General features: G+C 39.6%; 1 protein-coding gene and 2 long non-coding RNA genes across 5 annotated transcripts; 1 reads left to right on the top strand and 2 right to left on the bottom strand.

The window, feature by feature from the left end:
- Positions 1–7,080: 7,080 nt before the first annotated feature.
- On the bottom strand, positions 7,081–7,731 carry LOC139189829 (uncharacterized). The gene has a single exon (XM_070809062.1). It carries the CDS (start codon positions 7,729–7,731, stop codon positions 7,081–7,083), a length of 651 nt encoding a protein of 216 aa, XP_070665163.1.
- A 198-nt stretch (positions 7,732–7,929) lies between these two features.
- On the bottom strand, positions 7,930–22,292 carry LOC103442688 (uncharacterized). 3 transcript variants are annotated; one of them, XR_003767640.2, is made up of 5 exons: positions 22,087–22,292; positions 21,777–21,878; positions 13,066–13,150; positions 11,709–11,812; positions 7,930–8,801 (listed from the first exon to the last, which is right to left on the bottom strand). It is a non-coding gene; the product is annotated as an uncharacterized lncRNA (long non-coding RNA). The 3 variants fall into 3 exon arrangements; XR_003767641.2 differs by having other exon boundaries at positions 13,066–13,139; XR_011573877.1 differs by lacking the exon at positions 7,930–8,801 and adding an exon at positions 10,524–10,796 and having other exon boundaries at positions 22,087–22,284.
- A 13,072-nt stretch (positions 22,293–35,364) lies between these two features.
- Positions 35,365–36,000, top strand: LOC139190035 (uncharacterized). The gene is made up of 3 exons (XR_011574010.1): positions 35,365–35,497; positions 35,581–35,678; positions 35,854–36,000. It is a non-coding gene; the product is annotated as an uncharacterized lncRNA (long non-coding RNA).
- Positions 36,001–60,948: the final 24,948 nt, after the last annotated feature.

Genomic DNA, 60,948 nt, shown 5'->3' with positions numbered 1-60,948 from the left:
CTTTTTCAATTTCAATTTCAGTGTCAATTTTGAGATAACGTATGTTGTTTCACCCTGTATTTCGGGCACATTGAAGAACCTCTCCATATACAGTAAGGGTGGTTATGTTTGTATCAGGAGCCGTATAGTTTACATGGTTCGGTAGTTGGACATGAAATTTCTACCTTAACAGTGGATGAAAAATCTGCAAATTAATCACTAAATTTCAGACACCTATTTTCTTAGTGAAAAAGGATTGGGCTAGAATTTTATTTTAGGCTATCCACTTCCAAAAATATTGATATCTTGCCCATGATTCCTTTGGATGGATATCTGATTTTTTTTGGACTTTTTGTGTATACTACAAGACAACAGGACTGCTGCTGCGCCTTCTTGTTTTTGCTTTTATTGATAATAAGTTGATTATGTGACTTTTTCATAACATAAAATTTTGTAGGCAACAATTATAACTTGTTTGTATTAATAAATTATGAAGAACACTAATATTGTCTACTATCTAAAAGGGTTTCGTTGTCTACATTTTTTTTAGACCGTTTGCCCTTTTAATTTTTGCCCTCTCCTCCATGATTTCTGGCTTCGCCACTGTATATGGTCATTTGATAATTCACCAACACATAAAAATGTGACTCCATGAATCCAACAAGAGATTAAACTGAATACATGGATTCAAAAAGCCATACATACCTTATAGGTCATCTGCAAATGTAAGACATTACTAACATGAAACTCAAGTCAAAAAGCCATACATACCTTATAGGTTATCTGCAAATGTAAGACATTACTAACATGAAACTCAAGCTCCTACTAATCTGCAACATCGTGACTTAATTTGCAAATCATTACTTAAATCATACTTTTGAAATATGCTTGTGAGAACACCCTTACTTAGTCAATGAGTGCCATATCACTACAAACTTGTCTGTCTTAGTCAAAATTGTCTTACTTATTCAATGAGTGCCATATCATTACCAACATGAAACTCATTCTCCAATGGACCAAAATTGAGAGGTACAAAGGTTGAAAATACAAGTAAATAAAGAGTTTGAACAAATACCATGACCTAAAACAAAACATTGATTAAATGCTCAGAAAAACCGATGATTTAAATTTATGCCATTTTCTTTTCCCAAACACACATATGAACAGGTCAAGCACTAGCAGGGTCGGTCCTAAAATTTTTGAGGGCCGAGGTGACACTAAAAAATGTGCCCTAACTTCATATAAGAAAATTATTTGTTTTCACACGTAAGACTTCGATAAAATGGTACTTTGAAAATCACTTCAAACTCAATAATTTAAAAACACGGAAAAAATAATTTATTTTGTATGGAAAGAAGGGAACCAAAATACCCGGGCTTGCCAGTAGATGGATGATGAGTTTTCATTTCCTTCTTTCTGAAATTTTACAGTGTTTGTATATAAATCGGGAGGTGTTTATTCTTATTTACTAACCTTGTCAATATGAGACCAAAAAAATATTGATGTTTTCGAGTATTTAATTGATATGTATACACAATGAACGAACACTAAATTAAACCTACTGGTGACAAGTCACATGATTTGCAAATTTGATCTAAAAGTTTGGTCTACGTATGATGAACAAATTATATTTCTCACAAGTGCACAAATCAATATGATAGTATAGCAAGCAAATACGAGTGTCATACCCATAGAGATTTGTAAAGTCACCTAATTAAGTCCAATTATGCAGTACCCACAAGAATAGAAATAACAAAAACAACTAAACTACGAAGCTTAAATAATTAACCAAAGAGAAGTTGATCAAGTAATCTCAAGTGCAATAAATTAAAAAGAGAATATGTGTAAATAATTTATGAAAACAATGGTTGAAACACTAGGTATCCGATTTCACCAAATCAATCCAATTCTATGTCATTAAATAACTTAGTAAGAGCAATTGAATTCAGGGTTCGTTCTTTCTTTCTTATGATTGTCCGTTAGGCGTCCAGATGTAACCAATTACTTTTAATCACCAACTTAACCATGGCGTCTAGTCTAAGTCAATAATAAAAAATCCATTAAGTGCAATAAGAACAAAGAAAACCAAAAAGTGTCTTAGCATGGCGTCTGCAATCAACAACAATTCATTCATCTAAGAGAGCTATCTCAAGGCTAAGCATATGGCTCTACTATAACATTGTCTCATACATCTAAAAATTCATATTAAAGGTAGCTAATCAATAACATGAACATAAAGAATGATTTAAGCACAATGAATGAAACTAGAAACCTTTGATTTGATAAAAGAATAAAGTTAACTAAGACATAGAATCATCATGAAGGCTACATTGGATCCCTAGTAAAGAATTTAGTTACTCATAGCCATATGTAGGTTTTCTGGTTTAAAGTTTCAATGTATATTTCATGTATGTTTGTACAAGAGTGAGTCCGGGTATATATGAGAAGAGAGAGGGAAAAGAGATGGGAAGGATGGCTGTAACAAGCAGTCGACAAGAAAGAAGAAGGCGTGTTGCCTATCTAATCTAAACCTTACACAAAGACATTACCCCAATCAGTCTCCTCCCTTAAATGAACGGAAAGGTGATTTACATACCCTTACCCTAAAGATTACAATGAGCCTTACCCTAGAGATTTACCCTAGGGGGTCACCTTGGTAGTAGACTCCATATGTAGCATCAATAGATGCAGCATCAGTCATATACAACATCAGTAGATGCATCATCAGTCATATGCAGCATCACAACACTCCCCCTCAAGTTGGATCGATGAGGTTAATCGAGCCAAGCTTGCCCAGAAAATGATGGAATGGAGTAGAGGCCAGAGCCTTGGTAAAGATATTTGCTAGTTGATCATGGCTTCGCGTGAAGATGGTCCAGATGACTTCAGTTTGCACTTGCGTTTTAACAAAATGATAGTCCTCTTCAATGTGTTTAGTTATTTCATGGAACACAGGGTTAGCAGCAATGCGCATGGCTGCTTGATTATTACACATAAGAGACATGATAGTAGTACTAGTAAACCCTAAGTATGAAAGAAGTCCTTTAAGCCATATAAGTTCACATGCAGTGGCTTCCATAGCTTGATATTCAGCCTCTGCACTGGAGCGAACAATGACATGTTGCTTCTTGCTCTTCCAAGTGACAAGATTTCCACCAACAAGCGTGTAATAGCCCGTGGTAGATTTCCTATCAAGTGCATTCCCTGCCTAATCTGCATCAGTGTAGCCACTGATAGCAGTGGAATTGTTATTACGCATGATGATTCCTTGTCCTATTGAACCCTTGAGATAACGCAGGACTCTCTTAACCATGTTAAGATGATCAACTATAGGAGAACGCATAAATTGGCTTGCCAAGCTCACTGCATATGTGATATCAGGACGTGTGATGGTGAGATATATAAGTTTGCCCACCAATCGTTGATAGTAGCTCACATTATGCATGGCTTCTCCATCTGTGTTGAGCTTTAGTTTAGAGTCCACGAGAGTGATGGTAGGTTTGCAATCAAGCATGTTTGCTTCTTGAAGAAGATCCAATACATATTTTCGTTAATGTAGAAACAATCCCTTTAAAGAGGTTGCCATTTCGATGCCCAAAAAATACTTCAGCTTTCCCAGGTCTTTGATAGCAAAGGTTTGGTGTAGTGAGAGTTTTAGTCTCGGCACTATCTCTTGTGATGATGAGATCATCCACATAGATAAGCACTACCAATTTCCCACTAGTGCCAATTCTTACAAACAATGAGGAGTCAGAATTACTTCGTATGAATCCAACCTTTTCTAGAACTGAGCTGAGCTTGGCATACCAAGCTTTTGGGGATTGTTTCAATCCATAAATTGCCTTGTGTAGTTTGCAAACCATGTTTCCTTTAATACCATCATAACTTGGAAGAGGCTGCATGTACACTTCTTCTTGTAACTCTCAGTAAAGGAAAGCATTATTCACATCCATTTGATAAAGAGTCTACCCACAATTGATTGCAACTGAGAGTAGAACCCTCACTGAATTCATCTTGGCCATAGGTGCAAATGTTTCCTTGTAATCTACCCCAAAGGTTTAAGTGAACCCTCGAGCAACAAGCCTAGCCTTGTGTCTCTCGATAGAACCATCAGCCTTGAATTTAATCTTGTAAATCCAAAGACTTCCAACAGCCTTTTTTCCTAGTGGTAGTTGAACCAAGCTCTAAGTTTTATTTTCTTCTAGAGCATGAAGCTCATCTGCCATGGCTTGATTCCATTGTGGGAGGAAATATGCCTTTTGAAAGCATCTAGGTTCAATGTGTTTATCAATTTCACAGAGAAATGCAACATGAAATGTTGAGAACTCACCAAGGCTAATACTTTCACTGATAGGATATCGTGAAGCATAAGTAATATAGTTTTGCAGCCTAGTTGGAGGTTTTCTGGTTTGAGGAAGATTTCTTCTAAGCCTTTGAGACTCTGTAGGAGATTGTGAAAGATCAAAATGAGACTCATCGTCTCCCTCATTGGCAGGGATACGATGATCAGAGATTGAGTTAGGTTGTATTTCTTCAATATCTGGTGTCACAACAATTGAGCTTTCTTCCAACACTGGATTATTAATGACCGGAGGAAGTGGAAACATTTCAAATAGTTCCTCCCCCTGACCTGCAGTATTCCCTTTGTGAGTAAAATAAAGGCAATCTTCTTCAAATTTCACATCCATTGACACAACACACTTCTTAGTGGCTGGATTGTAGCACTTGTATACCCCACAAACACACACTTGGTTGCCCTAGCATTTAATTTTTCATGGTTCAAGGCTTGAATGTGAACAAAGCAAACACATTCAAATACCTTGAGGTGTGTCAAATCAATTTTTCTACCCTTGAGTACTTCATAGGGAGATTTAAACCCTAGCACAAAACTTGGGAGTCGGTTAATGAGATAAGTGGTAGTGAGGATGGCTAATGACCAAAATTTCTTTGGAACATGCATGTGAAGCATAAGAGCACAAGTCTTCTCCAAGAGATCTCTATTTTTTCTCTCGGCTACTCCATTTTGTTGAGGAGTCCCTACACAGTTAGTTTGATGTATTATGCCCTGAGAACTTATGTATTGAAGCATGTTGTTGGATAGAAATTCAGTGCCATTATCTGATCTCAACACCTTAATGTCTGATTGAAATTGTGTTTTAACATGTATATGAAAATCTTTGAAAATAGTTTGGACTTCACTCTTTGATTTCATAAGATACACAAAACTCATTTGAGAGAAGTCATCAACAAATAAGACAAAGTACCTAAACCCTTCTATTGATTCAGTTGCTGGTCCCCATACATCGGTGTGCACCATTTCAAAAAGTTTACTTGTCCTGGACATTGAGTTATCAAAAGGTAGTCTAGTAAACTTAGAAGATTGACAAGTATCACAAGTAAAACTTAGAAGATTGACAAGTATCACAAGTAAAATGTGATTTACAAAAATTTGGAAACAGTTTAGACAAGATAACTTCAGTGGGGTGAGCTAATCTCTTATGCCAAAGTTGGTTTTCATCTATGGACTTCGATTGAGCTTGAAGAGCCTGAGTAAAACAGGTGTTCTTACACAGGTAATAAAGTCCATTTATGAAGACCCCTTCACCAATCATCTTCATGGTGAGAACATCCTGAAACATCACGTTATTTGGTGAGAAAATGGCACGGCAGCTTAGGTGTTTATGATCTTTCCAATTGATAGAAGTTGGAAGGAAAGGTTGGTACGTATAAGGCAGTGGAAGGTGTTTTGTGTGAGAGTAAGTTTATTCCTCCTTTTCCCAAAACTAAAACAATTTTTCCATTTGCAACATGTTGTACTTTTATGCGCAAACGGAAGCGAATTATAACAAAGTACCAAATATCAATGTCGTAGGTGAAAGCTAAAACAAACAATCTTAAACTAACACAATAGATTTATGTGGTTCGGCGTAAGGCCTACGTCCGCGAGCAAAGCACGGCGAGAAATTTCACTAAACAAATGGAGATTACAAAAGAGTGTTTAAACTCTCACAACCCAAATCCCACAAATTACAAACCCTAAACCAAATGAGCAGAAAACCCAAAACTAACGGAGAAGATTCTCCCAAATTGCTCTCTAACTCACAAACTCACAAATTGACTCTCACCAAATTGCCACATGAATGAGCCACGAATTTGCCACACACTCATGACTCCAAACGGTGACCTCCCCCCAAAACCAAAATAGAGAAAAGCTCTCTAAACCATGATGAGGCACACTAAATACACTAACCCTAAGGTCCTATTTATAGTGCATAGGACTTAGGTTACAATAGGAGTCCTAATAGGAAATAAATCCAAATCCTAATCAAATAGGTAATTAACAAAATCTCTCCACCAAGGAAACTAACTAAGAAGTCAAAACCAAACCCAATTAGGACACCAAAACCAAATAGGTAACACAAACCTAATTTATTGCATCATCCTAATTTTGAGCCAAAAACCCAACACAACAGACACATGTGAGGGATTTGAAAAACGTTTAAAATGATTCAAATTTGTGATTTTGTTTGTCATATGATCTTTGGGTCTTGAATCAATTATCCAACAATCATTTTCAGTTCTAGTTAACAAGGCAGTAGTGAATGCTTTGAGTATACCTGGTGCTTCATCTTGTGAAACTTTATCATTTTCAGCAAGAAAGCCGGCAAATTGTCCTAACATGGCTGCATGATTGTTCTCTTCATTTCCTTGAGCTTGCGAACCTCCTCTATGTTCCTTACTTTGAAGATAAGCTGCAAACTCATTGATAAGAGACAATGGATTGGCAGAGAACTCCATGGATCCTTGTGAGACAATAGAGGGATGAACATTAGCAAGTTGGGCTTTGTACTGAGGTTGAAATTGTTGTGAGGACCTTGGTATCATTTTTCCATCTTTGCTGAACTTAGGCTTGAGTTCAGGATGAAGTTCCCAACACTTGTCTTCCACATGACCAATGTCATTGCAATATTTGCATTTCAGGTGTGGATTTCTACCCTTGTACACCTTAGCCTCTGAGGTCTTGTAATTTGAGGCATATTCACAAGTCTCAGTCAATCTCGAGTTATGCCCAACATTCATCATTTTCTTCCTTGCTTCTTCTCATTGGATAGTTGCACAGACATTGTTGAAGGTGGGAAGCTCTTGACTCATCAAGATGTGATTCCTTAGATCTTCATACTTGGAGTTCAAACTCCCTAATAGCTGGCAGATTCTGTCTTCCTCGGCTTGTTTAAGAAGAATAGCAGGATCTGCGATATGTGGAAGGTAAACATCCAACTCATTCCACATAGCCTTGAGGCGTCCAAGGTGTTGAACAAATGCTTTCCCTTCTTGTTGGGCACTGGCAATGTCCTTCTTAAGTTGAAAGACACGTGCATAGTTGTTTTGATTTCCATACATATCCTGCAAGGCTTTCCAAAGCTCACATGAAGAATTGTAGTAGCTAAAAATCTCAGCAACATGTTTCTCCACGATGTTGAGCAGCAAGGACATGACAAGTTGACCCTTGCAAAGCCATGCACCATATGTAGAGGAAGAGATGTCTAGAGCTTCCACACTTCCATTTACAAACCCTAATTTCCTTTTACCTTCGAGAGCAAGAGACACAGCTCGAGACCAAAGGAGATAACTAAACTCATTCAAGAGAACTGAACACAAACGTTGATTGGTGTTAACCTCGATGTCTGAGAAATTTGAAGGAGAGGTATGCGAGATGTCACCCTCTATGCTTACTGAATCTTCTTTAACCATGGCTTAAGATTGAAGGAAAGATGCAGCGGAAAAAATGGCCAGAGGCAGGTTACAAAACCTGCTCTGATACCATGTAGATTTTCTGGTTTAAAGTTTCAATGTATATTTCATGTATGTTTGTACAAGAGTGAATCCAGGTATATATGAGAAGAGAGAGGGAAAAGAGATGGGAAAGATGGCTGTAGCAAGCAGTCGACAAGAAAGAAGAAGGCGTGTTGCCTACCTGATCTAAACCTTACACAAAGACATTACACCAATCAGTCTCCTCCCTTAAATCAAGGGAAAAGTGATTTACATACCCTTACCCTAAAGATTACAATGAGCCTTACCCTAGAGATTTACCCTAGGGGTCACCTTGGTAGTAGACTCTATATGCAGCATCAGTAGATGCAACATCACAACACCATCAAATTATAGAAAGTCATAGTTATGAACATCATAAATACAAAGTCTGAAAAAGATATTGAAAAACCCTTAGAGAACCCTTGGTGTCTGGCTTCCTCTTTCGGTCAATCGGCTCAAACAATCTGATAACGTGAGTTCTCCCTTCCACGCTGCTGCACCTACTCCTTTAAATAAACATCGAAGGAAAAAAAAAATAGAGTTTTGGTCCATCCTTCCTGCATTGTTCAATTCCAGCCCAAATAGGAGTCCTAATATTATTAAACTTCAGTTTCCAAACTCAACCTGAACTCCACTTATTCGGAATCGCGCATGAATTCCTAAACTAACATTCTCGCACTAAAACAGGTATAATTTCTTCTAGAAGTATCAGAATCATGATCTGTAAAATTTTGTCGAAACTAGACATCTAGAGCTTTCCGTATGTATGTGGCACAACACACAGTTCATTCTGATGAATTTCTGAACACCCAACGAAAATGACAATTATGTGTAGCACCTTCTAGCTCCAATTACAATTTCCAAACAGCAGCCATTAATTTACGGATTAAACAAATTTGCATCTGATGATCATTGGAATACTTCTTGACTTCAGTTTTTCCCAGGTTTGATCTCTTTTAGCCTTAAAATCACCAAAAAACTCCAAAGTCTTCTCTACGGTCCATTATCTGCAAAATATGCACTAGGCACATCAAACAACCAATTTCACAAGAAAACATAACATAAAACTTAGGAAATAAAGGCAATATAAATGTATAAATATTGTGTTATAAACGCATTACTAGTCTTTGTTGAAGGTTAGACTTGAATTGGAACGAATGTTTAAAAAGTGCAACCATATAGCCACTAGCTAGCTAGTAATTAAAAAGAAATTAACAACCAATATAAATTCGTAAAAATTGAAAAGAATAAACATGCACATAACATTGTCGAACTCAGGATCCCTCATTAATTTTAAACAACAAAAAACCATTACTTCTTATTAAACTTCTTGATCATTTAATCAAATTTCATATATTTAAACTCTTATGAAAAGATATTTGTAAAAATTGTAAAGTGTAAAAAAAAAAAAAAACACATAGTGTTTCAAACCCATGACCTCCTTGTTAATTTTAAACAACATAAACCACTACTAATGGTCAAACTTTTTGATCATTTGGCCAAATTTTATATTTACTCATATGAAAAGAAATTTATAAAAATTAGAAAATATATAAACACACATGGTGTTTCGAACCCAAAACCTCCTCATTAATTTCAAACACAAAAACCAATAATTCTAGTTAAACTTTTTTGTCATTTAACTAAATTTTATAAATTTATACTCTTATGAAAACATATATGAATATACACCCTAACATTTTTGGTGCCCCTAATTTTTTTGGGCCCCGAACAATCGTCCAGCCCGCACTGAGCCTGAGCCGGCCCTGAGCACTAGACAATCTATCCAATTTACCGTGCTTTCTAAGACTTGAAGCATGGAGCTCCATGATTAACATGCTCTCCTCAAAACAACGTCATATGTTACATGATATGAAATAAACCCAAATACTTCTAATTGTATACTAGATTTATCTTCGAACAATTTAAGCCCTTCTTACTGTGGGTTTGTATACTGGACTTATCTTCTTTATCAGGGCCGGTCTTGAGTTTTCAAATGCCCAGGGCAAAATTTCAAATGGTGCCCTTTGTACATTGATGAATAGAAATTGTTTTTACAAACTAATTAATTTTATTAATGATGGTAAAATATATGTGGACTAAAAAAGGATTACAACTGAAGGGGAGGAAACTTATGGGATCAAAGAGCACAACTGAATACATAAACAATCCCAAGATTAAATTCAAAATAAAATAAATTGACGAGCTATAGATTGAGAGATCACCTTCTAACACTGAAAATCCTAGATGACAAAAGATATAAGCATTTGTGCATATTACACCCTATTCAAATGTTGAATTTATGGATTTATTTGTTCTTACGTTATTGTTTGTAATGAACCAGCTAAGACTAGAACTAGCTCATAGGCTATATAAATTACAGTTGTTATAGTAGATGTGTGTTTTAAGTTGTGCACATGTTGTGCATGTGAGTTGAGTCATGTTGAAAGTGTGATTGGGTTTGCAACGGTTATCTTACTCATTCCTATTTGCTAAGTAATCGAATCTAAGAGGAGCAATGTATTTCATCTTCCTTGATCAACTAATTCAAATTTACATCGATTTTCAATTTTAAATTTATAAAATCAAAGCCTGATTCGAATACAAAACACTAACACCTTTTGGCAGTGGTGCGGTTCCAAAAATCAAGATGACAAGGTTTTGAGTTTAGATGTTAACTAGCAATTGAGGCCCGCGCGATGCTGCGGGTTTCAAAATGATCTTAAATGTGTAAAAAGTAGGGCTTATATACATGAGAAAATATGTGCCAAAGAGTAGGGTTGTATACATATATTACATGACAAAAATTGGGATGGTCGTACACCATAGCCAGAGAGTTCTATTTACATTCATATATTACATGCAAAAAGTTGAGGATGACATACTAACATCCTCTTCAATTTTGAGATTTTTGCTTAAGAGACTCTTTTAGCCAAAAAAGTGCACCGCAATAAATGCACTTTAATTCTTGTCTCCCATATCCACATATTCCACAATATTGCCTATTTAATAAAAATACATGCGGGAAAGGAAGAAAAAGAAGACAAAAATACAACTTATTAGTGACAGAGTAATAAGTTCAATAGACAATTACCTTGTTGGTTTTTTTTGAAAATTGGCTTGACCTTTACTAATTTGATTTGAATTATCAAATGTAACGACATTGGCACTTGTTTGGACTGTGTTTATATTGTTGGAACACACATTGTCAACAATTTTTTGTCTTTTGTCTTGATGTTCAAAGCTTGGTTTTTCACAAACTTGTATGCCACTGGAAGAACCAACAATATGGCATTCTTGTATTATTTGATTGTGTTTGCTAGTTCTACACCCTCTTAACATGGCATAAAAAAAATTCAAACTCCAAGCAATAGATAATTCACTGAGAAATCTAAAAAAAAAAAAATCAAAAAAAAAAAAAGTCGTCAATTATTAAATACTTAACAATAAGTAAACTAAAATGAAGCAAAACACATAAATCACATTTGAAAACTAACACCGAATGCAGAAACGCTTGCAATAAAGTTCCTATTCAACTGTTGATGATGACTCATATTCTTTGTCTACTCAAGTTGTATGCCTATGTTTACCCTTCATTTTAATTATTCATCTCAGTATTCATTGCACCACAGAGTACTACCAAGCAAATGCACATTATACAGTCTAATTTTTTTTAGTCATTTTTCAGGTTCCAGAAGCTGCAAGCTTTAACTCAATTCACTTTGCTATCAAAGTAAAGGACCAGTGGACATATTTCTTAGTGTTCAAGAGGCCGACGGCCAATGAGACGTTAGCCATACAAATAGGACCCAAACAATTTGATTAATTGCTATTTTTATTCCTACTTAACAAACCAATTTGAATGGCTTCAAACTCAAAAATTGCAAAATTTTATAGAATTTTTTTGGTCATACCTTATTTCAAACACGTTGCTCTGTTCTTCCTGCGGCTGTGGAACAACTCCTCCAACAACACTGATTTACAGAATCTGTTTGAAGCCTAAAGATTATGAGTCAACCTGGAGATGTGATAAAAGATCTCAGAAATTAAATGAATAATACCTTTTACTGGAGACTACAAATATGTACTTCCTGAGCAATGTCTTTTATCAAATCTAAATTAACCTACACTTAATTAATATAGTAGGGAAGAATAAAAATGAAGAGCTATGGAAAAAAGTGATAAGAATGCCTATATATTTAGTGTCAAGAAAAAAATCCCATTTTTTCTTATACCTAATAGAAATGTCATTACTGGACTGCAATTTAGGTACAATTTGAAAGATCAAACTCAAATATTAAAATACTCAAGCACTCATCATTCAGATACTACTTGAAACATTAAATTTAAACACTAAATCACTCAAACACTGAAATGCTGTCACATTGAACTCTACATTCCTTTCATCCTTGCAGAACTAATCCAATTTGATTAGAAACTAATTAATTGATATTTTCTCATTAAACTAAGTTGTAAAATAGCACCACATAATGGGTGGAGGACCATTGCCCCGTTATGGAGATATATGAACTCTCTTTATCTCACACATTATCAACTGACATGATGAGCGATGAGATGATCCGTAAAGGAACGTATTCATATTGTAAATTAAAGATACAATTTCTAAATACTGTAAAATTTTGTAAAAGATTATTGAGCAAAGCAATTGAGGTGTCAAATCACCGATCATACCCTTACATACATGGTTACCAGACACTCACTTCCTCTTTTCTTTGTTAACAATAAGTAAACTAAAATGAAGCAAAACACATAACAGTCACATTCTAACACCGAATGCAGAAACCAATATCAATAACGATTCAAAGAACCTCAATTTACTATCTTGTACAATTGAAACTATATTATAGGATGTTAAATCTTTAGGCTATTTTTTTATGACAGAAAATAAAATAATTTGAAGCTAAATTGATTTAAGTGTTAAATTTTTAGGCATTACCAATGTACCATATCAACAGTCATCACTTAAAGTAACCTTTACAATTATGCTTGCATAGAAAGTTCCTATTCAGCTGTTCACGATGAGCTATACTCTTCGTCTACTCAAGTTGTATAGTGTCATAATGCAACTACAAAAAACTAGGAGAATGAAACTTCTAAGAGTTTGAACCCTACCAAAAGTTGGTTAGTAATTAGTTCCTGGGAAAATTACTAATCTTTAATTAATTGGTATTTTATTCCTACTTAACAAACCAATTTGAATGACTTAAAACTCAAAAATTGCGAAATTTTATAGAAAAGTTTTGGTCAGACCTTATTTCAAACACATTGCTCTGTTCTTCCTGAGGCTGCGAAACAACTCCTCCAGCAACACTGATTTACAGAATCTATTTCAAGCCTAAAGAGTATGAGTCAATTTGGAGATTTGATATAACAACAACAACAACAACAACAACAAAGCCTTTTCCCACTAAGTGGGGTCGGCTATATGAATCCTAGAACGCCATTGCGCTCGGTTTTGTGTCATGTCCTCCGTTAGATCCAAGTACTCTAAGTCTTTTCTTAGAGTCTCTTCCAAAGTTTTCCTAGGTCTTCCTCTACCCCTTCGGCCCTGAACCTCTGTCCCGTAGTCACATCTTCGAACCGGAGCGTCAGTCGGCCTTCTTTGCACATGTCCAAATCACCAGAGCCGATTTTCTCTCATCTTTCCTACAATTTCGGCTACTCCTACTGTACCTCGGATATCCTCATTCCCAATCTTATCCTTTCTCGTGTGCCCACACATCCCACGAAGCATCCTCATCTCCGCTACACCCATTTTGTGTACGTGTTGATGCTTCACCACCCAACATTCTCTGCCATACAACATCGCTGGCCTTATTGCCGTCCTATAAAATTTTCCCTTGAGCTTCAGTGGCCTACGACGGTCACACAACACGCCGGATGCACTCTTTCCATCCAGCTCGTATTCTATGGTTGAGATCTCCATCTAATTCTCCGTTCTCTTGCAAGATAGATCATAGGTAACGAAAACGGTCGCTTTTTGTGATCTTCGCTAGATTGCTCCGGTCATTAGTGTGGATAAGTATATAAATGGATAGAGATAGGAAAGCAAACACAAGATGTACGTGGTTCACCCAGATTGGCTACGTCCACGGAATAGAAGAGTTCTCATTAATTGTGAAGGGTTTACACAAGTACATAGGTTCAAGCTCTCCTTTAGTGAGTACGAGTGAATGATTTAGTACAAATGACATTAGGAAATATTGTGGGAGAATGATCTCGTAATCACGATACTTCTAAGTATCGGAGTGTGGTGTCGTCTTGACTTGCCTTATCTGTCTCATAGGTAGATGTGGCATCTTCTCTGGAAGTACTCTTCCTCCATCCAGGGGTGGTATCTTTAACTGGTGGAGATGCACAAGGTAATGTATCAATTTCACTTGAAGCTTACTTGTAGTTTCAGGCTTGGTCAAGCGCGATACAAACCATGTAGTAGGAGTCCCCCAAGTCGCCGGGCTAGGGGGTCTGCTGAAAGAGGTGACAGACAAGGTAAGCAATCAGAGCTCCGACTGATTGTTCACCTTCTCCCCATCTTGCAGCAGCATGAAGGATAAAGAGAAGAAAAATGAGAAGAGATGATATGAGATACTTTTGCTTTTGAAGAAGTAACTTTCCACAGGCTTATTCTTGAACTGAGCTGGAGGGTTTTCTGGTTTCCTCCAAAGTATAAGGCCGACTGAAGAATTTGAGGGTCAAAACAAGTCCATCAAATCTAGAGTACGTTCCACCCTGCTGATATGGGATACTTTTGCTTTTGACAGAGTAATGGATGTATCGGCACGTGTGCTGTTACGCTTGTCTCCACATGCTTCCTTGTATCCTTCGCACTTGCCCTATCTGTTCCTCAAGCAGATGCGGAATCTTCCCTGGAAACATAAGATGTTGAAGATGAGTACTCGAGAGCAATGCCAGGTAAGTAATCAGGTAAGGGGTTCCAGGCAGTCAGTTCCTGGCTGGAAGCTTGATTCCAAGTGCTGACTGATTGCTCTCTTTCTCCTTGTCTTGCCGGTAAAAACAAGGCCAAAAGAAAAAACAGGGAAAAAGCATGATATGGGATACTCTTGCTTTTAACCCTGATGATATGAGATATTCTTGCTCTAGTATAGCTTGTTTGCAGAGGTATTATCGGGGGGAAAGAAAGCTGAATATTTCGAAAGGCTTTGTTGGGAGTGCCCTATCAGATATGATGAAGGGTTGAGCATTTTTGCAGGTCTGCCTGTCCGTTGGGGATGGAGGTCGACATATATAGGAGTCTCCCTAACAACAAGTAGTAATGCTATTCCTTTACCCTGCTTGGTCATAGCACGGTAGTGGGAGCTGCCAGTTTCACATGTTTTAACTCTGTCAGAGCACTTTGAAAAAGTGGTCTGTGGTATCTGGCTCTCGAGATTCGGAGAACGATGCCTCTTCGATTTTTGAGAAAGCAATCATGTTGGGGGTCTGACTCTCGAGATTCGGAGAGCAGTGTCTCTTCGATTTTTGAGGAAGTAATCATGTTGGGAGTCTGGCTCTCGAGATTCGGAGGGCGGTGCCTCTTCGATTTTGGAGCAAGCAATCTTGTTGGGAGTGTTGTCTCGAATGTGAGTAAAGGTTGGACATGTTTGCTAGTCTACCTTGCCACGAAGCACAAAGGTTGACACATAGGGACTTTCCAATTATCCAGCAATGGTACTGTTCCTTTACCCTCTCTTCGATTTTGAGAAAGTAGTCATGTTGGGAGTCTGGCTCTCGAGATTCGGAGGACGGTGCCTCTTCGATTTTGGAGCAAGCAATCTTGTTGGGACTGTTTTCTCGAATGTGAGTAAAGGTTGGGCATGTTTGCTAGTCTACCTTGCCACGAAGCACAGAGGTTGACACACAGGGACTTTCCAATTATCCAGCAGTGGTACTGTTCCTTTACCCTTGTGGGTAATAATATGGTAGCTAGACCTTCAAAATTTATGTGTCTAAACTTTGTTAGTGCTGTTTCTTTGCTATTCTTTTACCTTTCTTGGTCAGAGCGATGTAGTGGGAGCTGCAAGCTTCACGTGCTCAACTTTGGCAGAGAACTTTGGCAAAGTGATCTGTGGTACCCATGAGTTATTGTTGCGTGTGGGAAGTGGGTGATTGAACAGTAAGATTCATGTGCTTTCTCCTTCACCAGAAGTCTTCGACAGAATGCCCATAATTTCTGCAAAGCTGAGTGTGCGTGTGACAGGTGCTGACAAGGCTAGAAAAGTAGGTGCCTCTTTGATTTCTGAGATCGGCCCTCGTGGTCTCTGAGCAGCCCAGCTTTTGAGAAAGCGAGCGCCTCTTCGATTGATTCGGAGAACGGTGCCTCACCGATTTTTGAGAAAGCAATCATGTTGGGGGTCTGGCTCTCGAGATTCGGGGAGCAGTGTCTCTTCGATTTTTGAGAAAGTAATCATGTTGGGAGAGTGGCTCTCGAGATTCGGAGGGCGGTGCCTCTTCGATTTTGGAGCAAGCAATCTTGTTGGGAGTGTTTTCTCGAATGTGAGTAAAGGTTGGGCATGTTTGCTAGTCTACCTTGCCACGAAGCACAGAGGTTGACACACAGGGACTTTCCAATTATCCAGCAATGGTACTGTTCCTTTACCCTCTCTTCGATTTTTAAGAAAGTAGTCATGTTGGGAGTCTGGCTCTTTAGATTCGGAGGACGGTGCCTCTTCGATTTTGGAGCAAGCAATCTTATTGGGAGTGTTTTCTCGAATGTGAGTAAAGGTTGGGCATGTTTGCTAGTCTACCTTGCCACGAAGCACAGAGGTTGACATACATGGACTTTCCAATTATCCAGCAGTGGTACTGTTCCTTTACCCTTGTGGGTAATAATATGGTAGCTAGACCTTCAAAATTTATGGGTCTAAACTTTGTTAGTGCTGTTTCTTTGCTATTCTTTTACCCTTCTTGGTCAGAGCGATGTAGTGGGAGCTGCAAGCTTCACGTGCTCAACTTTGGCAGAGAACTTTGGCAAAGTTATCTGTGGTACCCATGAGCTATTGTTGCGTGTGGGAAGTGGGTGATTGAACAGTAAGATTCATGTGTTTTCTACTTCCCCAGAAGTCTTTGACAGAATGCCCATAATTTCCGCAAAGCTGAGTGTGCGTGTGACAGGTGCTGACAAGGCTGGAAAAGTAGGTGCCTCTTCGATTTCTGAGATCGGCCCTCGTGGTCTCTAGGGAGCCCAGCTTTTGAGAAAGCGAGCGCCTCTTCGATTTCTGAGATCGGCCTTCGTGGTCTTTGAGCAGCCCAACTTTTGAGAAAGCAAACGGCTCTTCGATTTCTGAGATCAACCCTCGTGATCTCTAAGCAGCCCAACTTTTGAGAAAGCAAACGCCTCTTCGATTTCTGAGCAGGCGCCTCTTTGATTTCTGAAGCTCCGTCGAGTGCAGATTTTTATAGGGGCTGGCATTAAGTTCCAAAGCACACTTGAATCTCCACCAGTAGAAGCTTCATTCTTGCACTTCTAAGATCTTGATTTGTCCGACCTCTTCTCTCTTCAACACCTTTGAAAATGTCTGGCCCCTCCGACCGTCGTTTTGACTTGAACCTTGTTGAAGAGGCAGCCCCGCCTTCTCCAGACAACATATGGCGCCCATCCTTCGTCTCCCCAACTGGTCCTCTTACCGTTGGGGATTCCGTGATGAAGAATGATATGACCGCTGCGGTGGTGGCCAGGAACCTTCTCACTCCCAAAGATAACAGACTACTTTCCAAACGGTCTGATGAGTTAGCTGTTAAGGATTCGCTGGCTCTCAGTGTTCAGTGTGCAGGTTCTGTGTCTAATATGGCACAACGCCTATTTGCTCGAACCCGCCAAGTTGAATCATTGGCGGCTGAAGTGATGAGTCTCAAACAGGAGATTAGAGGGCTCAAGCATGAGAATAAACAGTTGCACCGGCTCGCACATGACTATGCTACAAACATGAAGAGGAAGCTTGACCAGATGAAGGAAACTGATGGTCAGGTTTTACTTGATCATCAGAGATTTGTGGGTTTGTTCCAAAGGCATTTATTGCCTTCGTCTTCTGGGGCTGTACCGCGTAATGAAGCTCCAAATGATCAACCTCTGATGCCTCCTCCTTCTAGGGTTATGTCCAGTACTGAGGCTCCAAATGATCCCCCTCCGGTGCCTTCTCTTTCTGGGGCTCTACCGACTGCTGAGACTTCTCCTAAGCAACCTTTGTGAAGGCTCCCTCTTGTGTGTTTATTTTGACTCCTGTATATGTACATATTTGTAGCTTATCGGGGATATCAATAAATAAGCTTTCCTTCATTTCAACGTATTGTGTTAAATACACCAAAGCCTTCTTCGCTAAGTTCTTTGAATTTTCTTTTGTTGAAGCTTGTATGTTGAAGCTTTCTGAGTGGAGCATGTAGGTTGGGGTAGTGTTCCCTTAATTTCCCGAGTGAGGAAAACTTCTTGGTTGGAGACTTGGAAAATCCAAGTCACTGAGTGGGATCGGCTATATGAATCTTAGAACGCCATTGTGCTCGATCCTGTGTCATGTCCTTCGTTAGATCAAAGTACGCTAAGTCTTTTCTTAGAGTCTCTTCCAAAGTTTTCCTAGGTCTTCCTCTACCCCTTCGGCCCTGAACCTCTGTCCCATAGTCGCATCTTCTAATCGGAGCGTCAGTAGGCCTTCTTTGCACATGTCCAAACCACCGTAACCGATTTTCTCTCATCTTTCCTTCAATTTCGGCTACTCCTACTTTACCCCGGATATCCTCATTCCTAATCTTATCCTTTCTCGTGTGCCCACACATCCAACGAAGCATCCTCATCTCCGCTACACCCATTTTGTGTACGTGTTGATGTTTCACCGCCCAACATTCTGTGCCATACAGCATTGCCGGCCTTATTGCCGTCCTATAAAATTTTCCCTTGAGCTTCAGTGGCATACGGCGGTCACACAACACACCGGATGCACTCTTCCACTTCATCCATCCAGCTTGTATTCTATGGTTGAGATCTCCATCTAATTCTCCGTTCTTTTGCAAGATAGATCCTAGGTAACGAAAACGGTCGCTCTTTGGTATTTCTTGATCTCCGATCCTCACCCCTAACTCGTTTTGGCCTCCATTTGCACTGAACTTGCACTCCATATATTCTGTCTTTGATCGGCTGAGGCGAAGACCTTTAGATTCCAACACTTCTCTCCAAAGGTTAAGCTTTGCATTTACCCCTTCCTGAGTTTCATCTATCAACACTATATCGTCTGCGAAAAGCATACACCAAGGAATATCATCTTGAATATGTCCTGTTAACTCATCCATTACCAACGCAAAAAGGTAAGGACTTAAGGATGAGCCTTGATGTAATCCTACAGTTATGGGAAAGCTTTCGGTTTGTCCTTCATGAGTTCTTACGGCGGTCTTTGCTCCTTCATACATATCCTTTATAGCTTGGATATATGCTACTCGTACTCCTTTCTTCTCTAAAATCCTCCAAAGAATGTCTCTTGGGACCCTATCATACGCTTTTTCCAAATCTATAAAGACCATGTGTAAATCCTTTTTCCCATCTCTATATCTTTCCATCAATCTTCGTAAGAGATAGATTGCCTCCATGGTTGAGCGCCCTGGCATGAACCCGAATTGGTTGTCCGAAACCCGTGTCTCTTGCCTCAATCTATGCTCAATGACTCTCTCCCAGAGCTTCATTGTATGACTCATTAGCTTAATACCCCTATAGTTCATGCAATTTTGTACGTCGCCCTTATTCTTGTAGATAGGCACCAAAGTGCTCGTTCGCCACTCATTTGGCATCTTCTTCGTTTTCAAAATCCTATTGAAAAGGTCAGTGAGCCATGTTATACCTGTCTCTCCCAAAACTTTCCACACTTCGATTGGTATATCGTCTGGGCCTATTGCTTTTCTATGCTTCATCTTCTTCAAAGCTACAACCACTTCTTCCTTCCGGATTCGACGATAAAAGGAGTAGTTTCTACACTCTTCTGAGTTACTCAACTCTCCTAAAGAAGCACTCCTTTCATGTCCTTCATTGAAAAGATTATGAAAATAACCTCTCCATCTGTCTTTAACCGCGTTCTCTGTAGCAAGAACCTTTCCATCCTCATCCTTGATGCACCTCACTTGGTTTAGGTCCCTTGTCTTCTTTTCCCTTGCTCTAGCTAGTTTATAGATATCCAACTCTCCTTCTTTGGTATCTAGTCGTTTATACATATCGTCGTAAGCCGCTAACTTAGCTTCTCTGACAGCTTTCTTCGCCTCTTGCTTCGCTTTTCTATACCTTTCACCATTTTCATCGGTCCTCTCCTTGTATAAGGCTTTACAACATTCCTTCTTAGCCTTCACCTTTGTTTGTACCTCCTCATTCCACCACCAAGATTCCTTTTGGTGTGGGGCAAAGCCCTTGGACTCTCCTAATACCTCTTTTGCTACTTTTCGGATACAACTAGCCATGGAATCCCACATTTGGCTAGCTTCCCCCTCTCTATCCCACACACATTGGGTGATTACCTTCTCTTTGAAAATGGCTTGTTTTTCTTCTTTTAGATTCCACCATCTAGTTCTTGGGCACTTCCAAGTCTTGTTCTTTTGTCTTACTCTTTTGATATGTACATCCATCACCAACAAGCGATGTTGATTAGCCACGCTCTCTCCTGGTATAACTTTGCAATCCTTACAAGTTATACGATCCCCTTTCCTCATTAGAAGAAAATCTATTTGTGTTTTTGACGACCCACTCTTGTAGGTGATCACATGTTCTTCTCTCTTCTTAAAGAAGGTATTGGCTAAGAAGAGATCATATGCCATTGCAAAATCCAAGATAGCTTCCCCATCCTCGTTTCTCTCCCCAAAACCATGGCCACCATGAAAACCTCCATAGTTGCCTGTCTCCCTGCCCACGTGTCCATTTAAATCTCCTCCTATAAATAACTTCTCCGTCTGAGCAATTCCTTGCACCAAGTCTCCAAGATCTTCCCAAAATTTCTCCTTCGAACTCGTATCCAACCCTACTTGAGGTGCGTACGCACTAATCACATTGATAAGTTCTTGTCCTATTACAATCTTGATTGCCATGATTCTATCTCCTACCCTCTTGACATCTACAACATCTTGTACCAAGGTCTTGTCCACGATGATGCCAACACCGTTTCTCGTTCTATTTGTGCCCGAATACCAAAGTTTAAACCCTGAGTTTTCTAGATCCTTTGCCTTACTACCAACCCACTTAGTTTCTTGTAGGCACATAATATTTATCCTTCTCCTCACCATAACTTCCACTACTTCCATAGATTTTCCCGTTAAGGTTCCTATATTCCACGTTCCTAAACGCATTTTGCTCTCTTGAACTCTACCCTTCTGTCCTAGCTTCTTCACCCTCCCCCGTCTAATAGGATCAAAGTACTTCTTTTGTGTGTCCCGGGTAAAGTTGATAGGAGCATATGCTCCCAAACAACTTTGAGTGGAGTCGTTCGAAAAGAAGTTTCTATGGCCCCCTTGCTCATTTAACACTGCATCCGGGTGCCGATGGAGATACAGCGACCCTTGCTCACTTATCACTGTGCTCGGGCCACACAGCGCGCCACTTACGGGTGACGCCCTAGCTTTAGCGCGATTTTGTTCTGGATTCATTTTCATAAGGATTCGACGTGATCATGGAGTGCCGGCTGTCGACTACCTGACGCCCTCCCCCTCCTCCTTTATCCGGGCTTGGGACCGGCCATGTAAGACATAGGCGGAGTTGGAGATTTGATATAAGATCTCAAAAAATAAATGAATAATATTCAGATAAAATAAAATCATATCAAAAGAACCCACAACTTTAAAAGAAAAATTGTCCTAACTAGAAACTTAAACAATGAATTCTAAAAAAAAAAAGTAAATCGATCTGATAAAGATGTGAGTAAATTAATTTCATAAATATGAAATCATAACCATGCCATTCCAAATACCACTTTTGGTATGACGACGAACATAAGGATGCCTAATACTACCTTTCCAAAGTGCAGAAAGAGAGAGAATACAATTGGGGTAAATTTCGAAAATCCTCGTCAAAACGGTAATGAATCGGGACATGCAACATGTGTTTCTTGTTCCTGCAATTAAAGGGAGATGATTGGAAAAACATAATTAACAAAACATCAAAAACTCCCACACAGATTCATTCATCAAACCCCCCAAAAAAATAAAAAACCACAAACGTAAAAGCAAAAACGCAGAAAAACTTCATCAAAACGACGACTAAAGACACCCAAAAAAACCAAATCTGGAAATCAAAAGGGCAAGTATCAACAAAGAACTCACCCAAATGGAATCCAGTGGAGAGAACGAACCACCGGGAGATGAGGAAAACGGCAACGCAAGGAGAGGGGCGATGTGATTTTTGGGTGATGGGTGTCAAATTTCTCGCTGAAGGGAAAAGGGAAGGGAATTTAAGCCATATTTTGATGTTGGAAGAAAATGAAGCAGGAAGAAGAGGTATTTGTGGGTGCGATTCCAGCTGTCGATATGTATTTTGATGAATGGCAAACTTAAAGTAATACAAACTTACTGGGGGCAAAATAGAAAGCATACTGTGCTTATGAACAGTGATACAGTTGATTTTGAGTTTTAGTATAGATTGAATTTGATGCTCCATGAAATTTTTTTGGCTTTGAATCACTAATGAGATAGAGAAAGAAAGTTTAAATTTGAAAGTTTTTAGAAAGGAGGCATTATTTATTTACTAATTTTCTTGAAAAAGGGAAAGACTGTTCATTTGGTTTTTTTTTTTAAATGAATGGACTAAAAATATTTTTTCTTAAAAAAGGAAAAGAGTGTTCATTTGCTATTTTTTTCATTTTTAATATATATTATGGACTAAAAATAATTGAAAAATAGTTTGGTGCCCTTAGAAAAAAAAATGCATGTGTTTGCTGAATAATTTAAAATGAATAGAAAGGAGAGACATTACTAGGAATCGAGAACCCACAATCTCATAAATAATAAATACCATTGCTACTAAAGAAACAATTTGATAATTAATCAAACTATTTACTATTTACACGAATGTAACATAAACTCATATAAAGTACCCTAATATTTTTGGTGTCTCCAATTTTTTGGGGCTCGGATGGTCGCCTTGCGTGCACTAGGCTTGGGCTGGCCCTGTTCTTTGTGTTTGGTGAATCTAAATTACTATGTATGTTTGAGATATGGTGTTGAGGAAGAGGCTAGATTTTGGATTTAATGACTTCCAGATCAAACAGTGATTCCATTACGTAATTATCTGAATTTATTCTAAAGTATTTGTCTTTTGTATTTCTACAATGATGGTTCAAGGGCTGTAATTAGTATTTTAATCATTTGTTAGTATGTTTTCTAAATAAAAAAACAATTCTTAAAGAAATCATGATTTGTTCACTATTTGATTTTTCCACATGCTGTTTGTTTCTCAATATGTTACTATTTGTTAGTGTTTCGATATTTTTGTATTTAATTGATTACGTTTGTGTCTTTACAGTTTTAAAAGGAAGTTTCAAGTGTTTCCAAATTCAGGATAACAAGCTATACACTTCTAGAAGCTGTTTAGAGTTGTGGTCCAGTTTTGATTATGCCCAATTTTTATTTTAAACTTAAATTAAAAAAAAATGATTTAGGGTTATTGAAACTTTAAAAACACGTCCTGCAATTAAATGCAAAGATTGTGGGGTCTAAGAAGAGAAGAAAATGGAAATAGTAGCACAATACTACTACTACTACTACTAATAGCATCACGAAATTGACTTTTGGGTAAGCTTCCATTGTCACATCCCAGACTGGCTCCGCTGTAGCACAATATTGTCCGTTTTGGGCTTACCATTCCCTCACGGTTTTGTTTCTGGGAACTCACGAGCAACTTCCGAGTGGGTCACCCATCCTAGGATTGCTCTGACTCGAACTCGCTTAACTTCAAAGTTCCGATGGAATCCGAAGCCAGTGAGTTCTCAAAATGCCTTGTATTATAGGGAGGAGAGCATTTACATATAAGACACATCACCCCCTCTCTATTGGTCGATGTGGGATCTCACAATCCACCCCACTTAAGGGGAACCCGGCATCCTTGCCGGCACATTCGTACTGAGCGGGAAAGTGGCTCTAATACTAAATTGTCACATCCTAGTCTTGGCTCTGCCGTAGCACGATATTGTCTGCTCTGAGCTCCAGCCACGCCTTCACGGTTTTCTTTGGGAACTCACACGAGAACTTCCCAGAATAAGTGACCCACTGGGAAGTTCTCATATGAGTTCCCAGAAACAAAACCGTGAGGGTGTGGCTGGAGCCCAGAGTAGACAATATCGTGCTACGGCGGAGCCGAGACTGGGATGTGACATCCACTCTCTACGTATAATGGGTAACTAGAGTTGTAAACATCGTTCTACATATATGTTGTTGAACACTTAATATGGTTGCACATATATATAGAACTTTTTGCATGTTTAATACACTTTCAAACATCGCAGCATCGTGCGGGGCACCTAATAGTGAATTGTGAAATTTGTTATGCTTATTGATGAACGAATTATATTTCTCGCAAGTGCACGAATCGATATGATAGTATAGCAAGCAAAAAGTGCACAGAGATTTGTAAAGTTACCTAATTCAGTCCAATTATGCAATACCCACAAGAATAAAAATAACGTAAACAACTAAACTACGAAATTCAAATAATTAACCAAAGAGAAGTTGATTTAAGATCAAGTAATCTAAAGTGCAGTAAATTGAAAAGAGAATTTGTGTAATTAATTTCTGAAAACAAAGGTTGAAACACTAGGTATCCGACATCACCATATCAATCCAATTCTATGTCATTAGATAACTTAGTAAGAACAATTCAATTCAGGTTCTAGGGTTCGTTCTTTCTTTAGTATGATTGTCCGTTAGGCGTCCGGGTGTAACCAAGTACTTTTAATCATCAACTTAACCATGGCGTCTACTTTAAATCAGTAATAAAAAAATCCAATAAGTGCAAGAAGAACAAAGAGAGCCAAAAAGTGTCTTAGCATGGCGTTTGCATGAACAACAATTCATTCACCCAAGAGAGCTATCTCAAGGCTAAGCATACGGCGTCTACTATAACCTTGTCTCATACGTCTAAAAATTCATATTAAAGGTAGCTAATCAATAACATGATCATAAAGAATGATTTAAGCACAATGAATGAAACTAGAAACCTTTGAATTGATAAAAGAATAAAGTTAATAAGACAGAGAATCATCATGAAGGCTACATCGGACCCCTAGTAAAGAATTTAGTTACTCATAGCCAATTACAGAATGTCATAGTTATGAAAATCATAAATACAAAATCTGACAACGATATTGAAAGAGAACCCTTGGTGTCTGGCTTCCTCCTTACGTCAATCGTCTAAAACAATATGGATGAAGTGAGTCTCTCTCCCACAACGCTGCTGCTCATCCTCATGTAAATAAACGTAAGAGGAAAATAGAGTTCAGGTCAGCCTTTGCCGCATTGTTAAATTCCAGCCTAAATAGGAGTCCCAATATTATTATCTTTCGGTTTCCTGACTCAAACTGAACTCCAATTATTCAGAATTGTGTAGAATTCATGAACTGACCTTCTCGCACTAAAACATGTATAATTTCTTCTAGAAGCATCAGAATCATGTTCTGTAAAATTCTCCTGAAATTAGACATCCAGAGCTTTCCGAACATATGTGGCACAACACCCAGTTCGTCCTGATGGATTTCTGACCACCCAACGAAAATGACAGTTCTGCGCAACACCTTCCAGCTCCAGTTATAATTTCCAAATAGCAACCATTAAATTGCAGATTAGCATCTGATGATCGTTGGAATACTTCTTGACTTCAGTTCTTCCCAACTTTGATCCCTTTTAGCCTTAAAATCACCAAAAGACTCCGAAGTCTTCTCTATGGTCCATTATCTACAAAATACGCACTAGACACCTCAAACAACCAATTTCACAAGAAAACATAGCATAAAACTTAGGAAATAAGGGCAATATAAATGTATAAATGTTGTGCTATCACTTATTTGTACTAGTTTTGTATTAGTCTCCAATTTCCAAAAACAACCCAATTCAAAATTCAAATTTAACACAAAGTTAAGTAGTTTATTAGTGTTGGTATGGAAACGTTTAAAAATGACTAAGATTACTAAATGAATTTGTAAGAAATGGATTTAATCTCATTCTGTTGCTTACTGACTTTCAAAGATTTGAAAGTAATGAGTATGAATCCGATTCATGTGTTTACTAGCATCCAAAGAGTGGAAAAAATAAATTAATTTAGGTATCTCATATCTTCTCATACCTTAGAAAAATATGGATACGGGACTCAATCCTTCATATCCATTATCCACGTTTTGTTGGGTTTTACAGCTCAAAATTAGGATGATGTAGAAATTAAGTTTATGTTACCTATTTTTGCTTGGTGTTCTATTTGGGTTTGGATTTGACTTCTTGGTTGGATTCCTTGCTTGGTGGAGAGATTTTGATAATTACCTATTTGATTAGGATTTGGATTTACTTCCTATTAGGATTCCTATGTAAACCTAAGTCCAATGCTCTATAAATAGGACATTAGGGTTTAGTTAATTTTTTTTTTTGTGGCTCATTTGTGTGGCAATTTGGTAAGAGTAAATTTGGGTGAGTTAGAGAGCAACTTGGAAGAATCTTCTCCGTTAGTTTTGGGTTCTCTACTCGTTTGGTTTAGGGTTTGTAATTTGTGGGATTTGGGTTGTCAGAGTTTAAACACTCTTTTGTAATCTCCGTTTGTTTAGTGAAATTTCTCGCCGTGCTTCGCCTATGGACGTAGGCTTTATGCCGAACCACGCTAAATCTCTTGTGTTCTTATTTTTGAGATTTTTTGTTTTAGCTTTCACCTATGACGTTGATATTTGGTAATTTGTTATAATGCGCTTCTGCTTGTGCATATAAGTACAACAAGTGTTATCGGAGCTTGATAGGAGCATATTTATGCGCCTTAGTTAGCTAGTTCTTATGCATTTATGTTATGTTTTCTTAGTTAAGTTAGTCTTTAAGCTATTTTCATGTGTTTTCAGGTTTTAGAGACAAAGTGAGCAAAAGGATGCAATTTGGAGCATTTTGGAGCAAAATTGGGCTAGAATGGAGTTCATGCACATGAAGCACAAGGGATGGACGAATTTGAGGAATTGATGAAGCTTGGAAGGCGTTTCAAAGTTGAAGACTTGAAGATACCAAGTTTCCTAGTTGAAGTAGGAAAGAGCTTACATGAAGGATTCCTAAATGAAGAAGGATTCCTAATCAATGTAGGAGTCCTAATTGAAAATGGATTCCTAGACGAATGAAGTTTCCAACTCAAGCAAGGTTTCCTATGTGAAGAAGAAGAGTAAAGTCAAAGAATCAGCTCAAGAGAATGATCTTATCCAAAAACCTCATCCATAACCTTATCTTAGCTTATCTTATCTTATCCAATCAAACCTTATCCTATCTTATCCTATCCTATCTTATCCTTATCCTAAACTATCCACATTTCAGCCACTTAGGAGGGTTTCTAATTAGATTAGGATGCTTAAAATTGGATTTCTAGAAGCCCTATCCCTTCCTAGATAAGTGCCGCACCCTATACCTTAATTCCCTCGGAATTTCAGATTTCTAAAAGCCTTATCTTTTCACACTCTTTGTGCCGCACCTTATCTCCCAATCCCTTTGGGTTTTTGACTTGTTTTCCTTATAGGATTGTATGTTATTATCCTATGCAACTTAGGCTTTTAAAACCTTGTCCTTGGCTACCTAGGAGATGGGATTTTCAGCCTATAAATACAAGGCCTTGCCGCACATATCACTCACCACCCTCTACCAGATTTTCACTACACCATTCACCTAACCTTCCCTCATTGTGCCGTGAGTTTGCAAGGAGAAGAAGGAAGACAACTTGGAGCCGTGCATGCCATTCAAGGAGCTTGGATTGTGGAGCGTTTCTAGGTGTTTTCTATCTTTATGTCAATGTTTAAATATATTTATTTTTGTTTATTTGCGAACATGAGGAACTAATTTCTTTATAGTTAGAGGGGAATTCAAAGCCATGATCATATGTTTTATATAACTTGATTTCTTCCAATTATGATTTCATGAATCGTGAATGTGGTTTACTTATCTATTTGATTGATAACATGTTTATGTATGTTGATTGAGGGTCGACACTTAGTTTACATGCATGAATTTGATGCTAGAGTATAAGGCAATTTCACCTAATCGTTATTAACTTATATTCATAAGTAGTAAAAGTCGCTAGTCACGATTGTGTTAAGTAAATCCTAGGCAAGAGTAACATGCGTATCCCATAGTTATGAATGCCTCGTCAATGCTTATGATTTCCATTGAACTTAATGATCTTTGATATGTGTCTCTATCATGCGTATTCCATAGTTGGGTCCTTGATAAGAATAATTTGGTTGTAATGCGTATCCCATTCAATTCAATGAATCTAGGGAAATTTGAGAATTAATTGGTCAATCTAGTTAATTTGGGGCATTGTCATTCATGGTTTATTGAAAGAGTAATTGGAAATCGAGTCGTATGCATATGTTTCATGTGTGGAGAAGGAACCTTCTAACTAGCCTTTCACCATCTTAGTTTTCATCAAAACGTTTTTGTCAAAGTTTGTTTTCAAAGTTTCTGTTTTCAAAGTTAAATTCGTCCAAAATCAATCCCCCTTTACTTAGTTGAGTCATAGTAGTTAGAAATCACTTTAGTTTGTGTTTTTAAGTGTCTTAGGTCAAGTTAAAACCAATTTTTGTCCAAGTTTGTGTCTAGTGTTCAAAACTGCCCAGATTGTGGTTTTAAGGCAGTTTTGAGTGTTTTTGGGCTGTTTTGAGTCTTTTGGTTTGTTTTGGTGTTTTAAAGTTTAGTTTTGCATTCTTTGAGTCTAGTTTAGTGTTTTAAACTTGTTTTTACGTATTTGAGTCAGTTTTCAAGTGATTTTGCAATCCCTCCTAATCCCCGGTTTAGAACGATCCCTACTTACATACTTTGCTACAATTGATAAAAAGAGGGTTAATTTGTGTGTCAACATAATTTTCACATCAAATTTTGGCGCCGTTGCCGGGGATTAGCAAAGTTGCTAATCCCTTGGATTGTTTTATTTCAATTTGTTGATTTGAGTCCAGATTTTGACTTTGTTTTTGTTTCGTGTTTTTAGGTACTAGTTTATGACTCGGAGCTCTCATCCGGTTCGTGAACACATCTTGGACTTTGACGACGATTTTGATCGAGAGTTGAGACGAAAGAGGAAGAATCCAGAACCTAGTGAATCAAGTTCAAATTCAGAAGTCGAAGTTGAGATTGAGGAAGAGGAACCCACGGCACAAGTGGGTGAAGTTGAGGCAGTCATGGCACAAGACAATTGTACAATCAAGGAGCTCTCGGCTTCGGGATTGGACAATGCCTCACCTCTATGTATTCAATATCCGGCGGCTGCCCAAGGAAAGACCGAGGATTTCGAGTTAAAGTCAAGTTTGCTCCACCATATTCCGAAGTACCATGGGTTGTCCATGGAGGATCCTAACAAGCACTTAAAAGAATTCGAGGTGGTGTGTTCAAGCATGACTCCAATCAATGTCGACGGGAGTATATTGAAGATGAAGGCTTTTCCCTTTTCTCTCATGGAAAAGGCGAAAGATTGGTTGTATGAATTAGCTCCCGGAACGGTCACATCTTGGGAGAGCATGAAACGAGCTTTCTTGGAGAAGTTTTTCCCAACTTCTCGAGTCATCCTCCTACGAAAAAGGATAAGTGGAATTCAACAAGAAGAAGGTGAGTCTTTTCCTACATACTATGAACGGTTTAAATCTCTCGTTGCTTCTTGTCCACAGCATCAAATGAAGGAGGAGTTTCTGCTACAATACTTCTACGAGGGACTTCTACCAATCGAACGACAAATGCTAGATGCTTCGGCGGGATGAGCTTTGGTGGACAAGACCCCCACGACAGCAAAGACTTTGATTGCCAATCGAGCGTTGAACGCTCAATAATACGAAGGTGTTGGACAAAGAGGCACCCCACGGCAACACCAAGTGAATGAGGTAAGTGTTATAACCGAACTTCAAAATCAAATGGCTAACCTTACTACTTTGCTTTCTCAGGTTGTGGAAGGGCCAAAAGTTCAAAATGTAAGTGCGTGTGGCGTATGTTCCATGCAAGGACACCCTACGGACAAGTGCCCACAATTGATTGAGAATGGAGGGTGGGATACCCTCAATGCCGTGGGCTTTGGGCAGCAATACCAACAAAGGAATGATCCATTTTCTAACACCTACAATCCCGGTTGGCGTGATCATCCAAATTTCAAATGGCGAGAACCCCAACAAGGCCAACAACAAAGCACGTTTAGGCAACAACCCCCGGGTTTCTATCAAAAGCCGTTTGCACCAAATCAAACCCAAGCACAACCCGCCAAAAAATCAGGTTCTTCTATTGATAATGATCAAATTTTTAATTTACTCACTTCTATGGCGTAGGGCATGCAGACTAGGGACAAGAAGGTGGACGAGTTGGAGAAGCAAGTGGGGCAAATTGCCGAGTTTATGGGACAGTTTCGAGACCAAGGAAGACTCCCTAGTTCAACCGTTGCAAATCCAAAGGGGGGTTTCGAAACAGCCAAAGCAATTACATTAAGGAGTGGCAAACAAGTTGGGACCGAACCCCAAGCATCCAATTCAAGTCAAAAAGAGGATGAAAAACTATCGTTTGAGGAAGAACCCCAAACCTCAACCACGGCAAGGATGGAACACCCTATGCCGCAGCCTCCTTGCAATTCCAAACCATATAATTCGGCCAAGGTAAGCTCAAAACCGAATTCTTCTAGTTCTATTCCACTAAACGTGCCTTTCCCTAGCAGGTTGAAGCAATCCAAGAAGGAAGAGACCGAGAAAGACATTTTGGAGACGTTTCAGAAAGTACAAGTCAATATACCTCTTCTTGACGCCATTAAGCAAGTACCTAGGTACGCCAAGTTTTTGAATGAACTATGCACAACAAGAAGGAGAATTTCGAACAAAGAGGTGGTCCAGGTAAGTGAGAATGTTTTCGCTGTTTTGCAAAGAAAACTACCCCCTAAATGCAAAGATCCGGGTAGTTTTACAATTCCATGCTTTATAGGCAATACTAAATTTATTTAGGAGCTTCAATTAACGTCATGCCATACTCAATATATGCATCCATGAACTTAGGAGAGCTTAAAAACGATGGTGTCATAATTCAATTAGCCGATCGTTCTAATGCATATCCGAAAGGAGTTTTGGAAGATGTGTTGGTGCAGGTGGATAACTTGATATTTCCAGCGGATTTCTATGTCTTAGAGATGGAGGACTCACCAAATGTCACCCCATTGCCGATTCTACTTGGGAGGCCTTTTGTTGATGCACAAAATCAGCGAAGACTTTGGTACAACAGAAAGTGTCAGGTTTTGTGACCTTCGCTTGGTTGCTTGGTTGCTTCAGTCACTAGTGAGGATAAGTACGTAAATGAATAGAGACAGAGAAGCAAACACAGGATGTACGTGGTTCACCCAGATTGGCTACGTCCACGGAGTAGAGGAGTTCTTATTAGTAGTGAAGGGCTTACACAAGTACAAAGGATCAAGCTCTCAATTTAGTGAGTTCTTGTGAATGATTTAACACAAAATGGCATTAGGCAATATTGTGGGGGAATGACCCCTATTTATAGAAAAACTTGTAGCTTTGTCACATTGACATGTGTCATGTTATGATTGGTTCTTGATGTTGACACGTGCTGCGCTCTGATTGGCTTCTAATCTTGACACGTGTCGAGTAGTGATTGGCCTCCTGGTCGGAGGGGAACTCTTCTGGGTCCTTGACAGTATAGCGTTGGCCGGTGCTCGGTAGTTTCGGGATTGGTCAAGTATGGTACAAACAGTGCTCCCCTAAGTTCCCGAGTGAGGGAAACTCCTCGGTTGGGGACTTGCAAGATCCAATCCCTTGAGTAATCACGAAACTTCTAAGTACCGAAGTGTGGTCTGATCTTCATCTGCCCTTCTCTGGAAGTACTTTTCCTCCATCCGGGAATGGTGTATTTAGCTGATGTTGACGCACAAGGTAATGTATCAATTTCACTTGAAGCTTAGTTGTAGTTTCGGGCTTAGTCAAGTGTGATACAAACCCTATAGTAGGAGTCCCCCAAGTCGCCGAGCTAGGAGATCTGCCGAAAGAGGTGACAGACAAGGTAAGCAGTCAAACTTCCAAGTAAGCAACCCAGGATCAGAGGTTTGACTTCGGCTTCCGGTTGATTGTTCTCCTTCTCCTTGTCTCTCATTCAACTGCCAGGATAAGGAGAAGCAAATGGATAAGAGATGATATGAGATACTTTTGCTTTTGAAGAAGTAACTTTCCACAGGCTTATTCTTGAACTGTGCTGGAGGGTTTTCTGGTGCCCTTCAGAGTATAAGGCCGACTAAAAAATTTGAGGGTCAAAACAAGTCCATCAAATCTAGAGTACGTTCGACCTTGATGATATGGGATACTTTTGCTGTTGACGGAATAATGAATGTGGTATGGAAAGGTGTCGTGCTGTAGTGATCTGTTTCAGCTCACCGTTGAACCTTCTGCTTCAATCTTTTGCATGGCAGAAGTGGTGTGCAACCTTTGCATTTAAATGGTCCTTCAGAACATTCCTTCATAGTGACTCATCCACGCTTGGCAGCTTCAGTGTAAAGAGCTAATATCTGATCAACTGTCATGAGGTATTTGCCGGTGGAATTCGTGACCTTGACAGCAGTTGAGGATGAGTACTCGAGAGCAATGCTAAGTAAGCAACCAGGCAAAGGCTCCAGGCAGTCAGTTCCAAATTGGAGGTTTGATTTCAGGTTCCGACTGACTGCTCTCTTTCTCCTTGTCCTGCAGGTGTGGACAAGGACAAAGACAAAGACAGGGAGAAAGCATGATATGGGATACTCTTGCTTTCGACCCTGATGATATGAGATACTCTTGTTCTTGGTGTGGCTTATTTGCTGAGGTATTATCGGGGGGAAATAAAGCTGAGTATTTCGAGAGGTTATGTTGATGGTGCCTTTTCGAACGCGAGAAAGGGTTGAGCATTTTTGCAGGTTTGCCTTTCCGTTGAGGAGGGAGGTCAATGTATATAGGGATTTCCCAATAACAAGTAGTAATGCTATTCCTTTACCCTTCTTGGTCACAGCAATGTAGTGGGAGCTGCCAGCTTCACGTGTTTTAATTTTGTCAGAGCACTTTGAAAAAGTGGTATGTGGTATCTGGAAAGCTGATATTACGTGTGAAGATTACAGACAAGCTTTATCTAAGGAAATCTGGCTCTCGAAGTTCTGAGAGTTGTGCCTCTTCGGTTTTCGAACAAGCAATCCCGTCGAGGATCTGACTCTCGAGATTCGGAAAGCGGTGCTACTCCGGTTTTTGAGAAAGTAATTATGTTGGGAGTCTTTTCTCGAATGTGAGTAAAGATTGGACGTTCTTGCCAACCTGTCTTGCCGCAAAACATGGAGGTCGACACACATAGGGACTTTCCAGCTGTCAAGCAGTGGTGCTGTTCCTTTACCCTTATGGGTAATAGTAGGGTAGCTGGAACTTCGAAATTCTCGTGCCTAAACTTTGTCAGAGATCTTTGACAAAGTTATATGTGGTACCCGAGGAGTTGATGGTGCATATGGAGAGCGGTGATTGAACAGTAAGATTCACGTGCTTTCTACTTCACCAGAAATCTTCGACAGATTGCCCGTAATTTCCGCAAAGCTGATTGTGCATGTGACAGGTGCTGATGAGGCTGAAAAAGCAGGTGCTTCTTCGATTTCTGAGATCGGCCCTCGTGGTCTCTGAGCAGCCCAGCTTTTGAGAAAGCAAACGCCTCTTCGATTTCTGAGATCGGCCCTCGTGGTCTCTGAGCAGCCCAGCTTTTGAGAAAGCAAACGCCTCTTCGATTTCTGAGATCGGCCCTCGTGGTCTCTGAGCAGCCCAGCTTTTGAGAAAGCAAACGCCTCTTCGATTTCTGAAGCTCCGTCGAGTGCAGATTTTTATAGAGGCTGGCATTAAGTTCCACATCACACTTGAATCTCTACCAGTAGAAGCTCATTTCTTGCACTTCTAAGATCTTGATTTGTCTGACCTCTTCCTTCTTCAACACATTTGAAAATGTCTGGACCCTCCGACCGTCGTTTTGACTTGAACCTTGGAGAAGAGACAGCCACGCCTTCTCCAGACAACATATGGCGCCCATCCTTCATATCCCCTACTGGTCCTCTTACCGTTGGGGATTCTGTGATGAAGAATGATATGACCGCTGCAGTGGTGGCCAGGAACCTTCTCACTCCCAAAGATAATAGACTACTTTCCAAACGGTCTGATGAGTTGGCTGTTAAGGACTCTCTGGCTCTTAGTGTTCAGTGTGCAGGTTCTGTGTCTAATATGGCCCAACGCCTATTTGCTAGAACCCGCCAAGTTGAATCATTGGCTGCTGAAGTGATGAGTCTCAAACAGGAGATTAGAGGGCTCAAGCATGAGAATAAGCAGTTGAACCGGCTCGCCCATGACTATGCTACAAACATGAAGAGGAAGCTTGACCAGATGAAGGAATCTGATGGTAAGGTTTTACTTGATCATCAGCGGTTTGTGGGTTTGTTCCAAAGGCATTTATTGCCTTCGTCCTCTAGGGTTGTACCTGGTAATGAAGCTTCAAATGATGAACCTCCAATGCCTCCTCCTTCTGGGGTTTTGTCAAGTACTGAGGCTCCGGATAACCACCCTCCGGTGCTTTCTCTTTCTGGGGCTCTACCGACTGCTGAGACTTCCCCTAAGCAACCTTTGTGAAGGCTCCCTTTTGTTTGTTTATTTTGACTCATGTATATGTACATATTTGTGGCTTATCGAAAATATTAATAAATAAGCTTTGCTTCATTTCAACATATTGTGTTAAATACACCAAAGCCTTCTTCATAAAGTTCTTTGAATTTTTGCTTTTGTTGAAACCTGTATTGTTGAAGCTTTGTGAGTGAAGCATGTAGTTTGAGGTAGTGTTCCCTTAATTTCCCGAGTGAGGAAAACTTCTCGGTTGGAGACTTGAAAAATCCAAGTCACTGAGTGGTTGTGAGACTGCCGAGTATCAAGGTGCAGTAGCATATGGTGGGAGTCCCCCAAGTCTTCAGGCGAAGAGAGTTGCCGAATGAGGTGTCTCGCGTGTTACTAATTTGTCAAAGTAACGAATCCTTGTTTCGATGTCACACATTCGTATATGCTTTATCTAAAAATATTTCCAACTTTTGTGTGTTTGATGCTGCATGCTATTGACTAGACAAGATCAAGTGCAATTAGTAGTTTTTCTCTCTTTTTCATCTTTTCTTTGGTGGAATTGCTTTTCGTTTCCACTAATCAGCCTGAGTGGATGCAAGATAACACCTTTCTCTATAGCTCAGATTGCAAAGTCGTCTTCATGAAAGTTTTTCCTTATCTTGTGAACTACAACATATCCAAATTTGAGATCCATCGGAGTAGTACAACTTCAGAAATTCAAGTATGATGAGTAACTGTTCATCAATGTTCTGTTAATCCGTCAGACTTGTTGTGAGCTTCGAAACTCCATTTTCTCTTGTTCAGATCAACATACTTTCTTCATCGAAGTTGTTCCTCAGCTTGTGAAATACAACATATCCAAATTTGAGATCCCTCGGAGCAGTATAACTCCAGAAATCCAGGTATGATGAATGACTGGTTATTATTTTTCTGTCAACCCGTCAGATTTGTTGTGAGCTTCGAAACTCCATTTTCTCTTGTTCAGATCGGTATGCTTTCTTCATTGAAGTTGTTCCTCAGCTCGTGAACTACAACATATCCAAATTTGAGATCCCTCGGAGCAGTATAACTCCAGAAATCCAGGTATGATGAATGACTGGTTATTATTTTTCTGTCAACCCGTCAGATTTGTTGTGAGCTTCGAAACTCCATTTTCTATTGTTCAGATCGGCATGCTTTCTTCATTGAAGTTGTTCCTCATCGTCTCTTTCATAACATATCAAAAATTCAGAATGAACTAATGGTTAAATATTTCCAGATCTTCGAAACATCACAGCAGCTTCGAAATCTGCAAGAATCCGACTGTCATGTTTGGAGCTTCAACACTTTAATTTCCGTCGCTCAAACAGAAATGGTTCCTTCTTGAAAGTTGTTCATATGCTCAAGAACTATAGGGTGTCCAAAATTCAGCTCAATGGGAGAAGAGCAGAGGTTGCAGAAATTTGATAGATGAAAGGAGGCGGAAGAGGGAGAGAGAGAAAAAGTCTCTTGGGTGGATTTCTATTTTGGGGCAGATTCCAATTTTTGTAGCACCTTCATTATTGATGAATTGCTTGTACTTTTGTCCATTATGAAACTTGGGACTTTGGCTTGTTGTTGGATCTATTATAATATGTTTGGGAACATATATAAGTGAATAAATAAGAAGGAAAATTTTGGGCCCTTGTGGGTGTAAAACAAAAAATGTTTATGTTTACCCAAGTGTTTTTGTACAAGTTCAAGGGCATCTTGGGTTTTGTGAACAAAATTTGTTTATTTGGAGCAAGGTTTTGTGTTGAAGCTTTGTAGGTGAAGCTTTGGTGTTGAAGCTTTCTAGGTGAAGCTTTGATGGTGAAGCTTTGTAGATGAAGCTTTTTTAGGTGAAGCTTTTCGGGTGAAGTTTTTTTTTTTGGGTGAAGCTTTGTGGGTGAAGCTTTTTAGGTGAAGCTTTGTGGGTGAAGCTTTGGAGGTGAAGCTTTTCGGGTGAAGCTTGTTGGGTGAAGCTTTTTAGGTGAAGCTTTGTGGGTGAAGCTTTTTTAGGTGAAGCTTTGTGGGTGAAGCTTTGGAGGTGAAGCTTTTCGGGTGAAGCTTTTTGGGTGAAGCTTCTTAGGTGAAGCTTTGTGGGTGAAGCTTTGGAGGTGAAGCTTTTCGGGTGAAGCTTTTTGGATGAAGCTGTTTTTTTTTTTTTTTTTTTTTTTTTTTTTTTGGGCGCTTGACACGGTCTTCATTTGCTTGTTTTGTAGTGACTGTGGAAGACGGATTGCTTTCTGATTGAGAAGGGTTCTGGCATCGCTTGCTATGAATGTAAAAGAGTGAGGGCTGAGTTGGCTAAATTACCTCTTTATTGAATTCATTGCCAAATGGCCTTCATTACATAGGATGCCGAACGGCTATAGCTCAACACTTGTACATCGTGAGTCTATTTGTAGTAGTACTTCAAGTGATCAGCGTTCCATGGATGGCCAAGGGTCTTGCCATCAGAGCTTCTAAGTGTGTAAGAGCCAGGGCGACTGATGCCAATGACTTCATACGGTCCATCCCAGTTTGGACTAAGTGTGCCTTCACTCGGGACTCTGTCGCAGAGTAATCTTTTCTTTAAGACCCAGTCTCCTATTTTGAAAGAACGAGGCTTGACCCTAGAGTCATAATAGTTGGAGATGCGCTGCTTGTAGGCGACATTCCTCAAGTGAGCTTGGTTTCTGTGTTCCTCGACTAAATCCAAGTTGAGGGTGAGTTGTTTGTCATTTTCACTTTGAATGTAGTTCTAGACTCGGAATGTTGCTTGCTCGAGCTCAACAGGGACAACCGCCTCTGTGCCAAAGGCAAGTGAGAATGGAGTTTCTCCTGTTGAAGTCCGATATGAAGTGCGATATGACCAAAGAACTTGGGGTACAAATTCTGGCCAACAGCCTTTAGCTTTGTCCAAGCTGGTTTTCAAAGTGCGCTTGATTATTTTGTTGATGGCCTCAACTTGTCCATTAGACTGGGGATGAGCTGGAGAGGCAAAGCATAAGTTGATGTTGAACTTAGAGCAGAACAACCTGAACTTCTTGTTGTCAAACTGTCGCCCATTGTCAGTGACTATCGCATTGGGAATGCCGAATCTACAAAGGATGTTCTTCCACACGAAGTCTTCTATCTTTGCCTCAGTAATGGTTGCCAAGGGTTCTACTTCGGCCCACTTTGTGAAGTAGTCCACTGCAACGACTGCGTAACAGACTTTGCCCTTCCCTGCCGGCATTGGGCCGATCAAATCAAGTCCCCACTGGGCGAAGGGCCAAGGGCTGATCATAGGAGTAAGAGGCTCTGGAAGGGAATGAGGAATAGTTGCATATCGTTGACATTTGTCACATGAGCGGGATACTTTGATGGCATCCTGGTGGAGTGTTGGCCAGTAATATCCTTGGCGAAAAGTCTTGTGTGCTAGGGACCGAGATCCAGCATGATCTCCACAGACTCCCTCATGTATTTCCCGAAGGACGATTTCCGCCTCGGCAGGCGTAAGACACCTTAAGTATGGCAGGCTAAAACCTCGCTATTGTGGCGATACCCTTGACGCGGGTTTGACCCACTGCATTGACTGCCTGGGGGCGAGCGCTATTGTGGCGATACCCTTGGTTATCGGGATAGTGTCCCTTACTCTTTTTACTGAAAGGAGAGTGGTGAGGATGGAAATCCTTCCTCTTGCCTTGAAATTGATATGTCTGTTGATTCGGTGAAGCATTATGCAAGGCATGGGGAGGTGCCACTGCTGTTTGGAAAGTCGAGGTCTTCTCATTTAGGTGAGTCTGGCTTCCACCTCCCACTTGTTGATAAAGGATGGTTGTAGGGGGTTTCTCCTGATATGTCTTTGCCTCGGCGGAGGCATGGTTATAAGCCTGCGCCATCACCTCAGAGTAAGTCTTCCAAGTATTGGCATTGATCATGTATTTAAAGAAACAATCACGTAGGCCTGCCGTGAAGGCTTTGAGGGCAGTCTTGTCGTCTGCCTCGGCACACCGGGAGTATTCATGGCTGAAGCGGCCAACATACATACGTAATGACTCGTCTGGCTTCTGGCGGATAGTGTACAAGTCATCTGCAGAGTGCAAGCGATCGGTTTGGAAAATGTGTTGGGAAACAAATAGTTTCCTCAATTCCTCAAATGAGTCTACCGTCTCAGGTGTAAGACGACAATACCAATTTAGAGCTCCACTAGAGAGGGTGGAGGGGAAGAGAAGACATCGCTCTTCGTCGGTGTGCATCCGGTATGCCATGGTGGATTCAAAGAGGTTAAGGTGCTCAATCGGGTCCTCTTTTCCAGTATAAAGTTGCAAGCCAAGCTTTTGCTTTGTCTTTGCTTGAAGGGGGGTGTTGAGGATCCTCCTTGTAAGAGGGCCAGGCCTGGGTTGGTTCCAGTCAGGTATTTCAGCCTGACGTTCAGCCTTCAACTTGTTTACTTCCTCAAGAAGTTGTAGGACAAGGGGGTCCTGAGCGGAGTTATGTGTCACTGGAGCTTTCTTTCGTAAATCTCCATCTCCTCTTGGAATTAGGAAGGTTTGATCAAGGGCATGTGATTTTTCCCTGGACTCGCTGTACTGGCTTCCAGGGTATGTCTGTCGGAACACCTCTGAGTCCCCTGTACCCTCATGTCTCTCTGGGACTTGTTGCCCCTTCCCCAAATTGGTGGCCGGCTTGGGCCGTGGCAGGGGACCGAGTCTCTCAGAAATCCTTGGGTCATTAATCTTTGAGCTTATATGGATGGAATTCTCTCGACGTTGCTTCAGGAAATCCCGACAATCGCGAAAGACGGCTTTCGATCCTTCTGCCCCTTCAGCAAAGAGGTGTCTCCCTCCACTTCTCATGGTTCGGGTCGAAGCAACTGGGTTAAGAGAAGCCTCATGTTGATTATCAAGTCGAGGGGTAATCTGTTCCCTATCAGGGATATCTATGTCGAATGCATGTGACCCTCCATGTTGGAGGGCACCCAGTTGATGGTTGACTTCCACGGGGGCAACAAGCTCGCGTGTCTGAGCTTGCCTAGCTTCGTGGAGTGTCTCGAAGAGCTTCTCATATTGCTCCTGGAGGACCTCATTCCTCATTGCTATCTTGTTGTTCTGAGCTTCCAACTCATCGACTTTAGCTTGAAGAAGAACTCGTTTTCCTTCATTCTTTCGTTGTTTCGCACTATGTGCAAAGGGGGGTGTCATTCTGTGTGCTGTGGCTTCCTTCGCTTCCCATGCTGGAGAGGGATGCCTGATCAAAAGAAAGTGTACGAATGATAGAAACCAGCTTGACACAGCTGAAGAGAGTAGGAATAAGTGTCGTTTCCCACAGACGACGCCAAATGTTGATGCACAAAATCAGCGAAGACTTTGGTACAACAGAAAGTGTCAGGTTTTGTGACCTTCGCTTGGTTGCTTGGTTGCTTCAGTCACTAGTGAGGATAAGTACGTAAATGAATAGAGACAGAGAAGCAAACACAGGATGTACGTGGTTCACCCAGATTGGCTACGTCCACGGAGTAGAGGAGTTCTTATTAGTAGTGAAGGGCTTACACAAGTACAAAGGATCAAGCTCTCAATTTAGTGAGTTCTTGTGAATGATTTAACACAAAATGGCATTAGGCAATATTGTGGGGGAATGACCCCTATTTATAGAAAAACTTGTAGCTTTGTCACATTGACATGTGTCATGTTATGATTGGTTCTTGATGTTGACACGTGCTGCGCTCTGATTGGCTTCTAATCTTGACACGTGTCGAGTAGTGATTGGCCTCCTGGTCGGAGGGGAACTCTTCTGGGTCCTTGACAGTATAGCGTTGGCCGGTGCTCGGTAGTTTCGGGATTGGTCAAGTATGGTACAAACACCTTTCATGAAAACAGCACGCACCAAGATCGATGTGTTCAAGGGGACGTTAACAATGGAATTTGATGGGGAGATTATTAATTTTAACATTTCTGAAGCTATGAAATTTCCTAAAGATGATCATTCTTGTTTTTCTATTGATATATTGGATGAATTGGCGCATGATTATCTTGATATGTTGGAAGACGATCCCCTTGAAACAACGATTGCACAAGGACTTGGCATGAAGCCCAATCTGGCCGTACCTAAGGAGGAGCATGCCGAGCTTGTGGCTGCCTTGGAATCATTGCCCCAACATCGTGGTAAGCCTTCTAACCCAATTCCAATTCCCGTTTCCACTAATACGTTGTTACCTTCTGTGATTCAGGCCCCCGTTCTTGAGCTTAAACCGTTGCCGGATCATTTAAAGTATGTATTCTTGGGAGAAGAAGAGACGTTGCCCGTCATTGTCTCTTCATCACTCACGGCATTAGAGGAAGAAAAGTTGATTCGAGTGTTGAAAGAGCACAAAACAGCCATTGGATGGACATTGGCCGACGCATATTCCTAGAGGAGGGGGCTAAACCAACTCGAGAGGCTCAACGCCGACTCAACCCTCCGATGATGGAAGTTGTGAAAAAGGAGATTATAAAGCTTCTCGATTGTGGAGTGATTTATCCAATTTCGGATAGCCGTTGGGTCTCACCGGTTCAAGTTGTCCCAAAGAAGTCCGGAGTCACTGTGGTGAAGAATGCCGAGGATGAGCTTGTGCCAACCCGTATTCAAACAGGTTGGAGAGTGTGCATTGACTATAGGAAGCTTAACAACACCACAAGGAAGTACCACTTTCCACTACCATTCATCGATCAAATGTTAGAAAGGTTAGCCGGTCATTCTTTTTATTGTTTTCTTGACGGTTATTCGGGATACAATCAAATTGTCATAGCTCCGAACGACCAAGAAAAGACCACCTTCACGTGCCCATTTGGTACTTTTGCTTACCGGCGCATGCCATTCGGATTATGCAATGCACCGGCCACGTTCCAAAGATGCATGGTAAGTATCTTTTCCGATTTTATTGAGAAGATTATTGAGGTATTCATGGATGATTTTAGTGTCTTTGGCGATTCGTTTGATGGTTGCTTGGAAAATCTCACATTAATCTTAAAACGATGCGTGGAAACGAACCTTGTTTTAAATTGGGAAAAGTGTCACTTTATGGTAAAACAAGGCATCGTTTTAGGGCACATCGTTTCTGAAAGGGGAATTGAAGTTGATAAATCGAAAATAGATCTTGTACGCTACTTACCCTCTCCAACTTCGGTTAGAGAGGTTCATTCTTTTCTTGGCCACACAGGATTTTATAGGCGATTCATCAAGGACTTTTCAAAGATTTCCACACCCCTATGCCGACTTCTCCAAAAGGATGTGACCTTCGACTTCAATGAGGAATGTGAAAAGGCGTTCAAACACCTCAAGGAGATGCTAACTTCGGCCCCCATCATTCGGCCACCAGATTGGAGCATTCCCTTCGAGCTTATGTGCGATGCGTCCGATTATGCTCTAGGCGCTGTTTTGGGACAAAGGAAGGACAAACAGCCACACGTCATATATTATGCCTCTCGAACCTTGAACGATGCTCAATTGAACTATTCCACAACGGAAAAAGAACTTCTTGCCGTTGTTTTTGCTTTAGATAAGTTTCGTTCATATTTACTTGGCACTAAAGTAATAATTTACACTGATCATGCAGCGTTGAAGTACTCGCTCACGAAGAAGGAGGCTAAACCAAGGCTTATTCGATGGATGCTTCTCCTCTAAGAGTTCGATATCGAATTCCGAGACAAGAAAGGAAGTGAGAACGTTGTGGCTGATCACCTGAGCCGTTTGGTGCATGAAGAGGAGGTTGTGCCGATCCCAGAGACATTCCCGGACGAGCAATTGATGTCCATTGAGGTTAGTATGCCATGGTATGCGGATTTAGTTAATTATTTAGCATATAAAGTCATTCCAAGTGAGTTCAATAAAAACCAATGTGATAAACTTAAGTATGATGCACAAAATTATGTGTGGGATGATCCTTATTTATGGAAATATTGCTCTGATCAAATCATTCGTAGGTGTGTGCATGATTCTGAAATTCAGTCTATTTTAAACTTTTGTCACACTTATGCATGCGGAGGTCACTTTGGCACTCAAAGGACTGCACGTAAAGTACTTGAATGTGGTTTTTATTGGCCTACTATTTTTAAGGATGCTAGAACTTTTTCCATTGCATGTGATCGTTGTCAACGAACTGGAAATATAGGACCAAAAGACCAAATGCCGCAAAGTCCCATCTTTAATGTTGAAATCTTTGATGTGTGGGGCATAGATTTCATGGGTCCCCCCTTCATCTCATGGTTTTGTTTATATTCTACTTGCGGTTGATTATGTTTCGAAATGGGTGGAAGCAAGAGCCACCCGTACTAATGATTCTAAAGTGGTTGCAAATTTTGTTAAGACTAACATTTTTGCAAGGTTTGGAATGCCGTGGGTACTTATAAGTGATGGGGGCTCCCATTTCTGCAATCGCACAATTGAAGCATTACTCAAGAAATATGGTGTCACGCATAAGGTGGCAACACCTTATCATCCTCAAACAAGTGGGCAAGCGGAGGTGTCAAATAGAGAAATCAAGCAGATTTTGGAGAAGACCGTAGGGCCAAACCGGAAAGATTGGAGCTTGCGCTTAAATGATGCATTATGGGCGTATCGGACGGCCTACAAAACACCAATCGGAATGTCCTCATTTCGGCTCATTTATGGGAAACCATGCCATCTTCCGGTTGAATTAGAGCATAAAGCACATTGGGCCATCAAAACCTTTAATATGGACATTGATGCCGCAGGCCTTCATAGGAAACTTCAATTGAACGAGCTTGAGGAAGTTAGGAATGAAGCTTACGAGAACTCTCGTATTTACAAGGAGAAAGCGAAGGCATTCCATGACAAGATGATTCGGAGCAAGACGTTCTCTATCGGGCAGAAAGTGTTACTTTTCAATTCTCGCCTTCGGTTGTTTCCAGGTAAGTTACGTTCTAAGTGGATTGGACCTTTTATTGTGACTAATGTTTTTCCGCATGGTGCAGTTCAAATTCAAAGTCTGAAGACGCAACAAGAATTCAAAGTCAATGGACATCGTTTGAAGCCATATTTCACACCTTTTGAGGAGGAGACCGTGGAGGAAGTCCATCTCCAACCCGTGGGCCATATTCAAGCTTGATTGGAAGCATCGTCCGGCTGGAAGACGTTAAAGAAAGCGCTTCTTGGGAGGCAACCCATGCACATAAAGAGGACCTAGGAAGCTCCGGCATCATAATCAGATTTGCGTTTCTAAACCCTACTCTTTATTGCTTTTACTTTGCCATATTTGTCATGTTTGCTAGTTGTGTTATTTGCTTGTTTTTGTGTGATTCTATGTTTGAAACATTGAGGACAATGTTTGGTTTAAGTGTGGGGGGGTAAACAAAGTGTTTTTGTGTCAAAATTCGTAGGATTTTACCACCTAACATTTCAAAGGTTGTTTTTCATTGTTTTTAAGTGTTTTTAGAAAGTTTTGATGTGTTTTTATGTGGCTTTACCAGAAAATCCGAAAATTCAAGAAAAAATAGAAAAAGTTTTGAAAAAACCCAAAAAAAATAGTCGTTTTAAAGTTGTTTTTGTTTGTTTGTGTCGTAGAGTACCTTCCAACACAATGATGAGGATTTGGTTTTTAATTGCATGACCGTTAAAGAAAGTTACAAACATGGATGGAAGTTTGATATGCTCTTTTGTTTATGCTTGGTCATCGTTGTTGTTTACGAATTCACATATAATCACAAAGAAAAAAAAATCAGTTTTTGTAACATGCTTGAAGGAAGTAACTCAAACTAACGCTACAACCTTGTGAGACTTGAGCCTAAACGTTTATTTGGAGAGTTAAAATCTGTGGAATTGTTGTTTTCTAAAGTCGTTGCATGATCTCATCATTCATTGCTTGGTTGCTACTTAGAAGGCGTTTCATCATTATAGATCCAAATATTAGAACTCATACCCATTTCATTCAAAGCTTAAAATTGAGTGCATAACATATAACAAGATGAAGTTGTTTAGTAGTTATCACCAGAGCCAAAAAGCCTTCATACCATGCATTTGTTTTGTAGGTTTACCCTTTTGAGCCGTATTTAGCCTATTTTTGTTGTTAGCCACATTATCCTTACCTAGCCTAGATTAGGAATATCCATACCCTTGTTCTTAAAGGATAATAAAGCATGACTTAGAGGGAATTCCTTTTGATCAATGTGTGCAGAAAACTAAGTGTGGGGGAAGGGAAAGTTTGTGTGCCAAAAGAAGTAAGGAGGGCATGGGTTAGACAAAGAAAAACAAAAGAAAAAAAGAAAATTCGTAGAAAAAGAAAGAAAAAAAAAGAAAAAAGTGTGAAAAGTATGAAAATGAGTTGAAAGAGCATAAAATGAGCTCTAAGTTGTTGGTTGTTGAAGTAAGGGTCCAAAAAGTTGAATTAGACCCTAAGTGTTGCATGAGTCTTCCCCTTGAGTTTAAACATTGATTTTTGCATATAAAAGTGAATTCTAAGTGTCAATTTCATTACTTTGCTTATTATTCTTTAAGAATGTTTGTTTATCCTTACCTTTCTTTATTAGCCAATACCTTAGCCCCGTTACAACCCTTTGCTTCTATCTTGATTGTTATGTGTTTCAATATGTGGAGTTTGGAATTGGTATGAGCATATGATATCCCTGGTTCTCGCGTCTAAGTAGTAGCATTCCATTCATGAGATCGTATACATACATTCATAATTCCAGAAAATGCTTTTATTGTCATAACATATGTGAGCATTAGTTTTCATATTTACATCAATCTTCTCACATATAACTAGTGTAGGGTGTGTAGTCAGAAAATCGAAGTGTGAAAATTGAGTGTATATCTAGTGAGGAATTGAGGGATTCTCTAAGGCATGTTACTACATTCAAAACATTGTTTTAATTGATTAAATGTGAGCTAGTAAGTGATGACTATGATTAAGTATGTGCTTAAGTGTAAAGATGGCTAAAATCTATGTGAGTAGTAATCTTTGGCGTGCCGTGTACCATTGGAAATCCCTGAGGCGATCGTTGGAAGGTTTAGGTTATGTTTTGATTATTTTGTTTGGTTTAGTTTGGTTTCTTTGTTTTGCTCGAGGACTAGCAAAAGCTAAGTGTGGGGGAATTTGATAGGAGCATATTTATGCGCCTTAGTTAGCTAGTTCTTATGCATTTATGTTATGTTTTCTTAGTTAAGTTAGTCTTTTAAGCTATTTTCATGTGTTTTCAGGTTTTAGAGACAAAGTGAGCAAAATGATGCAATTTGGAGCATTTTGGAGCAAAATTGGGCTAGAATGGAGTTCATGCACATGAAGCACAAGGGATGGACGAATTTGAGGAATTGATGAAGCTTGGAAGGCGTTTCAAAGTTGAAGACTTGAAGATACCAAGTTTCCTAGTTGAAGTAGGAAAGAGCTTACATGAAGGATTCCTAAATGAAGAAGGATTCCTAATCAATGTAGGAGTCCTAATTGAAAATGGATTCCTAGACGAATGAAGTTTCCAACTCAAGCAAGGTTTCCTATGTGAAGAAGAAGAGTAAAGTCAAAGAATCAGCTCAAGAGAAGGATCTTATCCAAAAACCTCATCCATAACCTTATCTTAGCTTATCTTATCTTATCCAATCAAACCTTATCCTATCTTATCCTATCCTATCTTATCCTTATCCTAAACTATCCACATTTCAGCCACTTAGGAGGGTTTCTAATTAGATTAGGATGCTTAAAATGGGATTTCTAGAAGCCCTATCCCTTCCTAGATAAGTGCCGCACCCTATACCTTAATTCCCTTGGAATTTCAGATTTCTAGAAGCCTTATCTTTTCACACTCTTTGTGCCGCACCTTATCTCCCAATCCCTTTGGGTTTTTGACTTGTTTTCCTTATAGGATTGTATGTTATTATCCTATGCAACTTAGGCTTTTAAAACCTTGTCCTTGGCTACCTAGGAGATGAGATTTTCAGCCTATAAATACAAGGCCTTGCTACACATATCACTCACCACCCTCTACCAGATTTTCACTACACCATTCACCCAACCTTCCCTCATTGTGCCGTGAGTTTGCAAGGAGAAGAAGGAAGACAACTTGGAGCCGTGCATGCCATTCAAGGAGCTTGGATTGTGGAGCGTTTCTAGGTGTTTTCTATCTTTATGTCAATGTTTAAATATATTTATCTTTGTTTATTTGCGAACATGAGGAACTAATTTCTTTATAGTTAGAGGGGAATTCAAAGCCATGATCATATGTTTTATATAACTTGATTTCTTCCAATTATGATTTCATGACTCGTGAATGTGGTTTACTTATCTATTTGATTGATAACATGTTTATGTATGTTGATTGAGGGTCGACACTTAGTTTACATGCATGAATTTGATGCTAGAGTATAAGGCAATTTCACCTAATCGTTATTAACTTATATTCATAAGTAGTAAAAGTCGCTAGTCACGATTGTGTTAAGTAAATCCTAGGCAAGAGTAACATGCGTATCCCATAGTTATGAATGCCTCGTCAATGCTTATGATTTCCATTGAACTTAATGATCTTTGATATGTGTCTCTATCATGCGTATTCCATAGTTAGGTCCTTGATAAGAATAATTTGGTTGTAATGCGTATCCCATTCAATTCAATGAATCTAGGGAAATCTAAGAATTAATTGGTCAATCTAGTTAATTTGGGGCATTGTCATTCATGGTTTATTAAAAGAGTAATTGGAAATCGAGTCGTATGCATATGTTTCATGTGTGGAGAAGGAACCTTCTAACTAGCCTTTCACCATCTTAGTTTTCATCAAAACGTTTTTGTCAAAGTTTGTTTTCAAACTTTCTGTTTTCAAAGTTAAATTCGTCCAAAATCAATCCCCCTTTACTTAGTTGAGTCATAGTAGTTAGAAATCACTTTAGTTTGTGTTTTTAAGTGTCTTAGGTCAAGTTAAAACCAATTTTCGTCCAAGTTTGTGTCTAGTGTTCAAAACTGCCCAGATTGTGGTTTTAAGGCAGTTTTGAGTGTTTTTGGGCTGTTTTGAGTCTTTTGGTTTGTTTTGGTGTTTTAAAGTTTAGTTTTGCATTCTTTGAGTCTAGTTTAGTGTTTTAAACTTGTTTTTACGTATTTGAGTCAGTTTTCAAGTGATTTTGCAATCCCTCCTAATCTCCGGTTTAGAACGATCCCTACTTACATACTTTGCTACAATTGATAAAAAGAGGGTTAATTTGTGTGTCAACATAATTTTCACATCAGAGCTCAGGGTTCGGGTTGGGCTTTGCTTGCTAGTCACTATGAAGCCTTCTGTATCGTCGGCGAAAGTTGATATTGAAAAGTTTGACGGCGATAACTTTGGTATTTGGCAATTGAAGATGCGTGCTTTGTTGGTTCAACAAGGGCTTTTGAAAATGCTAAAGGGTGTGAAGGCTTTGTCGAAATCATGGACTGATGAGGAAAAGGAAGACATTATGGAGCTGGCACTTGGAACAATCTTGCTGATTTTATATAATGAAGTCTTGTGTGAAGTTAGTAACATCAAATCTGCATCGAAGTTGTGGCTCAAATTGGAGAGCTTGTATTTGGGTTTGGATTTGACTTCTTGATTGGATTCCTTACTTGGCGGAGAGATTTTGTTAATTACCAATTTGATTAGGATTTGGATTTACTTCCTATTAGGATTCCTATGTAAACCTAAGTCCTATGCTCTATATATAGGACATTAAGTTTTTTTTTTTGTTTTTTTTTAAATTTTTTTTTATTTGTGTGTGTGTGTGGTTCATTCGTATGGCAATTTGGTGGGAGTAAATTTGTGAATTTGTACATTAGAGAGTAACTTGGGAGAATCTTCTCCATAGTTTTGGGTTCTCTTTTTGTTTGGTTTAGGGTTTGTAATTGGGTTGTGAGAGTTTAAACACTCTTTTGTAATCTCCATTTGTTTAGTGAAATTTCTCGCTGTGCTTTGCATGTGGACGTAGGCTTTACGCCGAACCATGTTTACTCTCTTGTGTTCTTATTTTTTAGATTGTTTGTTTTAGCTTTCACCTACAATGTTGATATTTGGTACTTTGTTATAATTCGCTTCCATTTGCGCATAAACGTACAATACATTTGTTTATCTCCAATGGAAGTCCCTATTTAGGACTCCCACCACCACTTTTAATATTCATTTAAGGACTTAAAGGGAATACTTGTGTCCATAAAGGAATATTGCCTCCAATGGGAAAGTCCTTATAGTAGATACCCTAAATTTGAAGCTTTTACGATTTTATGCGATAATTTTATTAGATGCACATTTTTTTATTTATGTTAACCTTTCTTTAATTAATTATAAGCATTAAAATCTACGATGCATGGACACGGACACAGACACGGACACGAACATGGGGATATGGTAGATTTGGAAAAATGAAGGCACGATACGTCATGGATACAACAATTAAAAAAAAATATATAAATAAATAATTATATTTAAAACATTATCAAATGAGCATTCAAATTAATTACTCAAGTTAACATTTATTTCAATAAACTCCAAACGTTTAAAAAGATAATCCAACAAATAACCAAACTAGTCTCCAAACTTGAAAAGCTAGAAATAACATCTAAACGAAAATTTAAAAAAAGAAAGAAAGAAAGAAAGAGTCTCATTCAACTTCCACATTCGTGATGTCTCCCCCAATAACCAAAGTATTCTCCAATGACGATTCATCAAGTGAAATGTTAGCAATTTCTAGCATCCCGAAACTTTCTTCACCCAAGTTATCAAAGCATTATCCTCCAACATCCCACAGTTGAGTAATACCTTCTTTGTATGTTGAACTATTCCTTGATAAAAGACAAAGATTATTATGCACAAACACCAAATCCTTGGTTCTTTGTGGTGTTATCTTGTTCCTTCTTAGAAAGTGAATGAAGCTATTTGTGCTCCAATTTCTTTCACAACACGAGGAGGAACAAGGTTGTTTGGAGACCAAGTGCAAAAGCTCCATGGACAATCCACCACATCACTGGCTTCAAATGAAACCTATCATTCATAGCATCAACGACCCCAAATTCATTCAAGCACATAGAAAAAGAGGCATACTCCACATTGATATTTCTTCTAATTTCCTCACTTGAAACGACATACCTCAACCCGGAATGTCCACTTGGACTCTAAATCGAGTTGTGCTAGCCGACACCCGGAAAGTGACGAAGCCATAAAGTGTGGTGATGTGGAAAATGTGAATAAATTTAAACCTAAAAGTGACTAAATGCAAGAGTGCACATGTGAGCGGGATTGAAACCCAATTCACATGTGATGTATGAGCATAAGTAAAGTGCAGTAAAAGTAAAATAAGAATTATACCATCGAAAGTAATCTCCTATGTCAACATTTGCAGGAATCCTCGTCGACACAAAAGTTCTTCCACTAAATCCTGGAGAGGCAAAAGATAAGGGTGAGTGGGCCTAAAAAAATAAAGTTTTGTAAAACCTTTTCAAAAACATATAACCCCTCGCCATAAAACAAGTATAGTTTTCAAATATAACATACTACGTATAGTATGAAAACACTTACCGTAAACAGTAATATCTGATTAAAACTTAGCAGTTGGACGAAGAGTCCAACCCTCTTCGACCAAGAAGAAGAGGACTAGACTCTAAACCAGAGCTTTTACATGGAGAAAAAAAAAAAACAGAACGGTGACAGATTTTCACCAGAGATGTCGTCGCCCATCGGTGCAACGGTGAACAACAACTAGAGTGCAGAGAGTTGATTGATGTCATCGTCGTAGTTCTTACCCACACCAAAATATCGTAGGGTATTTTGAGTTTCTGAAGAACAGAAAATTCTAAATTTCGGCTTCTCTTCTTCAATTATTATTATTTTTTTAAAATTTCTATTTGAAGGTCAGACGCATCCTGAAAACAGGATACAGGTGCCCCGAAGTTCTGATACGCGTATTCGTCGAAGTTGACCGTATCTCTTGATCAAGATACGTATCCAAAGCGTATCCGACCTTATCCATCAAGTTTCGGATAGGTGTGTTTGTGCATCGTAGATTAAAATCTTCAATCAAGATTGTGCATCTTGTTTTCCACTTAAGATGAACATTTTTTTGTGTGTTTATGTTTAACTTTTTTTTAATTAATTAAAAGTATTAAAATTAAAAATATTAAAAACTTTAATCAAGATTGTGAGTTTCATTTTCCACTCAAAGTTGTTCATATACAATCTTTATATGTGAGGACATACACTAACTATCCGGTGAGCTTCTCTTTTTGTTTGAATATTTTTTTTTTTTAACAACCGATGAGCTTTTGTACGTTAGGGATTCACTTTCTTATCCATTGGAGATTTATTTTGTCACTATATTTATTTTATACTCATTTTTATACGATGGTTGTCCATATTTAGGGACTCAAAATGCTTTGAAGTACTTGACAAGATAATATCATTCCAATACTTAAGTGAACCAATAATAAGATTTGACTTAGATATAATGCTACATAAACAAAAAAAATTATTTACCAAGATATGTTTATCATACCTTATTTATTTTTCACACTTAAGATTCTGACATATTTGCATACACGTTATTTAAATGGGAAAATGTTAGAAAGACTAAATATATAAACAAAGCTTTGAAAACTAAAGGACATGGAAGTTGATCATTGGTTTATTACTTAAACGTTGATAACCGTGCTCATTCCTATTGGTGACACATCATTTAGTTTGCAAATTTAGTCTCCAAATTTAGTCTCCCTAGCATTATCCTATATAAGTGTAGGATTCTGACATGTGCATACACGTCATTTTGTGAACGCATTGTGGAAAAAAAATAGTACCTCTAGGGTTATGAGTAATGCTAGAGCAATTACATTTTTTAACTATATTTGTCACGCTCTGATCCCGAGATACGCCCGGAATCGACACGCGACGATAGGATAGTAGCGATACAAAATAAAATATATAGTCATTGAGACTCATACATATAATATACATCAGAGCTCAGCGGAAATAACTTATAAGAAAGGGTGGCAATCCTTACTCTCAAGTGCACTACCCTCATTGCTACACCACCTGAAATCTTCTCCTCTAACTGCTACCAGTTACTCTGCAAAATAACCCTATGTCGTAGGAATGGCACACCGGGCAAAGCAAAACCCAGATAAGTTACGAAGCTTGTATGAGTGACAATAATACCATATATGTGAATATAAATAACATCAAATGATTAAATGTCAAAGTAGTGCTACGTCCACATAGGACACTTCTTCTGTATACCGTTCAACCATCAATGTTATCACCATCAATATTATTCTGTCATTCTCTTCTAATTATGACTCACCACTCGCCTTTCATCATTTTTCGAGTAATCACAAGGGTCCAATTGCCACATATTTCATAATTTAACCATCATACGCCTCAATATTAAGTATAGGAATGGTTATTCAATTCTGAATCTCACCACACGTCTATCGAGATAACATTCAATCATCACGCTACCCGAAGTTGTGTAGGAATGACGCATCATCATAATTACAATCACTTGTAGGAATGAGATTGGTATCTTTTTCATTATTGTAATTCTTCGTTATGAGTAGGAATGAGTCACATCCGAAACCATTCTCTTTTTAGGCAACACCATCATGTAAACTAATTGATTCAATCATCACATTCTAGATTGAGCCACACAGGCTTTCAATCTCAACTTTCATATATGTAACAAATAATAGTCTAGGGCTATAGAGAAACACGGTTTGGTCGAAGCCTACATTAGACAACAGATCAGGATGTGGTCCCCCATTACGGATTAACCAAGCAAAACCACTCCTGAAAACATCATGTAGGTAGTGACCCCCTATAGCAGATTAACCAAGCAGATTCACTCCTACGAATACTATAGGTAGTGATCACCCATCGTGGATTATCCAAACATGATCACCCCTAAATATGTATGTATGGCGATACCTAAGTAATAAGGATTACCCATAGTGGATTAACCAAGCACGATCCCAAAGTATGGTCCCTCATTGTGGATTAACCAAGCGTGACCATCCATGTACCACTGCTACATTGTGCAGATTCTGATTTTATCCCACATTACCCCCTGGACTGGGTTAGCGGTCCTCTACTAGCCCTCACATATCACAATCATTTCAAGATATCACAACATATATATATATATATATGTGTGTGTGTGTGTGTGTGTGTGTGTGTGTGTGTGTGTGTGTGTGTGTGTGTGTGTGTACTCAATAGCACCATCAAGTAAACATAGCATAGTAGCACATATTTCCATATAATCATTTGGAAATCCATGTCATATCCACATAGTATATAACAAGGAATTTCATGGGTAATAACCATATCATATAATATTAATGTCACTCACCTGAGTTATTTGCACTTCTAGATTCACCAACTCCACTTCCAAGGAACCTAATCCAACAAACAATACCCCACTTAGGAAACTTAATAAGACTGACATGCAAACCGAGATGAAGTGCCACTTACACGTAAATTGAGACGCAAGTTAACCAGGAACAACAATTCATCGAGATGAGCCAACTAAGCTCCATAAAACCTCAACAACATTCTAAAAATAACAACACACTAGAATATGGTACATTGACTAAAAATCCAAACGTTGATCAAATGTCCTCTAACGTCAACAAACCTAGGTTATTCAATCTGAAAGATCCGCTCATTAGATTCCTGATCCGTAAGCTCTCAAAGGTCCAATAACTAATAACAAGGATGCTCACAAAATTGCACAACGATCCAACAGTCGGATTTTTGTCAATTACAAAAATCGTAAGGCGGTATAATTATCTGAAGAATTGAATAATCAAACCATCGTATCAAATTTCAACGAACGGACATTAGACATGGGCTTAGGACATCAAGAATGTCTCGCTGTCCAAAATCCATAAATTTTGACTTTTCCCCACGCGTCGTTGCTCATGGTGGTTTCCGGCAATCGGAAACCCACTTTTTTTACTAACTCCAAATTCTACCAAAATTTACAGGAAGATAAAGCTCAACAAGAGGAACAAGTTTTATACCTTCCACAAAGTTCAAAAGTGGATGGAAGATGGTCAATTTTGCCGATAAAGCTAGCGGGTGCCTAAAGCTTCCTGACATCGATTCGTTGCCTACGGTGGTCCAACGGGATCAAGTTTGATCGGGATTTACTCTTGGGATGATGGGCTACAAGCTCCAAGTGGTGGCATCAACCATCGCTTTGCCAATTCATCGAAAAAATGAAAATGGTGGTTAGAGCACTATTGGTTTTCGTCGGTTTTTATGACCTTGCACCGCCACATAAGGTGGTTAATCAAGGTGGTTCTTGGGTGGGTTTTGTAGAGGGAAGTGTGAGCTTCAAGATGGTGGTGGTGGCGTCGAAAAAGGACGCTAGAGTTGACCGAAATCGTTGTCAGAAGTTCATGGGTCGCGGGGGTCAATTTGGGTGGGTTTTTTGGGTTGGTTTCTGGTTTTGGGTGCCGTTTCCCGAAATAGACACTTACCCATTTCTGGTTTCCACAAATAGTCCTTGCTAACTATAATATGTTCATATGTCTAAAAGGTCTCACTACTTCCGAGACTTGTAACTTCTCTGTTCTAACTCAGAATTGTGATCCGTTTGCACTTACGCGCTTGTGGAATCGAACTCTACTTAATCAACTCAAGATTTGACCGAAAAGGTCGAGAAAATTAGAAATGACTAAAGTACCCCTCAATTCGGTTTTCTCAAAATCAGAGAATTAATAAACTAACTTTAATTAAATCTTCGATATAAATTTAAAAAGAAATAAAATACTAATTATGGAGACGGGATATCACAACATTAGTGCACAATCTAACATGACATGCGCACATCACTTGTCATGTCAGATAATACACCAATGTGGTTTCTTTAGCATCTTCCCTAATGTTATATAGGCATGTCGAGAGAGGATCCTCGCTGAATCCTCTTTGTGAGGATCTCGGGAATTCTCCAATCATACCCGTTCATCATACATGGTGCGGCCAATTTTCGTCAAATACTGTTTATATTAAATTTTAAATAAAAAAATTTACAATAATTTCTGACCGCACAATTTACGATGAACGGATGTGATTAGAGGATCCAACGAGGATCCTCACGCATGCATATCAACCAGCGTACCTAAATTAGTTTATTTTTCCACTCCTTGGAAGCTCAATAAATGCGAGACCACTAGGCTGCATGCCGTTGTCTGTATATATAATCAAAATATTCAGAAACCGAAGCGTCACAGAAATATATGGACGATCCTTTCATATTTTTCCATACATATTTATCAACCTTGGAAAACCATCCGTCCAACAGTACCTCAATTGCCACGAATCTCAACTATATAAATCCAACCCTTTGTGCCCGTCTGTCTAAGATAATACAACTTAACTTATTGCATGCATATACGTATACCGAAGATATGGCAGAAAAGATGAAAAACAATGTTGAACGTTCTGACGAGAAAGGTGAAGCTGAAGTTGAAGAAAACACTTTAGAAAAATGTGGCCTCTCTTTGGAGAAACTGAACCTTGGTCCCAGGAAGAAGCTTCTTGTTCTTAGTCTTGGAGGACTGCTTTGCCATAGGGTATACCACGACGAAGCATCCAAATATCGCCATCTAGATGTCACCTATGGAAGCTTTATATGTATTGTGGAGCCTAAAATAATCCCAAATATTCTAGAGGCGACACGTGAACTTTTATTCAAGAAAAACAAGATTGCCCTCAATAAATAAGCAGGTTTCTCAGATGCTCCCACGTGCAGCTCACATCCTTGGAGGGCTCAGCAGCAGAACACAACTACCCACAACTCACTTGCCCTTGGCAAGGAATTAAAGATAAGGATTAATTACCCAAATCCTATCTTTAATACATTCCTAATTGAATATTGACTCCAATCAAGTAAGTAATCCTAATTTAAATCAATTAGGGATAATTACCCCATTATCTCAAGATATTATTTCCTATTAAATATCTTGGGAATATTTAGAGAATATCTCTCCATTAAACATTATATGGCCGGCCCTAGCCCTATAAGATTCCACCATTTTTTTTGGAGCTTTTGCAACCCTAAAAAGCCCTAAACACTTTACTCTCTCAGAGAAACTAACTTAGGCATCGGAGATCTGTTGACCTAACCCCCCCACCTCTTGGGCGCGTGAGGCTTAAATCTCTGATCAAAGGTGTGGATTGTTTTACAGGTGCATTTTCATCAAGATTGATATTTGCATCGATAAATTGGTGCTTTCATTGAGAGCTGATTCAAAATACTCGAAGAAGCCTCTAGCATTAGTTTCTTGAATTTTCTGTTACGTTGAATTTCTCACACGTCGTATCAATTAATTTTTCCTAGAAAAGTTTCTTGATCAATCCCTGGAGAAAGGATACAATGGTAGGAAATTCAGAAATTATGACAAACGGAACCCCGTACGTAGAAGGATTTGGACTGGAGGGTGGAGACGAGGACATAGCCCCACAACGGAGGTCATCAAGGCTCAATGTGACTGCAGAAGAAGCCCCACCTCCACGGAGCCGCACCACTACCACCACCACCGTGGCCCAGCAACAACGACAAAGCCACCAGGCCACGACACCACTTTAACCGCCACTGCCCTTGCAGCACCACACCCTACCAAACCCTAGGCAGGAGGCCAAGTCCATTTCCAAGCTCATAGGCAGAAGGCCTAAAACTTGGCAGCTGCCACAACAGGCTCAGGGCAGGAGGCCCAGCCCACTGCTACAGCAGGCCTTGTTGCACAGCAGGCCCAAACCCAAGCCTAGAACGCAGCAGCTGCTGCCAGCCAGATAGCTCAACGAGACCAAGCCCAAGCCACCCAGCCAGCAGGCCACGATGTGGCAACCTAACAACCAGAAGGGCCCACTTTGGGCTTAAGTTTTGTACCTGCAGTCTATTATACTTCCACCACGCATGGAAACGCCCATCATCTAGACTCTTCCAATCCAAATGGCGAGCACCACCTGCCCTAGTAGGTCGCCAATTTGACGAACGCCTTCGCGCAGTAGACCACCTTGGTGAACCAACTCCTCGAGCTCATCTAAATGCAGCGCACCCCAGACAAGGTGTCCCGAAGCAAGACAAGGGCAGAAGAATATGACTTATTCCAGCGACGTCCCGGCAAAGACCCACTCAGCCCACCACGAACTTTGCGTTCGAGTATTGTGCACTCTCGTTTAGGTCCTCGGGGAAACAGCTTCGCCCACCTAGATTCGCAGAGAAGCATTCATTCCCGACTCGGCTCATGAGTTAGTGTGCATTCGAGGTTGGGTCCACACTCCGATGAGCACTCAGGACATTCCGAGAGAAGCGTCCACACGAGGCTAGGGGTGGGTTCAAAAAACCAAAAACCGAACTGGACTGAGGCTGAAAAGAACTTAACTGAAAAAAAATTGAACCAAAACTCTCAAACCGAACCGAACTGAATCTGGCCAGTTCAGTTTCGATTTTTGAGGTTCGGAAACCGAACCGATATATATTTAATTATTATTTTTCAATGTTTATAAATAGTTTAGTCATACAATCATAACAAAACAAAACCTATTGCGAAGTTGGTTTCAGGGAAACTTTCCAAGCTGGAGCGCATGAGTTCGAACCCTTCTCATGCCTCTTGGATTTTGGAGATTTTTTTTAATTTTTATGACCAAATTAACAAAACCCTAGCACAGCCACACCATTTTAATTTTTATAACCGAATCAACAAAACCCTAGTACAGCCACACCTTTTCTATTTTTCATTCCCTCTTCTCTCTCTCTCCTTCCTTGCCTCCAAACTCCCTCTATGTCCATTTCTCCATTCTTCTCCATAATCCGCATCCTCCTTTCTATTCCAAGCTTCATATTTGTGAGACCCTCCGTGCCCATGCCTCCACTTTCTCCATTCTTCTACATAACCCGCATCCTTCTTTCTATTCTAAGCTTCATATTTGTGAGACCCTCCATGTCCATGTCACCGATTTCTCCATTCTTCTCCATTCTATTTCCATGACAGTAATTATTTGTTCGATTGCAGATTTGTATTGCAACTTTATATTGCAGATTTGTTCGATTTTTTGTTGTGGGTTTGTTAGTTATTTGAATTTCAATATGAAATAATAAACAGATCGATCCATTCCCTTTCCCTTATCCCTCTCCTATGTACTCTCACTCTGGACCATCTCCTTCCCCAACTCCACCTCTCTTCCGCTTCGTCTTCTTCCTTCCCAGCGACTTGCGACCTGTCTCAGACTCTCACATCTTGCCGTCGCTTTCTCACTCTCAGTCTCTCACTCCCGTGACCCGTGACCCACGACCCACAACGTCGTTTCGAGTCTCGAGTCTCAACCCACAAATTCCCTCATTTGCAAGGTTAATCTCTCACTCCCGTGATGCGTTACGTTTTGCAGAATTTTTTTTTTCAATTTCATTGGTTTTAATCTGTAGCTTTTCAATTTCATGGGTTTTGCAATTTGTTTTAGGTATGCTAGATTTGGTTGGGTAATTTCATTTCTGAACACTATTAGACTATTAGTTGAGGTTTGATTAATTTGTGAGAAATTTTGGTTCTATAATTTGCTTTGGGTATGCTGGATTTGGTTCTACAGCTTTCACTCTAGGGTTTTCTCGGTATAGTGTGAGCCTTTCCAAGTCCATGGAGACTGGAGAGAGTGGGGAATGTCGATGTGGGTTATTGGAGAAATTGGAGCTGTTGGGTAAATTAGGGTTATTAAATTGGGTAAATTGGGTGTCGACCCACGGCAGAAGGGGGAGGAGAATTGCTGATTGCATCTTTGGTTACATCTTTAAAGATAATAACTAATTGAAGGGGGTGAGGATTGCATCTTTGGTTGCTATTCTAATTAATTTGAAGAACGGCTTTGGATATTGAGTTTCATCGATTTCCTTGGATATTGAGTTTCATCCAAAGCGGCGGGGTCTCATAACGTATTATGTCTGTCTAAAAATTTAAGCGGACTTGAAGTTTATGTTTATTAATTAGAATAACAACCTTTCTTAAAGATAATAAACTAAATGAAAAGCTTCCATGCTAGTTAAACTGATTAGATTAGTGCTTTATGAATTGCATATTACTTTCTAATTCCATGGTTCCAAATGTCAAATTAATTAGTATTTAGGTGTTTGGTCAGTGGTGAGCTCAAGCTGTATGTTTCTTAAGATACCATGCAGCATGCTACTATTATGTGCATCCATAGCTTTTGCATATATGTTTTATATGCTGCACTATTAGTGGTGAGTTGTATGCTATTATGCTGCATTGTTACAGAAAAAATGAATTCCAACTGTTGAATTTTGGGATTATAGTCATTGACCTTTCTTGTTATATGTTTTGTATCTTTTGAGGATTATAGTCATAGACCTTGCTTTTATATAGAAGGATTATAGTCATAGACCTTGCTTATTATGTTGCATGCTTGCTTTACATCATGTTCTTTCTTTTTTATTTGTATGTAGAAATGGCAAGTGGAAGTTCAAAGAAAGGTGTTATGTTGCCTCATAGGCCGCCTAAGCGTTGAACTTGAGCTTGAGGACTTGGAAGATTTTGTTTGTGCAAGACATGAAGTGATGAAACCTTGAAAGTTTATTTGACTTGTGTGATGTTTATTTTAAATTTGGACTTTTTGAAGACTTAAACTTTGATGTTTATTTTAATTTTGGACTTTGGAAGACTTGATTGATGATTCTAGTTGAACTTTAAATGTTTATTTTCATTGTCTTTGATTCTAGTTGGAATTCTTATATTATGATTGTGTTGGAAATGTTAAAATTTCATATTTCAAAATTTTTCATTTTTTGGAGGAAGAAAAAAAAAACCGAAACTGAACCAAAAAAAAAAGAACCGTTTAGAACCAAACCCAGCCCTACACGAGGCTAGGCCCACAAGGAGATCCTCCTACGAGGCAACGGAGTAGGCAACCGCATGATGCCTAGAGAAGAGCACATGAGCAGTCCAGCTCAAGTTCTACTAGTAGCCCCCGCCAAGGGCGACGGCAAGCAGCACAGGGCAAACTGCGTGCACCGCAACTGCGGCACAGACGAGCAAGATATCTAGACGTGGATGGGTTGTACGACTGCTCAGTTCCCCCTGAATGCATCTATTACCTGCACCGGACGCCTCCCATAATTGGCCACGATAGTCCTTCCCCTGGAATAAACTTAGCCAACTGAATGATTCAATTACGCGGGATCTCGGGTCTTTAACCGGAATAGACGCTAAGTGCAGAAACCCTGCCCATGAAAGAGTTCGCGTGACAAGATGGTCCATCCGCGACGTGCAAATCTTCATGAAGTGGCTTGATTTTAAAGTGTTGCAATACTAGTTAAGCGACTTGCGAAACAACTTCGAGAGCCAGGGATGATATGGCCTCTGAGGAACAACTTCGCCTACACCTCACACCAAAAACACCTTCGAGAGCCAGGGATGACGCCTAAAGTGGTTACGAGGGTCGTCTGCTTCTGTAAGTAAGACACCTGGCTGACAACCCGACCGCTAAAAGCCCAAGGCAGCTTGTAAGCCAAAACTTACACATGCCATGATGATAGGAGCATATTTATGCGACTTAGTTAGCTTGTTTTCTTGCTTTTATGTTGTTAGTTCCTAGTTATTTTAGTATTTTAAGCTATTTTCGTGTGTTTGTAGGTCCAAAGGGCTAAAGTAGCAAGAAAATGCAATTTGGAGCATTTTGGAACAATTTTGGGCTTGGAATGGATAGCACATACTTGGAGCAAGGTGGATGGACGAATTTGAAGACCAAAAGAGGCTAGAATGTGCTGAAGAGATGAAGGAAATAAATTCAAAACAAGGAAGATAAGGAAGCCCAGCAATAAAGAAGGAATGTTAGCCAGATTACCTTATTTTGTCCTAATCCTTTCCTAATCTTATACCACCTAATTTTCAACTGCAAGAAGGAGCTCTAATTATTTTAGGACACTAAATAAATGATTCTAGAAGACCTAATCCCAGTCAAAGAAGGTTGCCACACCCCTTTCCCTTCCCCTTTCCTTTGCCGTGCAAGGCAAACCATATTCCCCTTTCTTTTTAGGTCTGCTGCACCTTTCTTACCCTTTTCCTCTTGGGATTCTGATTTGTTACCCTTTTCTTGGAGGATTTGGAGTATTAAACCCTTCCCAATTTAATTCCCAACCATGCCCGTTCTTCTCCTATAAATAAAGGCCCTTGCCGCTACTTTTAATCCATCCATCAACACATCCCATCCTAAACCCATTCACCACACATCCCTTCATACAATTCATCACCCAAACCCTTCACCCACACCTTGTGCCGCAACAAAGAAGAAGAAGGAAGACCCTTGGACGTGCTTGCCATTCAAGTTGGATTGCTGGAACATCCGTAGGTGTAATCCATCTTTTGTTTTCAATCTTTAAGTTTAATTATCTTTGTTTTGCAAAC

Source organism: Malus domestica, chromosome 12 (assembly GCF_042453785.1).
Source record: "Malus domestica chromosome 12, GDT2T_hap1".
Taxonomy (NCBI): domain Eukaryota; kingdom Viridiplantae; phylum Streptophyta; class Magnoliopsida; order Rosales; family Rosaceae; genus Malus; species Malus domestica.
This window is presented reverse-complemented; position numbering and strand designations above follow the sequence as displayed.

Coding starts and splice junctions, on each gene's coding strand:
- LOC139189829 (XM_070809062.1), bottom strand. CDS start 7,731: ATGGTTAAAGAAGATTCAGTAAGCATAGAGGGTGACATCTCGCATACC.